This window comes from Lutjanus erythropterus, chromosome 2 (genome assembly GCF_056507025.1).
Source record: "Lutjanus erythropterus isolate fLutEry1 chromosome 2, fLutEry1.hap2, whole genome shotgun sequence".
Taxonomy (NCBI): domain Eukaryota; kingdom Metazoa; phylum Chordata; class Actinopteri; order Lutjaniformes; family Lutjanidae; genus Lutjanus; species Lutjanus erythropterus.
This window is the reverse complement of record NC_139318.1, coordinates 47,797,659-47,869,747: the sequence shown is the minus strand read 5'-3', so window position 1 is coordinate 47,869,747 and position 72,089 is coordinate 47,797,659.

The following is a 72,089-nucleotide window of genomic DNA, read 5'->3' as shown; positions in this document are numbered from 1 at the left end:
CATCATACTCATCCTGCAACGATCTAATTCACTTAGTTTTGAATTAAAGCCCCTCCCCTGCCGGTCTGTGCGTACGGCGTCCCACCCGTCCCCTCCATCTTATTGTAATTCTACACCACCGTCTCATCTCTGCTCGCCATTCACATTTCTCTGATAATGACGGCACACGTCCAGTCCAGCACAACAAGCCGAGTTCACTTGGCACAGCAAAAAATAAAAAGGTTGTGTGTGTGTGTGTGTGTGTGTGTGTGTGTGTGTGTGTGTGTGTGTGTGTGTGTGTGTGTGTGTGTGTGTGAAAATCTCAATTAATGGAAAATAACGCTGGCCTGGACAGGAAGAGCAAAATTGGGAATTAGTGGCTCTCAGTAGACGAGTGGAAGCAAATCAGATTTTATGACCTCACGTGTATCCGAGCGGAGAAGATTAGCTGAGAGGGCACACGATGGAGAGACAGCGTGTGTGTGAGTGTGTGTCCGTGCACGCGTGCGTGCGTGTGTGCGAGACGAATGCTCAACAAGCTGCAATTTGTTTTATTTTAGTAATTTCCTTTTCCTCACGAGGTACCAGGGGAAACACTTAATAACCTTTATTTATCTGGGGAAGGCTTTTGCTGAGCATTATTGCCTCATTTTTCCCCACCAGCCCATTTCATATTCCTGTAGTTACATACTTTACATAAACATTATAGTTACATATATTCACCCCGAGGAGACGCCTGATGCAGCGACATTTTTCTGCTGCCAGCTGGTTTGTTCAGTGCCACTCTTACAGCACACTGAAAAATATTGCTTGCTTGTTTTTCTTGATTTTTACATTTTATCCAACAGTGTGTGGATGTACAATAGTGGCCCTTAAAAAAATGACACTTTCAATTATTAGTTGTAAACACAAACACTGCATTTGTTAAACTGTGTATTTTGTGGATGTTTTGGTCATTTAAATGTGGCTCTTAGTCGATGAGCTCTTTAAAAATGGCTGTATATATTTCATCTGTGCACCCTGCTTTTTACGACACACATTTGTCGATCATTTCATGGTAAATAGATGATAATTATATTTGAAATTACCCCCAAATTACCTTTGAATTACCCCAAAGTTCATGGTTAACTATATGAATTAGCAAGAACTGTTTTTATTTCACCTTTTGGATGTGGTTGAGCAGGTAGTTCAAATAATTTAATAACAAAATCAGTCAAATACAGGCAGTTTCCAAGTCTGCAGTTTGGGTCCAGTTCTCTGGATTTCTGTCCCATTACTTGCCAATTTGTAACACCAGATGTCGATGTCCTGCGTTGACTTATTTTAACGTACAACATTATTTAATGTATGTAAATTATGTAGTGACTTGGGTAAATAATGCATTTTTAATTTCTGGTCTAATAATGTCTTTATGATTATCATGCAACACAGATTGTCAACACTGGTGGTAGGTAGTATAGATGGAAGACTAGGGTTAGGGTTGTAATTAAGTACTAAGTTATTTAGTTATGTTTACAGATGGACGGTCTGTTGTTTTTATTTTACAGTTTTACCACCTTTTTACTGCTGTGAGAATCATCAGTGTCTGATGAGGAGACACTGAGGGTGCCTTTTTTAGTTGAGACAGAGGACAGACAGATTACAGTCTCAGCAGACACTGAAATTGGGTCAAGTCAGGTCTCAAGAGCTGTCTCATCAGAAGACAGGACTATGAGAGTAAACTAGAGAGAACATTGGTTTGATGAGTCGAATTGAGTCTGATTTGAAAAGTTTGTATGTAGGTTTGTGTTTTAAGAAGCTAACTGGTTCATTAGCTGCATGCTGAAACATGCTGAGGCTGAACTGTAGTCTGTTTTATCGTTTTCAGCCGTGCAATATGTCTCTGTTCACTCTCAGATCATCAGGACAATATAACCAACACGCACAAGAAAATCACAAAGTGCTTTTCATTTTTGGTAATGCAAAAGTTATTTTTACCAGTAAGTAATCTTTTAACATAAGTTAGTTTTAAAAGTAATATTTTGCACACAGCAGAGGTGAGAAACCCACAACCACTTCCATGGTTGTTTTTTCAATTGCAGTGCATTTTCTGAATGTTGCATATATGTTCTCAAGTTAATGGTGTTGTCTTAATTTGCTTGTGTTGTGTCTATTTGGATGTTTTCTGAAGCTGCAGTGTGTTTGCCACCATAGATTTGTCCTCCGTCAGGTTGAGATAATGGTTAACTCCAGTGATGTAGTCAGAAGTGTCGCCTGCATAACGAAGAATATTGTGCTTTTGTTTGAGTGTTTATGCTGAAAAGTCTTAAACTCAGAAATGAACCGTGAGGAACTCCACATTAAATGTTTTCAAAAACAGATGACACAACTATCATGCTGCGTCTGAGACAAATTTACAGTCTACATCAGGATGAGTAATTTATGAATTAATGTAGATTCTGATGTTCTTTATTTTTCAGTAGAGCAGATTCAGGACCACTGATCACAGAGAAACCAGACTGGAACTGTTTTTGTTTGCAGTGTCTGTTGACTGCATGTAGAATAGTTAACTAACATGTGTTAACTTCACTCACTCCACTTTTCTACTGTCACTTTACCCACTGAGATTTGCCACAGTAAATGAGATTTTTGATGCCTCCAGGATGGATCTGCCTCTGAGAAAAGTTTATGTAACTAAACCTTGAAAATGGCGGTTGATGCTGAAGGTTTTGTGGTTTCCAGACTCCCTCTTTAAGTCTTTGGTTGCTCCACCTGGATGTACAGGAAGATCTCATCCGTAAGATTCTGTCAGACGCAATAAAGTCATCTAGTTCTGCACCGGTGTCTGTCTGCACCCAGCTCGATTTCAGCGTCACTCCTGCCAAGCTATACCACTCACCGCCTCAGGCTGCCACCATGCTACAGCCAGATATACATGCATATGTGTGTGTGTGTGTGTGTGTGTGTGTGTGTGTGTGTGTGTGTGTGTGTGTGTGTGGAGAGAGTTGCAAAGCTGCAGCTGAGTAGTAATGCCCTGCATCTCTGGAGGCAGAGTGTCTGAACAGTGAATATCTCTGTGGGTATATATAGTCTGTACACACACACTATAGACACTCTAACATACACCATTTCTTGCTGTGCTGCATCTTTACAACCATTCACACATTTTCCTTCTCACTGCATCTCCAAGCTTCCTGTTTAACACTTTCCTCACATACACACACTTATACACACTTGTGTTACTACGCTCTTATGGTCCCATCATTAGGCTGGCTGAAGTCGAACTGGGCTTCGCCTGGAAAGTAGACAGGATCAGGCGGTTGTGACAAAAAACTGCAGACAGTTTCTAACAACTTTGACAGAAATATTTACATCCTGTCAGATCAGGGGTCTGCATCCTGTGACTCCAGAACTCGAACATGCAGCTCTGCGGCCCCTCTTCAGTCACTCCGTGAAACTTTTGCAAAATAATGTTTGGAAATGAATAACAGATTTTTTTTTTTCCAACATTTTAATTTTGGTTTATCATTTTTGTAGGTCTATAGAAAAGTTGAGATGACTCAAAATTTCCAGGCAATATTCTGCATCAGATTTCTGGGTTTCTCAAACTCAGACTTATGGTTTTGAAAACTTTTACCAACTATTAATGTTTTATTCAGATAATTTACTTTTCTTCTTTAAATAAACTTAAATCTTTGAGTTTTCGTAACAAAAAATATTTAGTCAGGTACACAGCTCACTGTGACCAAATTTTGAAATATGTTTATTTTGTTGAGTTCTTAAAACTCATCAATTCAAGTTTATCTAAAGAAGAACAGTAAATTATCTCAACTAAAGATTAGAGGTCTGCAGAACTTTTCTTCAGGGAAAATGAAATTCTTCAGTTACAGATCTTGCTTGCTGATGAAGTTAAAGTAGAAGAGATCCCTCTACTCCACGTTACCCGAGCATTTTGGTCCCCACAAAGAGTACAGTACAGTCGTGTTTCTTGGTACTTTCATGCAATCTTTCTCTCTTGTCTGCATGGTTTCCCTCTCTCTTACACACACACACACACACACACACACACACAAAGAGACACACACACACACACACACACACACACACACACACACACACACACACACACACACACACACACACACACCGCCTCTGCCTGTTGGACAGGATCATAAAAAAAAAGTGCAAAGCCCTGCTTTTTAGTAAAGTGATGGTCTGAAAGTTGTGCAGGAACTTTACACCAGGGTGTATTTCCAACATTTTGCTGAATTCAGAGTAAACAACATATTTCTCAAAGTATTGCTTATTTTGTTTTTGTGTTGTTTTCCCTAAACACTCAGGGTCAGAACAGTGCGAGAAAAACTGTACCGAGAGTTTCCAAAATTGGACAGAGATTTGCCTTGATTTTTCAGGGCAAGGTGCAACAAATAAGAACCAAAAAAAAAAAACTGCAGAAAAAAGAGAATAATGAAGCAGGATTGTTAGGTTTGTAGCCTGGTCTGGTTGAACTGCCTGACTTTTCAACAACTTTTTCAGAGACCGACTCACTCACACACTGGTTGTTTTGTTACAGTAGATCAGCAAAATGTCCCGATCATGTTTTCTGTATCCAGCGACACTGTTTGCTGTTTATAAATGGAATTCCCTAAAAACTATTGTACTTGACCTGGTGGCGGTGCCTTACATCATCGTCACACACGCCCCATTTCAACCAACCAGAACCTTGTGCCAGTTCAGGGCTGGTTCAACTTGAGAACCATGCTTTTCCACAGACTAGAGAGCCAAGTCTTTATGTAAATGTACATGTCTCCAGTTTCCCAGCAATGCTAACTTCAAGCACTTCACACTCCGACACAGTAGGTGGCAGTAATGTGCCGTAATGCTGGTTGCCACTCATCATAAAAAGGAAGCACAACAACTACTAAGTACTTTTTAACTACTACTGCTGCATACAAAATGAACAACTAAGACTGATTATATTATAGAAGATATATTCTGCTGTGACTGATATTAAAATGCTGCTTAAACATTATTTCATCAGTATTAATGATGCACTTTAGTAAACATACTTAATATAACACACACTTATGTAAAGGATTTAAGTTGTTTCTCGAACAATGTGGGTTGCAGGATCTGGTGAGTAACTAAATACAACTCACATCACCAAAACACATCACAGCAGTCTTTCCAGACAGATGGTATTTGGATAAACTGACCACATGTGGAATCTCATGGTTACTCTTTTGCTTTTGTCACCACAGTGGTGGACATTTCCTTATGGTTGATAATCCCACCCCGGCCCCCTGACGTAGTGGTTCTTACTCTTGGCCCAGCAGAGAGCTGGTGCCACTCTGGCACCTGTTTTCAGGGCCGAGAGCCGATTCGCTGGCAGTCGAAACAAAAAGAAGTGGTTCTAAATTAGGCTCTGGCTCCAAACCATGGCCAATGCCGTGGCTGCGGTGTCCCCTTAGTTCGGCCTTTCGCCTGTCAAAAAATGACCTGCCCTGAGGCCACCGTGGCCTTGATGCCCCGCCCTCCAGCTGCTTTCACCATTTTCTCCTCTTCCTCTATCCTGTTAGTCCAGATTTAAATCACCAGTGTCTTTTTTTTGTTTTTGAACTTCTGTGTCGACTTGGCTGAAGAAGTGTTACGAGCCTGACAAGTATTAAAGCTTACTGTGTACGAACTTTTTATTGATCATTTTAAATTATTTTTTGAAATAAACATTTTTTTAATTCAATTATTTCAAATAAAATCATCCTTAACCCGTTTGGTTAAATTCATTATTTCCATGAACTTATAATAATTCTTTAATTTGATGGCCTTACTTTTCTGCCATTTGACCTTTGTACTGTCAAAAATTTAACAACATACCAACCGACTCTGCACGTCTGTCTGGTCTGTTTGCTGATGTCTGACACACACACACCTCCAGAAGAAGACCACTGCACTCTAACATCTGTATGTGTGTGTGTGTGTGAAAGAGTTTGTTCACACTCATCCATTTTTTTTTAAATTGCAGCACTTTTTTTTATGACAGTCATTGGAGAGGTTGATGGAAAGTGGCCATTATGAAAAGGCTGCACAGGGCGACTGCGGCGCAGAGCAATTTCAAAAATTGAGAAACCTTTAACTAGTAAGGAGTGCTCATGATGTGAGCAATTTTTTTTCTGTTAAGTGACCAATCATAAAAAAAAAACAAGTGGAGTCCCACGCTGTGTAGCTGACCGAAGCTGCTGCAATCCAAATGTCACAGACCGACCATAACTACACCCTCAAACACCACATTTTCATTTTTGCATGCCTCTTTTCCCCAACTGTGCCATGAGTCCAGAGAATACTTGTGACCCAAAACTAGTAAACATGTTCTGCAACTTTCTCTGCTCATTTTAAATCATTTTACACCTGCTATTTAAATGTTAGCTGTATTCGGATACGTTACCAGATAATAAACAATCCAATCGTGCCTTTGCTGGTATTTTTAATGCATTCCTGTTGTCCTCATTGGTCTCTGCTCGAGTATTTGAAGGTGGCAGATGATGCACATCCAAACATGAAGGACAGAAGTGCATGACATAAAAGAAGGAAACAGAGTCTGCACATTCAGTGACGCAACATTTATTAAGATATGACTAAGTGATTTCTTGGGTGCTGAGGAGACATGATGGTGTTTTAATAAATGTTCATCATTAAATGGCTCTTTTTTATTTTTTGAGGTGGCGGCAAATCAGTCTGTGACAAAATGGGGAAACAAAATGTTCACCATGTTGTTTAAACATGTTTTAATTGTTGCTTTAGCCATAATTCTATTATTCATTTCTGTAACTTGAAATTAAATACTATCACAGGTTTGTTTGTTTACATTATATTTAGTTACAGTTCATATCATCAACATTCTGGTTGAAGTAACACACAAACAACTATTGTCAAGTTTGGTTGTTGTTTATTGATTCTATGTTGCAGAAGTTCATTTATTTGTAGCATTTGTTTGTTTGTAAGTTTTGGGGAACGTTTAGTAACATTCTAACTCGTCTCAGGGACTGTTTATCTGTTGAATGGTACAGCCCAACTAACTCCAGCTGACAGGAAGCTCTATTTAAGGAGTGGCTTGGTGGCTGTTGGGAGACGTCAGTGTGTGGTTGTGAAACACTGTCCATGACATGTTATTAATGTTGTCCCCTCTTGTAAATTCTGCAGATGTAATATATCAAGTTATTCCTTTCTTTATGTAACACAATCCAATCACAGCACATTAACACCTGACATTAACGTGCTTTTTCCTCATGTGAATAACACGTCGACATGCAGGTCACATTTTAATACCGGGTGTAAATAAGGTGTTTGAGTTGATTCATGATAACGCTGATGTAATAATCAAACACACACTTCTATCTGTGTCAAGGATCATCGACCAGAATGAATCCATCCACCGGGATATTTCATTTATATAACCTATTTGTTGCCAATATAATGACTTTTTTGTGAAAACGCGCTGCTGTGTGTGACATGAAATAATGAACATGCATTCAGCAAATTTCACACGCCGATACCAGACTGCTGCTCTGAGACCGTCTCTGGCCATGACCCAGTTTCCAGACCTATAGTTCAGTTTATTCAACAGACACGTCACCTTTCAGTTTATTCAGTCTTTGCTGAAATAAATTATACAATACTGAGGCGTCAACATGGCTGCAGGTGTGAATCCTGCTGTTTATTTCTTGGAAACTTGGTCAGCTAATGAAAGTACAATGTTCCAAAGTCAAGCAGAGCAACATTCATAGTTGTAAAGGGCTAAAAATCTCCACGAATGATCCACAGAAAGATTCAGTTACTTACATATGTTATATAGGAAGAAAATCTCAGTGTTGAGGACTGTTAGACTTGAGTTAAATCTAGGTCAAGAGGTTTGCAAAACTCAGATTACGTTCACCACCACACTGATCTGAAAGACGTTTATGTATAGAAAAAAGGTCCTCAATAAACTTTCACGTTTCTCTCTCAGATTTTCAGCAAGGTAACAATAAAGGGAGAGACCAGTGTCAGCTCTGCTCCAACGATGCCAGATAACTATCTGACAACAGCTTCAATCCAAATCAAACTCAAAAGTAAAGTCTCAAAAACACCAACAGCTTCAATCTCTGTGTTCTAGATCAGACCTCAGACTATAACCTGTTAATGTGGTGGGAGAAAGACAGAGTGCTTTCAAGCCAGATACCCAAATATTTATATTCAGTAACCTGGTCTGGAACAGTCCTGTCAGGAGTTGCAGTATTTTGTGGTGGAACAGGCACCAAACCCGTCCTACCAAACCACATGACCGTAGTCTCGACAGTGTTCAGCAGGAGGTTTAGGGTAGAAAAGTCCTGTTAGACCCTTTCAAAGCTCTCCTGCATCAGAGGAGGGAGCAGTCGCATAAAGGACTGTATCATCTGCATAGAGATGGATAGCCGAGTCTCCAACAGACAACAAACTATATCATTTAGGATCGATCCCTGAAGGACACCGTTTGTAACTGGCAGAGGCTGAGAAAGAAATTGCTGACTTTCCACATTGTACCGTATCCATGAGGTAGTCAAAAAATCTCTGAAGAAAAAAGAGGCAGAGACTTTTCTGTCAGATTAATTGTGAGCCCCAGTCTTCTGGGAAACTGAACAAACAGCTAAGTTTACTCTCACTTCCATAATTATACAAGAAATAACAATTTTTCTTGACCCTCTAACATTTAAAAATCAAATTGTCCTTTTATTTACCCTCTTCCGCTGCTCCTCCGATGGTTACCATAGCGAGGAGCTGTTGATACTTTGGGCAAATCTGACAAAAGGATCTACCATCCAGTAAAATAAAATAAACCTAGTTTATAGGATGCTATATTTCAGTCCCCACAGGAGTGTGTTTTAATAAGCTATAAATAATTGGTTCCCTCTGCGTCTCCAGTGACACCTGGAACCAGTTAGTGAGCCGAGAGGACACTGATGATGTGTTTAAAATGTCAGGAGACGACATACATGCAACATATGACATGTACAGGAGGATAATGCATATGAATGCACACACACACACACACACACACACACACACACACACACACACACGTGCGCAGAGTCTGGGGAGGAAGTGCACACACATAGCTGTGAAACACTTCCCACTGTGATTATTAATTACATTCTCCTTCCCCAGCCACCTGTGTGTGTGTGTGTTTTCTCCTCCCTCCTCCTCTCTATCCATTCTTATCTTTTCCATTTCCCTCCCTCCCGTCCTCTCACTGTATCATCTTTCTCATTTTCTCTCTCCGTCACCCTCTGTCTCTGTGAATGTAATGACCCAACTCGTCAGCACACTGCAGGGGACGAGCCGCGGCAGACAGCATCGATAATTAACGGTGTAAACGAGAAGAAGAAGAGGAGACAGACACATTAAGCTTTACTAAATTTTAGAATGGATATTGGTGAAGAGACGAAGAGGAGGAGGAGGAGGAGGAGGAGGAGTGAAAGTGAAGAGGGTTTTTTGTCCCTGAGGAGCACTTTACTCCTCTGACCAATCTGAGAATATTTCAGCGAGTCTGTAGTTGTAATGGCTCGCTGTTATTTTCTCTCAAACTGAACCATCTTTGATACTAACAGCAGACAATTTCATGAACTCAGTACATGTTCAAATACAGTTTTGTCGCATTTGTGCTTCAAAGAAAACTGTTAAGGTTATTGATGAGAAAAACGGTGTGATTCAAAGGTGTTAAAACAGAACTGGTGGTGGGTTTCTTTTTTTTGGAACAAGAGTTGGAACGTACTCTTTATAAAAAAAAGTTCTGAGACATTCACTGTTACTGTGGAGGCGTCTGCAACATGTTTTAACATCTTCTCTGTGTTTCGGTTACACTTTATATTAACTGTTATTAAAAAATGTTAAATAAATGTTATTTATGTTGCACTGCTCAGACACAAGTTAACTCAAAGTGCTTTAAAGGAGCAGAGGAATAAATAGAAATAAAGGAAGAGGAAAAGCAAGAAGAAGAGATAAGAGGAGACAAATGACACAAATACATCTGTCAGCAGAAATGCCCCGACCAATAACTATTTAAGACTTCTAAAATTAAAAACTCCTTTGAAATCATGTGTCTCTAATCCACAAAGCATAATTCTTGAGCAAACATGAGCACATCACTTCTGCATCACCCAGGACACAAACTCACAACCTCTGACTCCAATAGGCCTTTTCCACTGCCTTTTTGGGTTCGCCAAGCCAAACTGTACCACGCCGCATTTCCATTATCACTTTCAGTGCGCCGAGCCGCACCCAAGATAGACCAGAGTTCCTGGGAGTCTCACCACAGCGCAGTCTAAGAACACTGTGAATCAGGCACAGAGCGGAGCTGCTCACTCTGCAGTCCCCGAAACTTCCACAGCAGCCAGGACAGCTCTCCAGCAGCTGGGGGGACGGTGGACACACAAAAAAACTAAATACAATGACAAGAAAAACATGAAGTCGATATTCTGCTTAAAAATGCCTCTTTCACAAACAACAAAACTCAAACAAAACTTTTTTTGTGTGTCTGAAACTAGAAAAGCTGTGCTTTTATTTTGATATATTCCATGTTGACATATTCATAGAACTTTATTCTGTGATTATTTTGTGGGTGTTGAAAAATCCAAAATGCCGGTGTTGGCTGGCAACTTTTTTTAAAAAGCGCTGGCAGGGAAAGAGTTAATGATGGATACTGTCGTGTGTCACCTGAACTTCCCTCTGACTTCCTCATTTCCTTTGACAGTGAGGTGGGATCTCTACTTCAGTGAATTTAGTCGTAATATATGTCCTATTTCTATCCATCCATTTATTCAATTACTCAAAATGACATTTAGATTTTTATTAGACATTAATCTACTGTTTTATTCATATATTCAACCACTTTTGTGAACCTTAGACTTCGGTGAACCCATTTCACAAACAACAAAATAATTTATCGACATGAGTGAAGATTTGTTTTCACAGGAGATTTGGAGAATTTCAAAAATCAAACTTCAGCTTGTCGGCTTTAGGGCCAAATTATCTCTTTGTACGGTGCTCTGAGACAAATGAGCGCCTCATTATACAAAATGCTGTGTTATTTGTGATATAACAGACATTGGTCTCCAAAAATCTTTAAAAGATGAATTTGAGAAGAGACATGTAAAAATGAAGACAATGGCCTTAGACCTCAGACATTACAATAGATTCCTGTTAACAGTGTTAAAAAGAAAGGCAAGTTTATGTAAAATCACTGAGGAGAAAAAAAGAAATCACAAAAAGACAAACACATTCATTTCAATAAATCTTTATTTTTTCTGAAGGGTAATTCTGAGGCTGCATGCTCTGCACATACAACAACATATTCAACAAGTAAATGTAGTAGAATTACTGTAATGGAACTTGCAGAAGGTGTTGAACTCTGAGTCCGTTAATGTTGGATATCTGTTGATGCAAAGTCTGATCCAATACATACATTTACTAAAATGTTGATTAAATATATATTTGACACACTGATATAACAGCTGTAACCTAATTTTTTCTTTTAGATCATTTTAATTTGGGAAATAATTGATCATATAGTGACATAATCTCTGACATTTTACATGAAGCCCTTTTCTGTACTTATATCTGTATTTGTAAAGAAAGATATTTAAAAGCTGCCGTCCTCATGGTTTGCAGCTCAATCCTTGGAAAACTTTCAGTCCTCGTCCTTCTCTTCCACAGCTGTATATTCTGTACACATGTGCATCAGTATTCATCTACGCAACACCACAGGTGTATTTTTACCTAATCACCCAGCAGTCAGGTGTTCATTCTTACAGCTCTTCTCACACTCTATTAAAAATCTGAGTACATTCAGCAGAACAAAGGGAGCTCACATTTCTGCTGTTCTCATCAGTTAAAGGCAGGGAGCTTGAAAAATTAGCAGAGTCATACAAACTCTGCTCGTGCTGAGGTTATAAATTTAATCCATTTATTCCAAATTTGGTAGAATTGGTCGTTTTGAGTCCTCAAAGAATAGTTCAATTTTCCCACTTTAAATATTTCCAAAATTATACCACAGCAGTCTCCCGCTGTAGGTGGTAATGGATTTAACCACTTTCTAGTGATTCACTTTTTACTTGCTGCCAAAAGGTCCTGCAGCAGCTCTGTTTCCCTCCTCTGTTTCAAAAAAAAGAAAAGCACCTGACCAAAATAAAGAGTCTCCATGCTCAGAGGTGTATGAGTCTTGAACAGGGATGTGCACGATTAGTTGACTATATGATTAAATGTTGCTACCCTCGCTAGTCTGCACCAGAAATACAAGTCGCTTAAATGTTTCATCAATATTCATGTACAGTGTCAGTTAACTGTTGCCTCTGAGCGTTTTTTTGCAGCCGCTCACTTTGATGGTGACTTTATTTTGCTACTGAGCTCTCAACTTGTCTTGTTCATCATATCGTACTTCTAACTGGGACTGCAGACCCAGCAGACAGCAGCCCCTCTCACCCAGTGCGCATGCCTCGACAGCCCAGATGTTGTTATCAACAAAGCTGGACAGATGACAGCTCATGAACAGCACGGTTTGTCAGTATTCTGATACAAAACATAAAAATAAGGTTAAATGTAGGTTGTGTCAGCATAAACTGAAATACTACCACTCGACAGGAGCAATGCACAACCTCATTCAGCACAGACTCGGACATTAACCTGCAAGCAGAGCAGCTGCTGCTGCTAGCACTGCTAACGTTAGCTGCACTGTGTGTCAGGCTGGCAGTAATCTGACTGACCGGATACACACTGCTCATATAAGTCCTGCCATTGGCCGTGGTATCGCAGCATCCGCTGTCTGAATTTTCAAAGTCCCCGGGAACGTACACACTGAAAATTATCACCTGGAACACTAATAGTACAAACATAAACAAGCTAACAGCTGTTAGCTTTTCTTTTGCAGTGATGTAGTCATTTTAATACCAGAACTCGCCTTCTGGCATGCAAATGTTTCACCTAAACATAGCAGAATGTGTCTGCATGGAGCCAGACCTTCGTTTACCTGCAGACACTGTGATCCTGTTCACTCTGAAAAGTTGAAGCATTTAGTGAGTTGTTGTCGTGTTTGTGCCACACAAACGTCAGCAGCATTAAAAATACAATGTGGTGATTGTGGACTGTAATTAATTCAAATCACTCTTCAAATGTGCAGTATTTTTTGAATGAAGTTTAACATTATTAATTATTGAATTGTGTTCAATTTTAACTGTTTTCTGACTGTTTTCTTGCTGTTAATCAACTACTCTAAATGAAATTGTGTTTTTATATGGAAGTGTTTCGCCTCCATTGAACCACATTGTTCACAACACTAGTTTGTCATTATTTTGGTGCCTGACAATATTAAACTGTTAACTATTACGCACTTTCAATTGGATTTTACTCAATAGTTTGAGATACAATTTTTGGGGTTTTCAAGTAAATTATCAATCATGTTATTAGTTGCTAAACTTTTTCAAAACATTAGAGTCTATTTAACAAAATTTGTTTTAAAATTTGAGTTTACTCAACTTCTTCATTTTTACAGTGTGTGACATTTTAGTCCACTTCATAAATGAGACAAAATAAATGCATTTAGGTGGAATTAACAGGATTTTAAACGGTTTTACAAAGCATCTGTACTGCAGATAAATATCTTAAATTTGCAAAAATATCCTCTGTAGTCTTTTATTTATTTGGGAACCCAAATAAAATCTCCTGTGACCCACCTTTGGGTCCTGACCCAGTCTGTGGGGAAAGACTGTGGTAAAGTCTTTCCAGAGATTCAAATTTCCCTCCAAGCCTCCCCTGAAATCTTTTTCACACTTTTCTTTAATGTACAAGGTGTTTTTAATTTTCATCAAGAAAGAGAGCATTGTGAAATGCAGAATTTGACTTAATTGTGACTGAACTGAGGGCTGATTTCAGGATTTTATAGAACTTGTTGCAGTTGGAGGTTCCTGAAAATATCACGCCTCCTTTTTCAAGTGCAAATTGATCCAAATCCTGAACATTTTGGTTCAAAAATATTAAATTTATGAGCTCCAAATGATCAGAAAACCTACAATGATCTGTTCACACCAGCAGCAAACAGGTTTTTCCCAGATCGTTGCTTCACCGTTAATAAAATTTAAATCACAGCTCTCATCAAAGAGCGTTTAGTGGGAGTGGAATCGGTCCCTCCTCTGCTGTTTTATTCATGTACGAGGTCAGAAATGATACAACCAAAATCAATCCGTATGGCCTCATTTATTTTGTCGTCAGCGCTACTTAACGTGTTTTATCGTAATAAGAGCCCCGTTTAGCTTCATCAGAGAGACTGATCTCTCCCCAGACTATCACCATTCAAACCGAGCACCAAATCCCTCCAGCTGCCAACACTCACCACCTATTAAAGCCGGCGTTACGCTGACGGCTGCGGGCTTTAAAGAGCAATATTGGCTTCAGTCGCAACTACTGGCGCTGATTTCTGGGGAGATTAAAGTCGAATGTTGAGTGTGTTCCAGCGGGATGAGACAGAGGGAGCGAGCTCAGGCCAGTAATTAGACTGCTTTGTTCTGTGAAAAAAACAAATGGTGGAGACTTGCTGCTTTTTGATGAAAAGACAGTGATGCTCCCTGTGGCCTGGTGGAGCTGAGAGAGGAGAGCCTGGCAGCGCGAGGAACCAAACTTAGTTAAAATGTTCGCAGTGACAGTCATATTGTTGTTGGATTAAAGCTTCTAACAGATGTCATAACTGTGTTCGGCTCCCTGACGAGTCTTTTTTTATGCTGAAAGTGTAGAAGAGAGAAATAGATCTGTGTGCTGACTCAGTTATTTCATGTGGCTGCGACTTCCAGGACAAGAGGCGATAAAGAAAGAAAGCAGGAGGCAGCAGGAGAGAGATGAGTGTATATTCATGCATACAGAATTTATGCTATGATAGTTTCCCAAAAGTAATGTCAAAATTCTGGAGCGCTGGATTACTGTGGGAGCAATCTGAAGTACGAAGCTTTGAACAGTGACACATGAAATGATTACCAACATTTTTCTCCAGGGATGAAATGTCTTCCTATGTTTTTTTTTTTACATTTGCTGTCCTCTCAGACAGACAATACATTTAATAGAACTGGAAATGTTGGTCCATCACTTTTGTCCGCTGTGAATAAAGATGGACAACGTGTCTCTGCTTTCTTCCACTGTACAAAAAAAGACACCAGACCATCCTAGATGGATTAAACTACTGCTGTATTTTAACAGTTTTTATTCTCATTGTTTAATCATTGCATTCATCGATGCTGTGGCTTTATTAGTTTTAAATAAATTATTTAAAGCCACCAATTGAGTCATTTTTTAACAGTGGAAATAAAGTTTGCCGGTATAAATAAGAACCCCACACCCTTGTGTGACACTAGCTTTAGCTTCAGTCTGTTAGCGTTAATGTTATATCATGTACGCAGCTGTTTTCAGAAACACTTTATGTCAAGCAGTGTTTCTTCTTGATATCTGAATCAGAAGCATCATGAAGTCGTTTGATTGGTTCGCTCACTTCATCTCCTCGTCAGACAGATTAACCCTTTAACGTGCTCGTCCCTTCAGTGTTACTGCTTTCATTCACAGCACAGCCGTGTTTACATTTCCCTGAAATGTTATGAAGTTTTGAGGAGGATGGAGGAAGTTGTTTGACCAACTTTAGAAATATGGCTGATTTCACAGTGGATGTCTACCTTTGATTCAGGTAGAAATGCAGCACAGCAGTGTCTGTTTTTAATATGTCTGAATTCATTTGTCTTAAATGACTTGGCTTTTAACCAGAAAATGGCTGGACAACATATCAGTATATCAGCATACTGTGATATGGCGTAAGTGTGTCTTTTCCTGGTTTTAAAGGCTGCATACAGTAAAGTGATGTAATTTTCTGAACTTTGTCTGTTTATCTTTACCCGTCGAGTCATTATTAGTGATGATTATTTATCAAAAAATATCATTGTGTTAATATTTTGTGAAAACACCAGTAGTCATCTTTATAATGTTGTTGCAATATCGATGTATTTGGTCAAAAATATTGTGATATTTATTCATTTTATCACATCAGTTGCTTCCACACTTTGGAGAACACAACATGTCACAACCTACATGATCAATAATTATCAAGACTAATATGAAACTTCACTATTGTTTATCAGCTATGTCACTCAGGTCTAGGCTGAGTAAAGAATCTCCTTCAAATAGTTCAAGAAATTCATACTAATCAGCAACTGCTTTTTCTCTGAGACCTGCTGCCAAAACGTGAAAAATACTGAAAAAAAGTTCTATTTGACTCTGAAGTGATTTCTTTATATACTTCTTTTGTCTGGAGAAATGTGTCTGATTTTCTTCTGTACCAACAGAATAGACTTTTTTTTAAAGTTATGAATTAACGGGAGATTTCTCCCTCCTTAAGAAATATTGTGGCTTTGCACAAATCAAAGCCACGGATCATCAAAGACTTTTATGATATGGAAACACAAAGGACCCACAGATTTTGATACTGTGTTGGTATTTTATTTTTTATTTTAAACAATGTTAGAATTTTCCCTTCACGTGTGATGACTCGTCTGCTGTCCTGGCTTTTAAGAGATTCTAGTGGACTGAAAGCTGAATACTTTTATAGGAACGAGTTTTAGTTGGGTGGTTGTTTTAGGAGCGAGTGTCCTGTCTGTGATGCTGCTACACTGAAGCTTTAAGCTTAAAACTGGAGCTCTTTCACCTGCAGAGAGTTTGACTTCCCACCACCAGTGTGTCAGCAGATTGAGCTTCTGTTAACAAATGGAAATTCTTTCAAACAAACAGATTTAACCCGAGTGTAGACCTGTTTCAGGGGTCGGCACTCGTTCTGTCTAATTTCACTTATCTGTACTTTACATTTGAACAGAAACAATGACCCTGCATGTGTCGAGCTTTGTCACTGTTGACTTTTAATATGTATGAAGCTCTTGAGAGGCATCACAATTAACCCGTCTGTTCCCTTCAGACTAATCACTTGTCATTAATGTTCCTCCTCTTCCTTTCATTGACTCCCTCCTGCGTCTGTCTGTCTGTCTGATCATCAGAGGCTCTTAAACATCTTCACGTCTCTTTTCACGTCCTTCATTACCTTTTTTCTTTCCTCCAAATTGCCTTCGACGAGGTCAGTTAGTGGTTTGTATATGAGCTAAACACAATTAGCTGTCGGGTTGAGCGCACCCACACACACACACACACACACACACACACACACACACACACACACACACACACACACACACACACACACACAGTGTCTGTCGTGAAGAGCTGACACAGTGTTTGAGAGAGGCCTCTGAGGAGTGCTTGTCTATAAGGAGATGAGAGAAGAGGAGGAAAAGAGGAAAATAAAGAAGTGAGAGTGCATCAAAGAAGATGGAGAGCAAAAAAAAGTGAATGAAAGTGGGGGAAGGCAGGGGGACGGGAATACATGCAGGGAGGAGAGGAGGAGTGAGGCAGGAGTGAGGGGTGAGCTGGAGAGTGACGGAGGAGAAAGTAGAGTGAGAGAACACAAAGGATGAATGGAGGGATGGAGGCAGCAGCTTAGAGATTAGCATGACTATTAACTGCTGTCTGACTGCGGTGCTCATTAAAGTCCACTGCAGAGACTCTTTCTGCTGCTGCATCTGTCTGTGTGTTATACTTGCAGTGGTGGAGGAAGTATTCAGATCCTTTACCTAAGTAAAAGTACAAGTACCACATTGTGAAAACGCTCCACTAAAAGTACTTAACCTTTTGATGCACAAGCTAAACTCTGTCTAATGCACAACATTATTTCATGCATCATGAGTGTTTCTTTATTGTATCTCTTGAAATATATTTATTTAATCATCAAATATTCATTTCATATCATGTTTTTGATGACCACAAATAATAATTTTCATTCTTCACTTCTTACTTTTTGAACAAAGAGGTTTTGTTTTATTACAGCAGGTTTACACACAAAAATGAGCCATGAGGATTTTCTTAAAGTTATTATTTTAGCTCTGATTTGAACCAAAGAATCATAAATTAAATATTTGAAATATGTGCATGTGTCACCTTTCACTTTCCCTGTCAGGTAAGTGGGTCACAGATCCATTTGTCTGTATTTTTATTTGCCCCTGTATGAATTGTTTTATTTATTAAAGGTAATTAAATAACAACAAAAACCAAAGTTAATGACAAACCCAGAGATATTCAGTCTAACATGGAACAATCACCCGCATTTAGATTCTGTAACGAGGAAGAAGAACGCCAGATGAATTTGTTTTTTTCATTTGTTCATGTGTTGCAAGTTTCTGGATCAACATCCAAGGTTGCCAGATTTATTTGCCCAACATGGCAGTTTATTTGCCCCAGGCAAGTGGGCGGTCCTTATTGTTGAGCCCTCTAACATACAGATATCACTGATACTGATACTGAACTGTAGTGCAGCTGTACTGAAATGTACATTGCTGTTGTCAGTTGGTGGAGTGATTTCTCCTATTAATTCCGATAACGAATGAGCTAATTATTAACAAGGCCCCGTGTGGTCGGCGTCCAACTTATTACACTCATGGACACGAGATTGAGCAATAACAGGTCTGTGATGGCTTTAGATTTCGAGGGCTGCACAGGCGCCACACTGAGTGGATCGGCGTGTGTCTACCCTTCACTGAGAGGTGTGGGTAACCCGCTGAACTCTACTCCTGAGAGCGATTCCAATTATTTCCCATTAACGAGGCATCAATCACTACTACCAGTTGGATCCTCTGATTGGCCCTGCTAGGGTCAAACTTGACCATCTAAAGGAAGTGAAAGTCATAATAAACCACTTTGCAGCCCCATCAGGACGGCGCAGTCGCCTGCCTGGCTCTGTGATTCTGTTGTCTACTGATGCTGTGGGTCTCTTGTCTCATCTTCAGGGTGTGCAGTGGACGCCTCTGTCCCCTCTTCCTCTCCATTTGTGGTACACACCTGCTCAGGCCGCTCCAAGTGTTGACTGACTTGACGTGTCGGGGGTACTTGCAGAGGGGCAGTGGCGTTCTAGTCCAGTGGCGTTCTAGTCCAGTGACACTGGGCCTGGGCGCAAATAGCATCTGCCATAAAAATGATGATCTGTGGTGATCACGACAAGAAATCTGATGCATGTCTGGAATATAAGATCATAAAATACATTTATTTCAAAGACAGAGCAAAGAAACATTCAGCCATACATGAAATAACAAATAAATCAGGGTCATTTTTTTGTCCGTAGAGCAGTAGAAGTGTAAAGTTACATAAAAGGCTCAAATTTGTACTTAAGTACAGGACTTGAGTAAATGTACTTAGTTACATTCAATCACTGCTTGTATTTCTGCATTTGTGTAGACTTCATTGCCTTGTGTGTTTTGCAGTTATTTATGATCTGTGTGCCGTGTTGCTGGATCTGAGATATGGTGTTAAGTGTGTGTCTGGTGGGGAAGGTGACACCAGGTGCCAACAGGACTAGCCTCCAGGCTGGTCACTGCAGTATGGGTGGTCTAAGGGTGTGTGTGTGTGTGTGTGTCTGTGTTGAGTGAGTATTTAGGAGGGGAGACGCCACACAGTCCAACACTAAACTCCCTGATTTCCCCTCCTCCAAATCTCCTGCCTCTTTACACTTAGAGCTTACAGCTACACAGGAGACGCAGTGTGAGCTGCAGCTTCAGTCCTGTGTTTGCTCATGATGCGTTCAGGCACAGTATTGAGTGTAGGTCACCTGTGTATTGGCAGCACTCAGAACACAAGACACAAAGTTGTGGTTCCGCACATTTAATATTTTGATTGGACATTTGTTGTTGTGCAAGTTATTTTCATCAAAGAAAAGTCAGACAGAGAAACATGTGATGAAAGAAGCAGCCAGGCAGCTTTACAACAACATAATAAATATAGAAATCTACATTTTGTAGAAACAAATTCTGAATAATTTAATGGTTGATTCCACTGCATCATGGTTTAATCCGTCCTCCAGAAGGCTCCAGGTCTCACCAAACTGTTTTGCCTGCCTGATTATCTTACTTGCTCAGATTTCATTGATTCGGTCTTCTCTTTGTGCTTCTGCCATGAATAATTAGGTTACGTAGTTAAATAGTTTCTTTTCTATCTGTCTTTATGATCGTTCACAGGGTCTTTTATTTTGAAAATTGATCAGATTCTCACTACTTTTTCCTGCCTGCTTGATCTGTTCTGTGCTAATTGATGCAGTATCCATCACAAATATACTCACCACCTATTTGAAGTGGAGCGGAGGGCTGCCTCTAGGACGAGCCGAGGCGCTGCATGTGTTTACTAGCAGAGCTGGAACGCTCCAATATGGCGACTGCACAGACACACAATGGAGATGGAGCCACAGCTAATAAAACAGTGTTTATTCATCTGGGTTGGTGCCTAACATTGGTGGATCATACCATATCAGGTATGGAAATTAATCTGCAGATGCTCCGGTTTAAAATGAAACCAAACGTTTCTATCGATGTCAGTTTTTGAGCCAGGGTCAAAATGTGGCCTGTAGCAGAACACGTCAGCCTTGTTTTTAGTCTGGCACTTGTTGATAACTTGCAGCCCCTACAGGCAGACAGACCACAGACTGAACAGTCCATACAATGTTTTAAAGCTTTTCAAAAAATGATATATCAAATGGGTGAAAGCAACTCATCCAGGTACTTTGCATCCTACCTTTCTGGGTGAAAAGAACTACTCTAATTTGACTGGTGCTAAATACAAATTCTGAGGCTCTTGCCAGATTAAATGAAAATATATATGATAAATAAAATAATAAAACGGTATCACTGTTTAGCTTATAGGAGCTCAGATCCTCTTTGCAGATCAACAATCAGCATCGTTACATAGAAAAAAAAAGAAATAGTGCCCCTTTCAGTCAGCCTTCATCAAAATAGACACAGAACTACCTTACTGAATCTACAGATCCTGTGTTTCATATACATGTACTTTTTATATTGTTAAGACACTTTATTTTGCTGTTTTGGTGCTGTTGAACCAAACTCCATTCTAAAAACAGCTGTTTTATGGTGGGATCATATTTTTTCACAGTGAAAAGTTAAATTATGCCATCACCAAGACTTTTCTTTGATTCACTTTGATATACAGACACGATTGGCACACATAATTTACTCAGTAACATCATTTACTAACATGTGATGAAGAGTTTGCTGCAGACACACAAACTGACTGGCTGCTTTTGCAGTGCGTGTTTTTTCTCAAACGGAGAGTGTGGTCATGGGACGTGATGTATGGCTGCTCTCATCCATATAGAGGCATAAATGTGCACAAAAAATATCAGGATTAGACAGAGACAGTAGCTTCAGCCACACTGGTCACTCAAACACAACCCATCGCCTGTTGTCGTCAGTGCTGCTTCTCCTCCTCTCTCAGCTCTCATAAACTTAAATGTTCTTATTTTCTGCTCTTTATCTCCATCTGCTCCCTTTTGTTCACTTCCACAGCCACCACTGCCTCTGTCGCCTTCACCCACTAATTACATCTTCATTTAATCAATATTTCATTCAGCTTTACATAATACAGAAGCATTGAACTGCAGCATAATGACCCGGTTCCTGTATCACTGTACACATCTGTGTGTTTGTGTGTTTGAGAGCCAGTAAAGTGCATAAGAGCAAATATATTATGACCATTATGAGTCCATACGGTATAATCTTGTAGCTACTTCTGTACCATTTGTATGAGAATATGCATGTGTGTGTTCATGTGTTGTACATGTAATTACGTGGTATATTTTCTTTGTAAGTCTCCTGTTTGGACAGGCTCTGTAACCCTGTTTTCTGTTACTGTAGTTCTAATAATACTGGACTGCCTGCTGCTGCCGGAGCAGCCAGCCAGGCGACATATTAGGGCAGGGCTGAGCAGCCTGTGACTGGCAGATAGACAGCTGCTGGCTGTGTGGGTCAGGTTACGGATGAGCAGGACGACATAAGAGATGTAAAAATAAACAGGGAGAGAGCGGCAGAGAGGGAGAGAAAGTAACAAAGAGAGGGGGAGGGGAGTGAGGCGGGTGAGGCGGCTGTGGACCGGAGCTGATAAGAGGACAGAGACACAGGCTGAGACAAACCGAGCAGAGATAGAGGAGGACGACACAGAGAGTAAGGTACCTTGAAGAAACAAAGGGCCGCGGCGACACACAGACTGACAGGGAAAATAAGTTGGGCTGTTTTGCACTTTGTCCACAGAGTCTTATCAGCTGAACGAGTGTGTGTACGTGTGTGTTCGTGCAGGTCTGCCTGTGTGTGTGTGTGCGTGTACGAGCACATTTTTGAGGCAGAGCTATTTTAGTGAAGAAGCCAGTGCTTTGTGTAAAATAAAAAAAAAAATCATTGTTGGATTTAATAAGCTTTACTTTCTCCAACATGTTTTACAACCTGTATGAACATTAAGATACATAACCTGATCCCCTACCCTAACAAAACATTAAAAAATTATATGACCTGCATTCTAACCCCATGTCTCGACACAAGTGAGTCAGACACATTCTTCATTCACATGTCTCATGCAAAAGACATGCTCTCATTTCCAGCTCAGTGTCTCACCCCTTAGCTGCAACCTGAAGCATTTATTTAGATTTGAAGTCTATTTTTTCAATGATACTTCCAGAACTGTAATGTTGGTGCCTGTTATAAAGGCACTGAATACATATTCCATCCACATTTTATCCACTTCAGCCAGCAGCTGAGAAACAAGACCCTGTTGCAATCCACTGGAAGAACCCAAATGCAAAACACAGACTCAAAAATGGAGTGGCGGAAAGGGGTTTATTGTAAAAGGTGAGTGAGGCTGCAGGGGGAGGGAAATTCAGGGGTAGGAGGCTGAGGGGAGCAGGCTGATGGCAGGGGAGCTGACAAGGTTGGAGGGTTTTGGCTGGCTGAAAACGTGGCAGGCAGGCAGTGGTCCTGAAGCAGCAGGAAAAACAGGGTAAGTATCCACAAAAAAACTTCTCTTATCAAAACACAAGGTAATTCTCTATCTAGAGACTGGCCTGGAGTGAGACTGAACCGTGATAGTAACACAACGATCTGGCAAAGACCGGAGAAGAGAGCTGGTGTAAAATACTGCAGGGTTGATTGCTGGAGGGATGACAGGTGAGCAGCAGAGAGCAGGTGAGATGAATGAATGTGATCAGGGAACCAGGAGAGTGAGGGAGTTGCCACGCCTACAGCACAGACACAGAGACAGACAGGGGGAGGGGAAAACAGGACACGGAAAAACACAGAAACCTGTGACACAGCCTGGGCCGTGACAGACACGGGAACTTCTTGAAAGTCTTCTGCAGTTTATTCAAGGACAAACTGTACATTTACTGCCACAAGACAACTTCACTGCTCTGACCGTGTCTAAACAAGCGGTAAAGGAAGAAGTTAAAACTGTCAGTACTGATTACTGTTGGTAAAAAGGATCTGGAAAGCCTCTGCAGAAGCCTGACAACAACCTGATCATTTGAATCAGGTGTGTTGGAGCAGGGAAACATCGGAAACATCTAAAACATGCAGGACAGGGGTCCCTGAGGACCAGGGTTGGTCACCACTGGTTTAAACTAACTGTTTGAGAAGTATTTTTAAATGTGCTTTGTTTTCTATTGTATGTAGCATACTTTTTCACAAACTTTGCAAATTTAATTTATTGATCACTTTACAATACAGCATTGACTAACAAGATGCTGTAGTTCCACTTATTTTACTCACAAAAACCAAAAACATCCACAAAAAAATACAGCATGAGGGTAAATAAATAAAAAGTATAAATAAAAAAAAACTAAATTATAAATACTAACTAAACAACATTTGTCCAGCAGGTTTAAGGATAGAGTTGTAATGAAGGTACAATTTCTTTGTGAGGACCTAAATAATAGTCTGTGAATAGTATGGAATCTTAATATAATGTTTGTATGGTGCCACTCTGTTGTGTTGTGATTGGTGGGAGTATTTATCTTTTAAATAAAAAAAAATAAAAAGTGAAAATATATATTTAAAAAAGATTCTATAATGGTAGTAATTAAAGTACACAGGAAAAATGGTAAGTTAATGATATTCAGATGCACTCACAAACAGATATTCCATGCCACCCCTGCATAATTCAGTGCCCCACTTGGACCACACCAGTCAAAAAAGTCTGGACACGCCCCTGACAGGTAACCTGCAAGCTATAAGAAAGTGTTCAGGTCAGATGTTCTGATATGCACTGATTCTCCTTTATTCTTTGATTTAAGAAAAATCATGCCTTTTATGACTAATAGATTCTTCATATAATACTGTATGAATCCTCAGTTGGTTTGTCTTTCCTCAAATAACGTCCAACTCTCCACATGCAGAGACTTTATTTGCCCAAACTTGGAGTAATCACCTGGTGCGCCCCGACACGTGGACCCTCAGGGCTCAGACAGATAATGAAGTCAGTGTGTGTGTGTGTGTGTGTTCATGTGTGTAGCTGCTGTATGTATGCGTGAGTGTGTGAGTGAGTTGTGTCAACACTGATTGGTATGCTGGGAATGTTTACAGAGATATGCCGCAGCTCATGTGGTCATTTACAGGAGAAAGTCCACGTTTATAAACCCGCTGAACCTCCAGCACAGAGACTGAACCTCAGAAATGAAGAGAGATAGAAATCAAAAACCTCTGGATAAATCATGTGGGCTATCATGTCTGAAAATCTGGCATAATTCATTAAAACATGTAAAGCTGCAGTTTTCTTGTCCCGGATGGGAACAGACTCCCCAGCCATCGTCCATCCTATTGATAATCTGTCCGTGGAGCTCTGTGGGATAATCCACCACGGCCGGCATGATACACAGAAAACTTAGCATTCTACCTGTCAAAAAGCATTTACGAACAAACTCTGTATTGACTCTCAGACCTTTTGTCTCCTTCAGGCGGTGCCAGTGTAGCAAAGTCTGCCAATATCCACTGAGCTTTTTAAATGGGTCTGTCTGCTGCCTCTTCACTGTACTTTTGATTTTCTTACTGCTTCTGCCCTCATGTTTCTGCTCTGACTTTAATCTGCTGTTTGTACCAGCCATGGTTATTGAGCCGATTCCATTACACAGCAAAAGACTGCCAATCAAACCCTTGCAATACTGTGATAATCAGGGTGTATTTGCATGTAGCGGGTGTCACAGGAAGTCCTACACAACTTAATGCCTTGGTCACACATTATCACTTTCAGAGTTGTCAGATCACTGTACTGTTCACACAACCTGTAATCAGGAATCTTGAGGTCTTTGTGGTTTACACACTACATGACTGATCAGCGACAAGGTCACACATTACACCTGATGAGTCTGTCTGCCTTCAAACTATGATTTGTCATGAAAACACACGGTAGAAGTGACATTAGATCATGAATTGTGGTGCATCAGTGTGCAGCATGCTACTGCGCTAGTTTAAATTACTTTAGAACTTAATTACTAGTCTACATTTTTTCTCTATATTTGTTATTTTCTGGCGCTGCTCCGGTGCTCCTGCATCTCTCCTCCATCTCTCCTCCTCGACTCCTCCTGTAGCCCATGTCTGCTCTCTTTGGTTGTATCTTGTTGCATCGCTCCCCGGCCCGTCTCCAAATCAACCAGCTTGAGCTCGCAGACTCTTCATATGGGTAGTTTGCACATAGTGATCGAGCACTGAGCAAACGTCCATTTGCTTCTGATTTTTTTTTCATGATAAGTTTACCTTTTTGGGTTTTTTTTTCTGATCTCAGCACGTTTGTAGCTTGTAACTGAATCTCTGTGGTATGAAGTTTAGTTTCTCTCCTGCATCACTGTTTGTCCTTTCAGGTATCTGCTTTATTTTATCATTTCATATTCAGTTTCAGCTAATAGAAGTTGTGTTAACTTAATGCTGATAAAAAAACCAAATTCATCACGTTGAAGCTGGTGCACACTCTGGGAGGACGAGCATAGATGGAAGAGGGGCAAAAGAGTTGCAGATGGAGGCAACATAGTTTCACTGCCTCCACTGGAAAAGGTTGTCATGTTATTTACATCACTGCCAATAGGAGCTGGAGCCAATAAATATCCATCTGGCAACTGCAGAGTCATTTGACCCGGGCGCAAATGCCGACTGTACCCTTTCATACTGAAGACAAAAGCCAGATGTTAGTGGGTATTAGTAGGTTTTGTCCAGTGTAAAAGGGGCTTTACAGAACTTAAAGGATCTGCTGCTAACATCTTGGTGCCAGATACCACAGGACACCTTCAGAGGTCTTCTGGAATCCATGCCTTGGCAGGTCAGAGCTGTTTTTGTGGTGGAGTTTTGTGGCTGATTGGTGTAGCTATAGATTTATTTTGCAGTACTTTTCTCGTACTATGTTTATTAAGACCATTATGAACCAAAATATCAAAGCAAATCCCTTGTATGTAAAAACTTACTTGGCAATAAACCAAATCTGATTCTTTGGTTTAAGAACTGGTCGATGTTTTCTGGTAAAGACACTGAACCCTGTGACCTTGAAACAGGAAGCATCTTCCAAAGCAAGAATAATAATTTTCTGCCTCATTCCGTTGGAGAAATACCACAGAAGAGAAGTGGGCGATGATTCTGACCCGATGGCACTCGGCATCAATCTGAATCAAAGGACGAGAAGTAGTGGGCAGTCCACACTGTCTGTTTTGTGCTGCTGCTCCATTCTGTGCTGCCAGATTGGACGGGGAAAAAGTCGGCAGAAACTGAAGATAATTGGAGAGCGGATGAAAGGGAGAGGCATGCGGGGGGGGGTGGGCAGATAAAGGGGGACAGAGCAGCCGAAAGGTTGAGATGAAGTGAAACTGTGAGGTGGGGAGAGAAAGAAGCTCGACAAAGAGTGACTCGAGAAAGAGAGAGGGAGACAGTAGCTGAGGTGCACAATGTACTGGAGAATGAGGAGAGGAGAGGGTGAGACAGAGGGTCCAATTGAAAAAGAGAATGAAGGAGAGGGAAGAGGGGTGGAGGACGAGGCGAGATGCTTTCTGCTGATGAATGTGTGAAGTGCTTGAACACAACTGTGTGTTTTCAGAAAGAGACAGTCCCACCTTCTGCTCTGACTGTCTGGCTCATTCCCCTCGTTCCCACATCCCCCATGAGCGACTGATTCAAGCTGAATGTTCTTTTCTTAATAAGTGAGCCTTGTGCTAGTGTGAAATGGATTTTCTCTGTTTTTTCTTCACTTCTTCTTTGTTGGGACAATCCTTGTAGCTATCACTGCTGGTGCTAAAAAAAAACCTCTTCTTGGCCACTGCAGGACTGCTGGAAGATAAAATGGATTCAGATCCTGTGCACCATAAAGGATGTAAAAGGGTCATGCAGCCCAGTTTCCCAAGGCATCCATACTGGTCAAATTTAATCCTCACATCCAGTGCTCATCGAGGAGGTATTCTCCCATGCATGTGGCGAGGAGGAGTCTGGTGGATGAACAAGTAGCACGTCTGACTTTCATGCAAGAGTTTGCGTCCCATTACAGCCAATGTTCACTTTTTTATTAAGTGTAATTACAATCTTTCCTTTAAGGCACAAACATTCTGTATTCCCTGTCCGTGGACAGCTGCAGACTTGTGCCAGTTGTGTGGACGTGATTTCTCAGTCCACACCCCATTCCAGTTGGTGGTGGTAATGCACCAATCTGTCTCACAGATATTTCCGCTTTTGTTGCAGGTATTTTCATCTCTCACAAACATTTGCACACTCTCTAGTCGCTCAAGTCACTAGGAGTTCATCACCATTTGGCTGTCTTTGTATTTCTTCAAAGACATTCATTGGTGGATGACGACATTATGTCATGTGGACCTTGCAGACACACCGATGCTGAATGAATTTACCTTTACCATAACCAAGTGCTTATCATTACCATGTTTATCATGTGCAGATGTTGCAGAAAGTGAAACTGAATTTTAAACAAAGAGTTGGATGTTCTAAAAATAAGACTGTCATGACCAGACTGTGCAGAAGTGTCCAGTACACTCTCTGAAGTCTTTGATCAACATACACAGTTTTATCTGTCTCTCACACAGTGAAAGACTGGGGTCCTTGACCCAGAGGCTCCAAGTACTTAGTTTGTTGATAAAATTACCAAACAGGAAACAGATTTGCGTTTACTCAACTCTCAACTCAGCTTTATTTATATAGTACTTTACAGACAACACAGTTGATCCAAAGTGTTTTCCAGCACAAACAGAGGAAATATGGAACACAAGAAGGAAACAAAGACATGAGAAGAAAAAGAAGAGCTAAGATGATAACAATAACACAATGATAGTAAAGAATAAGTATTTTCATTTTTATTATCATAAATAACAATGTGCAAGGACAACACACACTGACATACAGATCTACAAAAAGTTTCAGTGGACATATCTGAGGTGGATAAGTTAGAAACAGCTAAAAGTTAAAGAATAAAAGTGTGATTTAAGGTGACTTCTCGTTCTTTCTCCCTCCCTTTGAATGAACCTCCCTCTCATTTGTTCTTCACCTCCTGCCTGAACACCAGATTACCAGCCTGTCGGAGCTCTGCTTGTACGCTGGTCAAAAGTCGGGTCTTCAGTCTCTCTCACACACAAACTCACACATCGATCACAACACTGAAGGAACCACCAAGCTTTGATGAGGATTCAGCCTTCAGGAATATTTGATCTCTTCAGTCTACGTACAAATAACCACTTTACATGTTTATATTGTGTGCAGAACATACTTCAAAGTCTTATTTTGCATGCAGGAGAAATGAAAATCCTTCCCATTGGCGTCTTGTGTCCATCGTTGGCATTATTGTGACCTTAAGTGTAGTCTGGGGGTCAGCAACCTGCTGAGCCACATGTGGCTTTTTAGCCCCTCTCCAGTAGCTCCATGTAACTTAATAATGAATAAGAGATTTTTAAAAAACATTTTAATTATCATTGTTGTAGGTCTATGAAAAAGTTGAAACAACTCAAAAATTCAAGGCAACATACTACAATAGATTTCTGAGTTTTGAGCCCAACTCAGGTCCTACCAACTACTGATCATTTGTTGAGATAATTTACTTTTCTTCTTTAGATGAACTTAAATCTTTGAGTTTTAGAAAGCCCCAAAATTCAAGTGATTTAGTGAAATTTATAGCTCGGCAAAACTTTTTAAAGTTTATATCAAAGCTCAAGTGTTTGAGTTGGGCTCAAAATTCAAATTTATTGTAGTACATTGTCGTGAAATCTTGAGTCGTCTCAGCTGTTTTGTTTTTCGTTTCTTTGTTTGTTTTTTTACAGTGTAAAGTGATTCTTTCATTTGCCATCTATAAAAATATGTAGCCTATACACTAAACTTTAAAAAAGTCTCCTTGAGCCTCAATTAGTTAACTATGGATGCCAAATAAAAAATAAGTGTTGGGGGAAAGAGAGACTTTAATAGTTGCAGTTCCAGAAAGATTTTTTTTCTTTTAGTTGGCTAAAAATGGCTCTTTTAATTTGTAGAAGTTGCAGACCCTGGTTTAAGGCTATAAAATTACTTGGTTAAGGGAAGATCATTGTTTGGGATAAAATACTGTAAGTACGTTAGTGAAAATAAGTCAGTGTTGACTTTTGGTTTTAGACTTAACATGAACCCTGCTGGTGTCCTGAGTGAAAATCCTGTGGTTGTGATATTTGACTCATCCATCCAATCCACCTCCTCCATACATGGCTTTGTCTCTTCCTCACATCACTTGACTTTATTTTAGTTTCATTTTAATTTTGTGACAGCTTTGTCTAAAATGACACGGCGTCTCTTCAGTGCAGACGAAAAGGCGTTCTGATAACACAAACTTACTAAAGACACAAATCTGGGGCCTTGTTGCATCTATACCGTTAAACGTCAAAGTCAGCTTTGCTTGCTTGCTAAAAAGTTTATTTTAGTTATTTAAGCGCCATATGGTGAGAACAGGCTGTTGGAACATACACACTGACAGCCACAGGAAAACAAACAGGCACTTTCATTGGAAGCCCTTAAGAAAGTCTGTATATGTAGGTGGTGGAGACAAAGGTCAGCAGCTCCATCACTGGATGCTACCTGTGCACAGTGAAAAAAGTTCTGCTGGTGCTGCTCTTACACTTCTGGCACTTTATCTTCCACCAAGCAACATTAAAACATTGTTCACTTGGAATTCACTCGTACAGTTACTGTGTTCTGCCTGTTTCCCCGCTGATTCACTGCCTGATTCTCTGCATACCTGCTGTTTTTCTCTATGTACCAGTCCTGTACTTCTTGTGAGACTTTCTGTAAAATTCCTTACATTTTTACTCTTCTGTCCTGCAGCTTTTATCGCACATCCACGTGTTTCAGCTTCTCATGAAAATATGTTGAAGAAGTGAAATGTTTTCTGTTGTCCACAGACGGAGGGAAAAGAAAGAAAAGTGAAGCTGAGAGCTTCTGTTCTCCTTCACTCTGCATGTTTTCATCTCTCTTTACATCACCGCTTTGATCAATAAACCTCTGTTGTGCTGTATGTGCATAAATTATCTCTCCTGACAGCTGGGCACGCGGCCCACGTTCACCATCCGCTTCTTTATATAAAACACATGATGACATGCTGTGGAATCTGAATGTTGTTCTGTCTGAATTAACACTAGAGCTGCAATGATTAATCAGTTCATAGATTATTAATCAGTTATTAAATGAATCTGTAACTATTTTAATAATTGATCAATTGTTTTGAGTAATTTTTTTTAAATAAAACATTTGTGAAGTCTCTGATTTCAGCTTCTAAAATGTGAATATTTTCTGTGTTCTTTATTCCTCTAATGACAGTAAACTGAATATTTTTGAGGTGGGGACATAAGAAGACACTTGAGGACATCAGCTTGGGTTTCTGAAAACTTATTCAAGTTTTCTGACATTTTATGGACCAAACCACTTATCAATTAATAATCAATTAATCGAGAAAATAATCAACAGATTTGTCGCTGATGAAAGTGATCATTAGCTGCAGCCTAATAAACACCACTCTCTGATGGCAGCAGAAACTTTTTGTTCAAAGGTAAAATCTGCATCATTTTCCTAAAAGTCATAGACCCATATAGACATATTCCGTTTTAATCAATCACTGCAGCCTTCACCTGTATTTCCTTATTTTTTCCTTATTATTTCTTCTGTCCTCAGGATGTTTCATCAGCCCAGAAAGTTTGCATTTGGTGTCCTGATGCATTTACGAACAGCTCGGAGAAATCCCACTGACGCCACCTTTAATTAATTCAGTCATTTTAATTATTTTGTCAGCTCTTAATCATGTCCATGAGGGAAATCAAGCTGTTTGTATATGTATGTGGGCGTGTCTTAACTGTAACATAAACATAAAGGAGTGTGTGAGAAGTGAGAAATAACATTATTCCAGAGGATCTGAATGACCAAACTCTACGTTCTGGCTACAGAACATGTTGAAGAAACTGCAGCTCTGACTGCAAACTGTCGTTCATCCCAACCCATCTGTTCATCTCTACATGATGAGATCAAAGAAAACAAATATTAAAATAATTTTTAAGATGAAGAAGAATTATAGATAAAAAGAATTGTGCATAAAACAAAATTAAGAACGGATGGTGTGTTCATGAATGTGTGTTTTTCTGATAAGAGGCATTTTTCACACCCCTGCCTCGCGCGCCATATGCCTCGTACTAACTTCCAGCTCTGATTTTGGAAGCAAACACGTAAGTTTTCATCCTCGTGTGTTTGAGATTCACTGATTACTGTTCCAGAGTTTTGATTGATGATTTGATTTATAAAACCTGCTTAATGCTGATTCTCAGAAGGTTTCAGTGAATGTGGGGAGCTGACAGCAGCAGGCTTGATTTGGGTTTTACGGTTGGTTCACACTGTATGCTGGAGCAGTGCGTGACGGCACTGTCGCCGAACTGCTGTGGCTATCACACACCGTGGTGTCCACACAGGCTGCGTCTCTGCTGCGAGGCAGCTGCTCAGAGTTCCTTCTGCACAGAGTTTTCAGAAGAGTTTGAAGAGAAGAAAAATAGCAGTTTCCTGAAGGCAATCAGTGATTTTCCTCTTGTTCAGAGACGGAGGGATGCAGAGATGGATAGAGGGAGAAGAGAGGAAGGAGAAAGAAAACAAACACTGCCTTGCACCTGATTTTTTTTATGTCTGTGACATAATGCATAGATGTAGATGATGAAACTGTAGTGAGAGGTTGTAGTGTTGATGATTTGATGTCGTTATGACTGTTAACAGATCTTTTTTAATGTGCATTTTTGCTGAGAACCGCACGCATCATGAGGAAAAAATATGCGAGCCCCTGAATCTCTTGAAGAAACGTGGCTGCCTGACACGCACGAGTTATACTGCTCAGGTGGGCTGTGTGGACACTAACCTGTTAATTTGGGCACCGAAATGAAAACCAGCAGGTAAAGCCATGCAGATGCACTGCTCAAGCGTGTTGTGTCGAGCATCCATGAAGTGAGCATGTTGACAGGAGCTCGTCCTACAAATACAGCTGATATCAGAGCCACTGAAAGATGAAAGACAAACTAAACGGATGAGTTTTATTTTGATTTTCTGCAGTCTGAATGTTTCACAATTACTTAAAGTAAGTATGCTTGTCTCAGTTTGATAAAAGAAAGAAACTTGGATTCAGAAGGTGTACGGTTGTATTGTTCTGTTTGATGAGAAAAATAGGTGTGAGAATCATGGACAGTAAATAATTAGTGGACAGAGCGTCTCAGAAGTCGCCCAGAGGTTCGTGAAGCTCCGGCTGTTTCTTCGTCTCAGCTAACTCCTGGGTAATCAAAAATTGGGCAAAGTGATGGAAGGTGGGTGGAGCTGAGGTGGCTGAATGGAGCATCTAACTACCTGTGACGACATCCACCTGTCACAATCATACATACACTGTAAAACTGAACGTGTGAATTCATTGACACTTCAAACTTCACATTTCTTAGTGGTTACTGACAAACCTTCTCTCTTTCACTGCTGTCTCACTGAAGGAACAATCGATATTAATGATTAAAAACAAAACAAACTTCTTTTCAAGAAAATAACTGAGCACATATCCTGGATGTGAAATACAGCAAAGTGAATTTAAACAACTAAACAAACTTTTAAACTCCTTCAGTTTCACTTTCAAAAGTATCAGCTGTTTTACATGTTTTCTTTTCTTTGTCTGTGATAAACAAAACTGTAAAATGCGACACAATTAAAGCTTGAGTGGGCAGATGGGTGAGTTGGGAAGAAGAAAGGGGAGGTATAGAAGGGGGGGGGGGGAGGAAAACATAATGACCGCTGATGTTGTTGGTTACATGAATCTAAAAAGGGTCTGCAGCTATTTCCATCTCTGGTGGGCTGCTGCAAGTATGCTAATGCATCTTCCTCTTCCCTGCCGAGCCTCACGAATGCAAATAAAACAGGAGCAGCATATGTTCACATTTCAATATGCATGACTAATGAGGCTGAGGAGCTAATCACCGTGGCACGAGGGCAGGCAGAGGGGACGCCGTCCACAAAAAGATGAACTTTTGGCCCTTTGACTGAGCACAGGTAGCATCCTCTCCTGACCTTTCCTTTGGCCCCGAACACACACACCGACATTCTGAAGAGTTTCACATGTTGTTTGTTTGTTTGTTTTCCTGTGACTGTCGGAGTGTGTGTGATCCTCCTGTTACTCCACTGAACTCCCAAACAAAGATTCCCAAGGGTGGGATCCTCATCAAAGCTCAGTGGTCCCTCGGGTGTCGAAATCAATGAGAGAGAGAGGCACACAAAGAAAAACAAGACTAAGGACGCTTTTTTTCTGCAACAGTTTGGTGTTTTCCTGACCTTGAAATTCAATTTGCAGAAATGTTATATTTAGAATTTCAGGGATACTTTACTAAAATCCATAATCTTGGACGCTCAGATCAATCAGTTGATAGATGTTCTAAATAGTTTGATCGGTTTTCTTGATAATCAGCAATGGCGAGATGTTTTTCCTGTGATTCTCTCATATTTCTCCCTTCTGTGCAAAACAAAACGGCAGTTCATCCAAGACTTGTTGACATGTTTCAGCCTGGAGGTGGACAGACAGACAGACTTTGCCAGTCCTCCAGCATGTCCTACAAGAGAGACACAGAATCTTCAGTGTTTATTTGAGGTTTAAGGGTATCAACAAAAACCATGAAACAAGGATAACCAGTATTTTTAGGCTTAGCGGTCGTGGTGTGTGTTTCCTCCATCATCTATCTTTGCGTGATTGTGTCCTGACTGTTGTCTATTGCTGTCTGATGCCGAGTCATGAATCAGTTGCTGAGGATGATTTATGTGGGTTAAATCCACGGCGTCCATTTCTCATATCTTCAGCAGAAATCAATGCCTCCGTGCTCTGACACTTAACTCCTGTGTTGTGCAGATGCAGAAAGAGTCAGGTGGGCAAAAACACAGAGGCGCTGTCTACAAAATGAAGACAAAAGAGAAAAAGGAAGATGGGGGAGTAGGTCGAATCGATGAATATTTGAATTTGTCAGTGAGTTATTTTCTTTGTGCTTTTCTCCGCTTTCTCATTTCACTTTGTCGTCTTCTTTCTTTACATCTTTATTAGATGGACACACACAGACGCTGTGTTTAAAGCAGGCATATTGTGTCCTATTTAACTTTGTTTCCCTGGCAGTTTACTCAGTTACATCGCATTCCAAGCTAAAAATAGTCGAGCAGTAAAACACCTCCATCTGCTAAAAATAGTCAAGCAGTGAAACACCTCCATCTGCCCTCTGCCCATTCACTTCCACTCCAGGCAGTGTGAGTCTTCTGCAGACAAAGAGCCTGTTATTTATGAACAATCATAAATATCCAGGACAAACAACTTCTCTGGCACAATGGATGCACGGTTCTCTCCAGGTCCATAAAAAAAACACGGCACGTCTGTTGTTCTGAAGCCTGTTTTTAGAAGGAATTCAGCCACCATTTGGTGACCATGTTCTACACCCAGCAGATTCTGTTGGATGGAGCCAAACGATGCAGAACAAAGTGAAGGATAGCAGCTTCATACATGGACAAACTCTCCCAGTTCTTTTTTTCCAATGTTCTCTGAACAAACTGGTCCAGTTTAGACGACGACTCGCTCCCCGTCAGAGCCAACAGCCATCAGACAAGCAGAGCGGACCGACCCATCGGCCCGTTTTAAACAATTCCTGCAATACTTTCCACTGGCAAAGCTTTTTAACACTGAACCAAACAACAATACATACATACCATGCCAGCATTCCAGACTAAAAATAATAAAATGAAATAAAAAATAGAGGCAACTCTTAAACCAAAGGCCAGGCCTTAAACCAGAAGCACGTGACTGAAACATACTCAGACTACTGAAGAGACAAAAACATCACATCTGTGTGCAACCTCATTTAAATTAGCACATGAAACAAACCATCATCCATAACTCATTCTGACCAGCTGGAGAATCAGTTCTCCATCCACTATCTTCATGTGTCAGTCTCCTAATATTCACCTGACAGTCGTATTTTCTTTTGCCATTTTCGCCATTTGGCTGGAGACTCCTCTTCTGTCACTGACCAGTCCACTGCTGCCTAAATAAGGCTGTTGTGCTTGACATTGTCCTTGGTCAGGTGCTCAAGCAACGTCCTGATCAATACGCAGATTTGTCCTCTCAGACATCTTTAACATCTCCCAAAGCGAGTCAGTTGTCCCAGCCACCGTCCTCCTTTACTAACCACAGGCCCATAAAACTCACACCAGCCATCAATAAGTGTCTCTTGGGTCCAGTCCCATGTCACTTTAAGACCACCACCACTTCCCACCTCGCTGGACCCCCTGTTGCTCCAACTGTTTGACACCATAACAGTTGCCCTTCACTCGACTCTGACCCACCTGGAGCAAGTCCTCCAAATTCTACAATGTTGGGGAGTTTCTAAAACTCAAAGATTTAAGTTCATGTAAAGAGGAAAAGTAAATAATCTCAACTAAACATCAGTAGTTGGTGAAACTTTTTCAAAACTTTGAGAGAGAGAGTTTGCGTTGGGCTCAAAACTCAAAAATCTATTGCTGTATGTTGGCTTAAATTTTTGAGTTTTCATTTTTTTTTCATAAACCTACATCAATGATAACTGAAAATTAAAATGTTGGAAAAATAACTGTTTAATATTTTGCCAAAGTCACAGAGAGCCAGTGGAGAGCAGCTAAAGAGCCACATGTGGCTCCTGAGCCACAGGTTGCATAAGTACTTGGTTTATGTTAGAGAAACATCTTGGTTTGACTAAAATTACTACTTCAGTAAGGTTAAAGGGATCTTTGTTGTCATGGTTACATTAATAACTACTTGGTTAAGGTAACGGAGCCAACATCATGGTTAAAAGAAACCAAAGTTGACTGTTGGTAGGAAACAGGAAAAGAACAGCCGTCTCCTGTGTTCAAGTCCCACATTTTCCCGACGCATTCATCCATTCAACTGCTGCCAGTTTGGACTTTGTTCCTACATAACAACCAATCCAGTCTCTGCAGTTTGTGTACCAATAACAGGACTTCAAATTGTGCCCAGTACAAACGCCAAAGTCAAATTTTGTGAGCTCTTGAGAGCAGATCCAACAGATTTCATCTGTGGCCATAAAGATGACTGGATCAGATTATTTTGTTAAAATCAGTGGGTTACCCAAGTCACGTAACGCATGTTAATGTTACTTTAAACTTTAAATAATGTTGCCCTTTGGTTGCACATAGGACACAAACTCCGGCATCCTGGCTCCTTTTTAAAGAAAAGGATTAGCGTATCACCTGCACGCAAAATTGGATTTATTAGCATATGCACTGCACAGTTTTCAAAGTCTAAAGTTGTGTTATTTGTACACAGATTGCAGAGAAGTGGCTGATAACAACATCAACTGACTTCCTACTTGGCTCCCAGTGGACAAAAAACATAATTACTACAGCTGCTGGAGGGCTAAAAAGAAATGTCATTTTTGGGCACTTGCAGAATTGACTTCAGTTGACCGTCAAACAGAATAATCTCAGAGGAATTAGGCAAATTAGGAGAATTTTCAGGCCTGCTGGCTCTCACTCCAGGAGCTCTATGTTCTATGTTTTCTGTTTATGTTTAAAAAAGACACTCAATATCATCTCAAGATTAAACAAAAACGGAAAAAGACAGAGGGAAGTGAACATCCCCTCACCCCTCGTCACTGGAGTCTAAATAGGGACTACAGAGCATCCTGAGCAGCTGCATCACACCTCAGACCACAACAGTCTTCAGACAGCAACAGCTGAGAACAACATGCTTGTCTCCTTCACAGAGGACATTTACTGTCCCATAAACACTGAAACCACACTAACCTGAACTGAACCAACAGTCCAACTGTCTGCAAATCACGCAGCATCACCAGTCTCGAGTGACCACTTGTGATCAGATCTTGCTTCCCCGCTCTGTATGCAAATAAACACAAACTTTGCACTGACCGTTGTCCTGCAGTGGTCCAGTATTGCAAACCCGTCCCCGCCTGCACCTGCAAACCAGAACCGACTGGTTACCCACGATTATTTCAAAGTCCACTCTGCACCCACCATGAAACCATGAAAATACATGCCCTGCAACCCGAGCAGCACCTGCGCTCCTGCAGCTGTCGAAGTGTTTCCATGGTGACGACGAGCCTAGCTTGTGACTATCAAAGGCTTATACTTTTAAAAACTTTTTAACAAGCAGTAAAGCCACTGACATTATTCCCACAGTCTTTGGACACATCAAAACAGCTTCCAAGCATCAACTTGGCTTTTGATGATGGATTGTCCACAATAAGTTATCCTCTACTGGCTATTTTTGCCTTTATGTCATAAATTTTAGCTATGTCAGATGTAGTCTTTCATGGTCAGATCTCTCTCCACAGCATACAGCACTGCAGAAAAGTCTGGCTCCACGCATACGCATTCTGCTAAAGAGTAAAAAAACATGAGCATTTCGGGCGAAGCTAAGCCCAGGATGCAGCGACGGTGCTGCTGCAAGAAAGTGTTGAGGGGGAACTTATTTCGGTGGAACATTTGCATGTCGGGAGGTGAGATCTGGAATTAAAATGACTACATCACTGTATAAGAAAAGGTAACAGCTGTTAGCTTGTTCACATTCGGTCCATTTGCTGCTTTCTGTCTGTCAGTTGCAGCTCGGAGGTTTTTCTTGTTTCCAGGGGATTTTGAAAACATAGATTGCGGACACCGCGATGCCTCTTGAAGCAAGTGGCCAAGAGCAGGACTTATACAAACAGTGTGCAACCAGTCAGTCAGACTGTGCCAGAACAGACAGTGACACCCCATTGTTTGGCAGGAAGTGTTGTTAAATGTTATGTTGTACTCTTTCACAATACAATCCTGCTCTCTGATTAGACTTGATGTTACTGTATTAGGAGATGTTAAAAAAATCTACAATCTTTTTCACTTTTGATTTCTCCAGAAAAAAAAAACATATTTTACTGTAAGTGTTATATTGTTGTTCTCACCTCCTGCTCACCCGCAATTAGTTCACTTTTCCCTGTACCCACACACATGAATTTATATAAATACTTTTTTTTTTACCCATTACACAACATTTTTGTGGAGCTAACAGGGCTTTTGTGCACAATTAAATGAATAAATAAATATATAACATTTGCAGAATTTCCAACAAGGCAAGTGGTCATGGACAGCAGTTCACAAACTTTATTAAGTTCCTTTTAACTCAACAACTCACAAAATTACATGATTCTTTTAAAGAAGTCTGGGGTCTTTCTCTTATGGTTACTCTTCACTAATATTTGTAAAAAAAAAAAATGTCACGTTTAGCATCAATAAAATGTTCTCTTCTTTCATGAGTGTGTTCAGATGATGTGAACAGGAGCTTCCTGCTGAACACTGCAGGCCTCTGCTGGACCGTACACTTCACTCTGTCTGCTGCTGCTCCTCATGCCTTATAGTCACACTCATGCTGCTGTTTATACAAAGTTTGAACCGTCCTGTGATGAAAAAGAATTTCTCCTCACTCTATTTTAATGGCTTGACAGAAAAATCAACACCACTTGTTTTCAACAATCCCTAAAGAAAAAGCACTGAGAAAGCTTTTTCTCTGTACCCACTTTGCATAATTCTTTCTCAAATCTTCCTCCATCCTTCTCTTTCTCTTTTCTCTTGTCCCAGAAGTAAAATCAGAGCCATCCATTCTTCACAAACCATCCCTCCTTTTATTTCAGTTCCTCCTGGGGTAGATTTTCTGACAGTGGAAGTCATCCAGTGCAGTAGACGGTCTGGGAGGCTTTAAGCCGTCTGTATCACCGCTGCTGCTGTAACTAATTGCAGATAGACTCACTATTGATTTGCTTCCAGACACGGAGCAGATGTTTGTCTGCAGTTTTAGTAAAAGCAGGCAGTAAATCCACAAAAGAGGAGAGGAATTTAGTTGTTTTTTTTTTTCATTTTTGAGTGGAGACACGTCCCATTCTTTATTGTGTGTTTCTGAAGAAATGTTAGATTCTTTTGAAAAGTCAGAGCCTCTCCGGGCAACTGGAAACACAAACAGAAGATGACAGAAACATTAAAAGTTAGACTGAAGTTTTATTTAAAGAAAGAGACATTCCTCACAAGTTTAGATTCTTTGTTACTGCTTTAACAGTCTCTCCCTTCTGATGGACCAACACTGGACCTTTTTTGTACTGTAGACAGTTGATAATTTAAACGCTAATTTTGTTATAAAGATAGTTTAAGTAATATCAGACCTTAAAATAAATATTCAGTCCTTTGAAATATATTCACTAACTAAATTTGATTCCTTAATTTTAATGAATTAAATGAATTATTAAACTTAAGCTGGCTGAAGTATAAATCTTTTCATGTAACAGTGAAAGGATGCTTGTATTTAGGCATATTTAGCCTATTAATGCATTTACCTCATATATAATAGCACATAACTGTGCATAAAATACATTAGCTGCTATTAATAATATAAAGTATCTGTATCAATATTGGTGATTCTGGCTTTAAATTATTTCATCAAAATTAAATTTTGTGGCATCGCCCACCCCTAAAAATTAGCACCTGGGTCGCAAACAGTACAAACGGAAACAAGCTGACAAGATGTTACCTTTTCTTTTGTGGTGATTTAGACATTTTAATGCCAGAGCTCACCTCCCAATGTCCAAATATTACAACATACACCGATCAGGTATAACATCGTGACCACTGACAGGTGAAGTGAATAGCACTGATTATCTCTTCATCATGGCACCTGTTAGTGGCTGGGATATATTAGGCAGCAAGTGAACATTTTGTTCTAAAAGTTGATGTTAGAAGCAGGAAAAATGGTCAAGCATAAGGATTTGAGTGAGTTTGACAAGGGCCAAATTGTGATGGTTAGACGACCGGGTCAGAGCATCGCCAAAATTGCAGCTCTTGTGGGGTGTTCCCGGTCTGCAGTGCTGCCGAAAGCGCCAACAATGGGCACGTGAGCATCAGAAGTGGACCACGGAGCAATGGAAGGAGGTGATTTCTTTAACATCACGTGGATGGCCAGGTGCGTGTGTGTCGCTTACCTGGGGAACACATGGCACCAGGATGCACTATGGGAAGAGGGCAAGCCAGCAGAGGCAGTGTGAAGCTGTAGGCAATGTTCTGCTGGGAAACCTTGGGTCCTGCCATCCATGTGGATGTTACTTTGACACATACCACCTACCTGAGCATTGCTGCAGAGCATGTACACCCTTTCATGGAAACAGTGTTCCCTGATCGCTGTGGACTCTTTCAGCAGGATGATGCTCCATGCCACAAAGCAAAAATGGTTCAGGAATAGTTTGAGGAGCACAACGAGTTTCAGGTGTTGACTCGGCCTCCAAGTTTCCCAGATCTCAATCCAATCGAGCATCTGTGGGATGTACTGGACAAACAAGTCTGATCCATGGAGGCCCCACCTTGTATCTTACAGGACTTAAAGGATCTGCTGTGAACATTTTGGTACCAGATACCGCAGTACACCTTCAGGGGTCTAGTGGAGTCCATGCCTCGACGGGTCAGGGCTGTTTTGGCAACAAAAGGGGGACCAACACAATATTAGGCAGGTGGTCATAATGTTATGCCTGATCTGTGCGTGTTATGAGAGTTTTTCCACTGTAGAAGAATGATCAGATTTTGGATTAGACACAACTTCCCTGAGTCAGGCACTGCCAGGCTGGAGATTATATGACTTCAGAAACAGGTGACATCACGGATGCTCCATATTTTATATTCTGTCTGGTCCTGTGGTTGTCCACCAGAGGGGAAGGGTCAAACATGAACTTTGATGCTCTGGTACATTGTTACAACATCCTTGTACAAGAAAAGTCCAGGTAATATCTTTTTACTATTAATATTTAAATGTGCACTGAACTCTCTGGGTTCAGGATATGTAAAGCAGCACAGTTTTGATACGGTCTTTCTGTTTGACAAGTGAAAAATCCATATATCCATTACACATACCCATGCTTTAAACAATAGCTATAATAAAAATTGTATTTTAATCTGAATTTAACACTTCGACATGCATATAATTTTATCTTCAGAGTACAGACCGCCCCGTCTGTAATGCATCACAAGTCATCCGTTCCTCTAATTCATTCCCATTTATACGGAGGAACACTGGGCAGATAATACAATGGTATTTCCTGACGGCACACCCGGTGCTCATGCTTTAATTTACATCTTGATTTATGAGCTCCACAGAGACGAAAAAAAAGAGAGAAAAATAAAACAACCCACACAGACCTTCTCTGAATAACTGAATGTAGAATAGGCAAAAGTACATTAATGTGATTAGTTGGACAAATGCTTTGTGTTTGCATTTGCTCCCGGCAATTTCCCCGTGTCATTTAGTTTAATAAGTACAGACGTGTTGCCTCGCTGGTTGAGTGGACGGGTTGCAGGAGCCATGAAGGCGTTTCCGTGCTGGGTGGTTAAATTCAGCTACTTTCTCTGCTAGCTTTTCATCTGTTTGGTATCTGGAAGCTCTGAGAGGGGCGATAAGGTTTGTAACCCTCTGTAGGCAGAGGAAAAGATATGATACTGTCGGCAGGAGAAGGATTTCACTGCAAAGGGCGAGAAACAATAACATAAAGGAAGGAAGAGAGGACTAGAAGAGGGATGGAAGATGGAAATGGGAAGACTAATACAGCACTGGAAACTCCATTGTCCCTGTTAAATAAATAAAGAGAGATAAAGAGGGTAAAAAGTGGCTTAGAGAGGAAAATTATCTTAAAACTAAACTACATAAAAAGCAGATATGGATTGTTGACATGAATAATGTGAAAATTACACTGGGCACAAAAGGACTTTTTTGAATTAACTTGAAATTGAACAAACCATTGTCACTCAGTTATATGAATAGATTAAGCTGATTAAAAGGTTTAAAGTTAAAGGGATAGTTCACCCAAAAATAAAAATTCAGTCATTATCTACTCACCCTCATGCTGATTGAAGGTCACTGCTGGAGTTTAACAGGAATAACAGGGTTGCAGAATCTCAGTGGAAGTGAATGACGACCATTTTTCAAACATGAAAAAAAATGGGAAAAATACTACTCGTCTGGTATAATCTAAGTCTCCTAAAGAACGGACATGCCGTTTGCACACCGTCACACCACACACACAGTTCTGATGGTGTGCATGTGCAAGCTAAAGATCTATAGTGAAGATTTAGGCTAAAAACATGGAGGAAATAACACCTGTAACCTACGTCACTGCTTTCTGACTTTGAAAAAAACAGAAAAGAACGCTGATGGAGTCACTCAACTTAAAATGACAGAGTCTGTCTTTGGGAAACATTCACCTTGATGTGTACTTTGGTTTTTCTAGTTTGCCCTATGTCCCATCTATTAAAATGGAGGGGGTACTGCATCCAGCCATCAGGGGGCAGCCCAGATGTTTTGGCCTCACTTTTGAGGAGCAGTCATGTCATCCATTTCAGGATAGGTCTGTGGTTAAAAATGTGCCCTCAGAGCACGCACAACAAAAAGCTTAGATTCAGTTTACTGGTTTTTGAGGCACATGTTTGACTGGCATTTGTGATGAATGCTTCAGTAGATCTACTTCCAAACATGGCCTGAAGGTATCTACTATGATGATCAGACAAATGTTTAATGTCTCATGGTCAATTTCCTGCAAATCTCCCCCATTGTGAAGACATTTTAATCAATGGCAGCCATGTTTTTTGACCAATCTTGCTAATTTTATAGTAATATGTATCTAATTTCAACTGTTAAAATGGAGAAAAAGAAGTGAGTGAAAGAAAATACTGAGTGCTATCAGCCTCCACTGTGCCAGAGACAGCTGGTCATCTTGTTTCCTCGAGGTGCTAAAGCCAGAATCTTGTCCAAATACAGGAGCTGTAAAACAATAAACAAGTGTAAAGGAAGGCAGGAGGAGGAGGAGGATGGCACATCAGGGTGGAGGATGGAGGACAAGGACGGGGAATTAAAGATGAGTCTATAGCACAAATACAGGGACAAGTATTGGGAGGACAAGAGGGGGAGCAAGAAGGCCACTGAGGTTTGAAACAATCCAAGGTAGGCTTTGCAGGCAGAGGATGTCGATGCCTTCACAGCACTATTTCTCCGTCCATTCAGTGTGAGGAATCTGTGACAGAGGAGGCGGGAGGAGAGGAGGGAGGACAACACCTCAGAGTGCTATTCTTCCACCGTTAGTTCAGACTGAGTGCCCTCGTAAAGAGACCTGGAGGCTGGGGGCCGTTTACGGTGCCAGCTTTTTTAGAAACAGATGTTTTACTGGATCAACCGGGCACTGCAGGAGAGGAGGAGGAGGAGGAGGAGGAGGGACAGGTAATAAAGACTGGAGCTGACAGACACAGAGAGGAGCTCAAAGCTAGAGAAGACGAAAAGAAAAGGGAGGGAAGGCCGAAATAATGAGGCTGGCAGAAAGATACAGACTGAGAGAGAGAAAGATGGGGGTTAAAGAAACAACTGGAACAAACAACAGACTGTGTCTTTGTTTTTATTCAGAGGATTTTTCATGAATTTACTTGCAAAGCACTTTGAAAGATTTTCCTTTTATTTATCAGGAGCAACTGGACTGACAAACCTCCAAGTCAAAAGAACAAAAGATGAAATTGTTGACAAGTGCTTCATCATTAATTCATGTGGTGATTTATAAATTAACAAGACTAAGAGTCTCTGTAAAGCTGTCGCTTTCATTCAGACTGAAAACAGCCCTGCGTCTGAAGAACGCGAGAGTCTGCATCCGTTTGCAGCAGATGGGGTTGTTTCAGGTAACCGTAAACATCAAGTACGATCCAGAAAGTCCTGTGGAGTAACACGTTTCTGAGTGCAGGCTGATCGCATGCCTGCATCGTGCTCAGAAGTTTATAATGTTCTGAGACAGACTTTTATTTTAACTCTCACAGTGACAATCGCATATCTTTTGCTTCAACATGTGTCAGGTATTCAGTGGAACTCTGCTGTTCATATTCATAAATAACAGAATCTACCTGCAACACACACTCACACGTATTTGATTGGCCACTGCACGTGGACTTGCTGGATGACACTGCGTCACAGTACAGCAAAAGTTAAGCCACGTTCAATCTGAGTGCACCTTAGCACTACGGCCATTTTAGTTACCAGATCTGCTCGGGGTCCTGCGATTATTAGTCTGACATAGCCAGACCTCTCTCTACAGCCCTCAGTGCTGGAGGAAGGTCTGGCTCCACACGTACACATTCTGCTATGGAGGAAACATCTTGGGCGGAGCTAAGCTCAGCATGCAGCGATGGTGCTGCTGCAAAATAGTGTCAAGGAGGAACCTGTTCTGGTGGAAAAACAACGGTTCTCAGAGATCAAAGAAGCATGTTAAGTTGAAATAACTGTTTGTGTATCTGTTTCACATTAATCAGGGGTCAAATTAATGCTGAATTGTTCACAGAGTAAGTTAGTATCTGTATATGAGTTGCAAGAAATCATTTATAATCTTGTAGAAGGAGTAGATGTGTATAACTGTTAAATTGACCAAAATGTTAATGGACTTTGGCAGCCACTTCACTTGTCATCCAGAGTAAGTACTTTCAGAGCAGTGGGATTTAAACAGCTGATCAACTGTCAGTGGAGGACTCTTCGCATTTTGTTGTCAATTTACAATGTCAAGCTCGTCCTGCACTCCTGCAGTGTTCCTGCAGCCTGCCTGAGCCTCCTCGAGTCTGAGGAGGAGGGGTAATCAGAAAACGACTCGCTTCAACTATAGATTGTATACTGAACAGAATTACAGCCTATTTAATAAACAGTCTGTGGCTCCAACCCGTTATTTGGCTGCATATTGCTCCTTTAAGGACTCACCAAACCTGTTACAGCCCAACCTGTCAGGATCATGCATGTGTGGAATTTAAATGAAGTCCATCCAGTAGTTATTGAGATATTTTACTCATAACCACAAATTTCAACCTCATGACTGCACTTGAGAAAAGCTCTGGGTATCATCAAAGTCGGGAGAATTTGTCAACTTGCCCTTCAATAAATCATTGATCCGTCTGCTAACTGTTCAAATACCTGAAATTTAAATCAATAATTTTTAGGAGATCACTGCAGGGAAGAAGCTTCTGAAAACAGGAAATGGTTTTGGACAGTTTTACTGCCATATTGTTGTATTTTGGATTCTATTTATCCATCTATCATCCGTCCATACCTTCCCTGTTTCCTCTTTCACTCCGTGGTGTCCCATATGTTGAGGTGAGAATCCCTGTAGTTTGGCGGTAATGGGAGCGAAGTCGAGGTTTATTTATTTACTGGCTCGGCCCACAATAAAGCATTAAATTTCACACCTCCAACAAACAGCAGCAAACATGAGGTTCAAGTGTTGCTCGAACTGTTTGCCGAGTTGTTCTTCATGAAAGCAGACAGATGGATTCACAGGGGACCGTCTGAGGGGAAAGTGGTGGGCGGGTCACCAACATGAAGTAGCTGCCATTTGCAAACATCATGGTAAAAAAATTAATCTGTCATTTTTATGCATACATGTGTTTTTGCACACAGTCACACAAATTATTAATCCTCTTGCAGAGACTGTGCCCTCTGATTCCCCCCTGATACCTGCCAGGCTCTGTTAAGCTCACTTCCAGGTTTATGACTACCCCCCCACCCACCCCACACACACACACCCCTTAAACACAGCAGCACTAAAGCCAGTTATTTACTTCTACTTAACGGTGCCGGAGGGCTTTTTGAGCCCCTGCAGGCACTTAAATGTGGTCAATTTTAACACATCACTGCTGAGTTAAGTTTAATCAAACACTCTTAAATTTATAAATCCTTCTTTATTTATCTTGTGTTTGACCTGGTCAGACTGTAGTTATTTTTTTTTTATTTGTCCAACCAACATTTCCTGGATTTTGGGAGCTGTGTGTGGCTGAGACTCATACACATTACACCCAGGGTTCCTACACATTTTCCATTTCAAAATTTCAGACTGTCTGCAGCAGAATCTTTTGAATTCTCTATTTTCCTTTGATTTTTTTTTTTTGTTTTTAGATTTGGCATTAATAGCTAGCCCAGACTCAAGACTAGCCAGTTGCAGAATTTAGTCAAAAAAGAATGTATTTGGAAAAAACTCCTGTGCCACTATAATGCCATTTAAAAAAAATAAAATATATTAATTTGGGGGCTTTTCTCATCAAATACTGATGTATGTGATTCTTTGCACCCCTTAAAGTCTCCATGCCACCCTTCTGCTATCCCATGAATATTTCTCCAGATCCACTCGTCTCCATATAAGAATCAAAAATGAGATGAAAAAAGTTACATAATTTTCACAGTGTCTGTTCACCCTCAGTCATTTATTGTGACTGTGTGCAACTACATCTCTGCATACCTCATAGGCAGGACTTTCTTCAAGGATTGAAGCAGATGATTGGAGGGTTGAAGCAGTAAAATTAAGTAGAAAAAGCAACACAGGAGAGAAGCAAAACTTACAAACAACAGAGATTCAGCTAGAAGCTACAGAAGTCCTGAGAGCTGAACACATAAACTTTTAACTTCTAAAAACATCTTTCTCTCAGGTCTCCAGCACACACAAGGTGAGTCTCAGCTTTCCAGAGCACATCAGAAAGAAATGGGATGGAAAATGTGTCTACTGGCAGAGGTTTTTGTTTTTTTTATATTTTTGTAGAAATTAGAAAACAAAACAGGAGCAGTGGTCTAGATGTACACTTTTCTTTTTTCCACACTTATCCAGATCAAGAAATTACTAAAAATCAAATTCCAGCTCCATTTTTCCATACTTCATAGGATCCCTGTATACCTCCTCTTACCCTGTTTGTATGCTGACCTTATTTTCAGAAAAACAGACTTTTTGCCCCAGACACGTACTCACAAACACCCTTCCCCCTCCCCAGTGAATGTGTGCATTTCATGTTAAAACCTGCACTAAGTGGCTGCAGGTCAGTCTAGCCTCTGCTGAGCCTCTCTGAACATCCCTTATTAATGAGACTGGTGGCCGTGGGGAGGAACCACAAACTCACAACACCTAATGTACAGATGAGAGAGAGGTTAAGGGAGGACAGCGGGAAGAAAAGGACAGATGGGGAGAGTAAATTGGAGCAATGAGGATGGGGAGGAGGAGGGAGGCGCAGAGAGACGAATGGAGGACAGAGATAGAGGAGTCTACAAAGAGAGAAGAGGGTCGACACAGAGAGAGTAAGAGGCATGACGGAATGAAAGCGATACAGCGTGACAGAGGAGACAAAAAAAGAGAGTGGCTGAATCCAAACAACATTTTTTTTATGAACTGGCTCTTACCTGAGGACTCTCCTGGAGTCACTGTACGTCCCACAGGTTGCAGGGCGCTCTCACCCTTGTATCTCGTCACACTGAAAAGTGGATTACAACGGCGAAGCCAAACAAAACCCCAGCAGCGTGCACACGCATACCGTTCAACACTAACAGGTATGAAAAGGTGTTTGGAAACGCAGCGAGCCAGAAGCTTAGTTACTGATCCATTTCAGCTTAGTATCTCTGATATCAGACAAGTTGTGTCTGTGGAGTCGGTCCACATAGAGCAGTGTTTCCCAACCCTGGTCCTCAAGGCACACTGCCCTGCATATTTTAGATGTTTCCCTGCTCCAACACACCTGATTCAAATAATCAGGCTGTTATCAGGCTTCTGTAAAGGCTTGATGATGAGCCGATCATTTGAATCAGGTGTGTTTGAACAGGGAAACATCTAAAACATGCAGGACGGTGTGTCCTGAGGACCAGAGTTGGGAAACACTGACGTAGAGGATCTTTGTAAGATTCTGCAAGTTGCATGACACTGCTTTGCAGTAAGTTGAGAGGAAACTTGAAGAAAAGAAAAACACCAGCAGAGAAAAAGATTGAAAAGAGCCACAAGTCCTATCAGTTGGATTTTAAAGCAAAAAAGATTTTTTTTTTTTTTTCCAACAACACTGTTGTAAATATGGACAGCTGTATATACATTTGTTCTGATTACACTTCTTATGATTGAAAGCTAGCGAGTTGACAACTTTGCTCACACAACCAAACATCCAGCAAGTGCAACAACTTATATTAGTCCAACAGCAAGAAGGTGAACTCACCATCTGTCTGACAGCCTTTTATTTCATGAATCTCTCACTAATGACTAAAAGTCAGTCTGACAGTCTCTTCCTCGTGTCAGCTGTCAATGTCCTTTTCAGAGTCTTTGCCTCTGCTATGATGTCCATAGAGGCTGCTGAGTGTTGATCTGAAGGTGGAAGTTAGCTTGTGTTAGATGTGATAGATGGTTCATCCAATCACCTGTCAGGTGTTTTTTGAAAGTACCTGCCATTTTCCAAACAGTTTCTAAGGACAACTTCCTATATGGTTCTGTGTAACAAACCATTTGGTGTGTCAGGTTACCAAAGACATGCAGGTTAGGTTAATTGGTGACTGTAGGTGTGAGTGGTTGTTTGTCTCTATGTGTCAACCCTGTGATGAACTGGCGAGCTGCCCAGGTTGTACCTCGATTCTCCCCAAATGTCAGCTCAGAGAGGCCACAGTCCTGCCATGACTGCAGAGTCCTGTTCCAAGGGTCCTGTTGCTACCCTCTGCCAGTGCTATCACTGGGTCCCTACCTCCTCAAGCCTGGAAACGTTCTCCTTCCAATGTTCCAAAGCTCCTGTTCTCACTCTATAAACACCACTGTTCCCCCAACGCTCTGAGTTTCCAGTCTGAGCAGAGCCAGCTAGCTGCATGGCTAACTGAGCTAAGTAGTTCACAGCATCTTCAGTTAGCAGCAGTTAGCTGTTACTTCAGCAACAAGTAAAGCTATCTGTCCATCAGGAAACTCTGTAAATCACACAGAGAGTTGAACAATTTGAGGGAAAAACAGAAAACATTTTCTCCATAAAATATGATCCAGTTTCACCAAAATCAAGTTCTGTAAAGCGTTTGGCACTCAGTCGTACCCGTCAACCCCAGGTTAGTGCAAGAACAGGTCTTCGGGGCACACAGTGGGAATGACAGAGGCACCATTCTCCATATGTCTTAGAACAAAATGATTTTGATGCTGTCATTTTTACAGCATTTTTACATTATGTCGCTTTTAAATGTTTGTCATTTGAGATTAAAGGTCAATGGCCTTCATTCTCTCAGGAAAATTGTTCAATACAATAAAGTTTTTAAAATCAGCACAAACTACAGCAGATAATTGTGATAATTTACAGTATTTTAGCTGAAAAGTTTGGGCTTTTTTTCTGGAAAAAATATTATAAAGTGCACTAGATTTATAATTCTGACTTTCTACACTTTGTCCCTAAACAGTTTTTTTTGTCTGTAAACTGTTAATTCATCCCACTTTAGAAGTAACTTCACGTTAATCTCATCCCAATTAACTGTATTCCCTCTGTTCTTCTGACTGTAACTGCTCTCTCTCTCGACATGATTGTTTTATGGCCACAGAAATAATGCAGAGACACTGAGGCCCTGACCTCCCTGCCCCTCATTCCTGAAGCAGAATCTGTATGTTAATATCAGGACCAGTTCATTCAAGGTGAACTTCAATGTACTGGTCAGTGCTCTATAACAGAGATTAGGCCTGCAGGGAAACACAAGCAGGATGTTTGTATAGATAATATTCAGAAGCATGTACTGTTTCAGGGTCAAACTGTAGTCAAAGTGGCACCACACAATCTGCCTTTTTCCTGGCTGGAAAACTTGTTTGATAACGTCTCTATCTTGTGAGAGCGAAAATTGAAACTGACACTTAAATTTGTTTCTCATTTTATGTAATTAATTGTGAGCGAGTCTGTGCAGTGCTGTGGTTCACGCAGTGAAGTGTACAGAGCTGCAGTTTCAGACTCGAGTCTCTGTGAATGACAACAACCTGTGACAGCTGTGGTCTCATATGAGCGGGTCAAAAGTGGGTGGAACACGCTTGTTCATTAACCTGCATCAGACACCAAAGACGTCTGAGTCTACGACAACTTTTTGCTTTCGTCACTTTTTCCTCTTGATTTGTCTTTTTTCATCTCGGTCTCTGTGGACCCGACGAGGCAAATTTATTCAAAAGGTTTATCAAACAGGTGCATCAGGCTGGGGCCACAGTGCTGCTGCATTCAGGTAGACGGCAAACTGGTATCATGTCAGTGGACAAGAGCAGGTGAGGCCAGTTACAGGAAAAAAACATGATCAGATTACAGATATATTTAGTACAAACGTTTAAAAATAAAGAATAATACATCACCATGCACAGTATGCACACATTACAACACTTAACAAGTCCCACATCATCACTCTGGTCTGAGTGAAACCAACTGATCTTACAGTTAGCTCATTATCATAATAATTTCAATTTCATAATTTCAACATTATTTTGTCTTTAAATCAGAAAAGAAGAACAAAAAGAGTGACAGTTCTGCCTTCAGCTGTCCAAGAACTGACGTCTAATTAAATAAACATTTACAGGTAAGACCATCTGCTAACATTAGCTAGACAGAACAGCTGCTAACATTAGCTACACAATCCAACCACTAACACTAACGACACAGACTGGTTGCTAACATTATATACAGACCAACTGCTAACATTTGCTACACAAACAAACCATTAATGCCAACAATACAGACCAACTTCTAATGTTAGCTACACAAACCAATTGAAAAGTTAGCTACACAAACCAATTGAAAAGTTAGCTACACAAACCACCCGCTAACATGAGCTACACAGACCAACTGCTAATGTTAGCTTCAAAGTCAAAGCGCTTACATTAGCTAGACAGACCAGTGTTTGTGGGACCCACTTTTTAAAAATGACAAACCATCACGACCAAATTCACAGCAGGGCTTATCAATAAATCTTGTGAAGAGTTTATTTATGCATAAATAAAAAGTTCCTGACCTTTTCTACTGCCACTTTCCACATCACCTTATATCATACTGACAGATGCATATATGTGTTAAATACTTAATAGATGAGACATACAGACATTTGGGTTGAGTTAACAGACCATCTCATTGTTTTTGTTTTCGTCTCATCAAGAAAACAAACATTTCTTTAAAAAAGTCAAAATTTCAAGGTGACTCACTGTTTTGAGTTTTGAGCCCGACTCAAACTCTTTGAAATAAACTTTAAAAGAAAAGTTTTGCTTTTGTATTGAGGTCATTTATATTCCTCATTAGATAAACTTGAATCTTTTAGGTCTAGAAACTCAAAAAAATTATATTTCAAAACTGTTCACAGTGAGCTGTGAACCTGATTTGTCATTGTGTAGGTGCTTGAAAATTAAATGGTTTTAAGTAAAAATTTCAGTTTGATTTGGGTTCAAAACTCGAACATTTATTTAAGTTGTCTTAAAATAAAAAAGAAATGTCTCTAAACTTTTAGTCTACTTAATAAATGATAATGAAATAAGGGGGTTTGGGCTCTTGTTTTTTCCTTTCATCTGTAAAGCAATACACACATTTTACTGTTTTATAAAACCTTTAGATATAAATCTTAAATTTTCAGAAATTCTAGAATTTATTCATCTTTTGACCCAAAACCAAATCTCCTGTGACCCACCAGTGGGCCACGACCCAGTCTTTAGGAATGACTGATCTATTGTGTAATGTTCATACTTAAAAAATGTGCAAAAAACAGTATTTGCTATGTAATAAAAACAAAAACAAATAAACAAAAACCATTAGTTAAGGTAGTGTGCTGCATGTAAAGAAAACTTATTAGTGGTAACAACAAACAAAAGTGACTTTTGTTCAATTAACTGTTTCCACTCATTGCATCATTTCTGCATGGGATAAATAAATATGTTCCACTTCATGAGCATAAAAAGTCCTTCATGCAACATACAAGACACTGTGCTATTTCTCTCTCACCACATTGTTCCATCTTTTTTTCTCTTGCTCCAGTTTTTTCCTCTTGATTTTGATCTTACTGTCTTTTGTATTTTCCTGTCCGTCTTTGACAGCCTCCCTCTGCGTCTCCATCCTCTGTCTTTTTCTCCATCTCTTTACACTGTCAGACTGTCCAGGGAGCCGGCATTAGGAACAGTATCAACTTCAAAGGCTCGTACTTAATAAGTTGTATGATTTAGAGGCAGGGTTGTGAGTTAGACAATGATATATCAGGACAGATATATGAACTGTACATCTGGATGAATGTGTTTGAAATAACTGAGAGCAGGACGGGGTGAGAGAACACAACATGGAGGGAGAAGATGACAGAAAGAAAAACAGGGGCAGGAGAATGGAGGGAGGAGGGTGGAGGAGAGTGTTCTGATAAAAAATTGTCTCACACTAAATTAGTGCTGCGAGTCACAATTAGTCACACTTCAGAGGAGGAATTTTGTTTGGAAATTGGATCGGCGAACATGTTGAAATTGATCAAAATGAGATCAAGACCTCGTGGATCTTCAAGCTGGGAATGATAATATGGTGGAGTCTAGCAGATGAGCAATGCACACACACAGATATGTGTACTAGGGGTGCAACGGATCACAAACACATCTTATCACTGTTTTGACTCATGGATTGGGATCATTTTCTGGATCAGCAAAGAAAGAAAAAGGTGAGATTAGGTTTAAATTATTTTAAAAATGCACTTTGCTGTGCAGTTATCACCATAGAAATAATGTAATAATATTATAATAATCATAAGCATACTATATATAATACAATTTTACACTATAGTGACAATAGAATACAGTATACTTTGAATAAAAGACTCTACTGTATAATACAGTACTGTTCTATGCATATACTATAGTGCATATAATAGATAATTATACAGTGCACAGTATAATACACTATTACACTCTGTAGTCTGGCTCAGTGTCCCGCCCACAGCACTACCTGATTGGTTAGAAGTCACAAGTAACAGCCAATCAACACAGACACGCTCAGTCACAGACAGACACTGAGCTGCTCCAGTGAGCTGAGAGGAACTGTGTGTGTGTGTGTGTGTGCGCGCGCGCGCATGTGTGTGTGTGTGTGTGTGTGTGTGTGTGTGTGTGTGTGTGTGTGTGTGCTTGTGTGTGTGCACGTGTCAGTGTGGAGAAGTTCAGACAGCAGATATCGCTAAAGTTTCACTAAATATCACAATGCTATGATCGGTTTTTATGACGACAGCTACACTAAAACTGTTTCACACATGATGGTTACGTGTGTACTGAGCTGTGGGAGGCGAGACGTACAGAACATGGGACAACTGCGATCCATTGCACCCCTGATCCAAATCATCCAAATGAATTTTCTCTCCTTTTCTCTCCATCGTCGATTACTCTCGATTTGTTTTGTTCTTTATTCTTCTGTCTCCACTTCTAACATCTTCTTCTGTCCCCATTCGCCCTGTTTCACAGCATGTCTACATTAAGCTAGATATATATGAAAACACTCAGGCTGACCCCAACACCATCTATTACCAGGGCTGGAAGTAACTAATTACAAATACTCAAATTAATTTATTAACTCCTTCCCCTCCAGCGTTTTTTAATAAAGTTGCCAGCCTTTCGTCAGCATTTTTGACAAGGTTCACCAATTTTTCAACACCTACACAATATTCAGTTCTATGAATATGTTAACATGGAATATATCAAACGAAAAAACAGATACACAAAAAATGTTTTGTCCAAGCTTCATTCATTCGTTTTTTTATAAGCACTTGAATTTTGGTTGGCTACATCATCATTTTTATTTTTTTATCACTTCATATTATTTGTGTGACATCACTGTGGTTAACACTGGGTGCGTGTGTGTCCCTGGGGCTGCAGTGTGAACCGCCTCACTGTGTCCCAGCTGCTGTGGATGTTCAGGGACTGTAGCATGAGCAGCCCCCGCTCTGTGCCCGGGCTCTCTGCCCGGGTCACGGTGCTCTCTGACCTGCAGATCTGTAGCTGAGCACAAACGTTTTCACGCAACAGAACATCATCTTCTTCTTCTGCTGTTCAGTTCCAGCAGTTCTCTTTTTCTTCACATGACAATTTTTTGTCAAATGATGCATCACAGCATCCCCTACCACAATGAAAACAGGGATTAATGGAATATCTCGTCAATGGTGGGGAAGCGTTGTGTCTTAAACGAGGAGATATCTCTTCAATGGCGAGCAAATAGTCAGAGCTTTATCAGCTGAGAATGTTTTTCACCGAAAGAAAAGAGACAAGAATATTTAGCAGTTTTTCTATTGTTCAGTGTTTTATTTTCGGACAGAGATCTATTCCAAAAATTAACTGGAAACATGATCATTACTTTCATCTTTTCCGTTGGACACTGACTGTATCCGTCTCTTTGCTGCAGACTCTGAGAGCCTCTTTAAGAGAGTCTCTCAATTTAACTCTCACATCCTTTCTTGTGATGGATTATTCAACATGTAGTCCATTTAGCCGTGATGTAAACACGGTCAGCAATGTGTGTCATCCATGTGCATATTAATGCTAATGCATCTATCTATAGACTGGAGAGGCTGTAATCTCTGCAGCGATCATTTCCAGGACGTTCAAGTTCATAAATCAATAACTCCAATAAGAGCACAGGTTATCGTTGTACATTTATTTATTAAAGGTATTATCATGTAATAGTAGGCATCATGTATCTCAGTTTGGAAACAAACACTTCACATGGATGTCTGCAGATTGACTTTACATTAAACCACCAGCTGTTACAAACTGCAGCTCTGTGCTTCATCTGCATTAACTCACTGAACAAACACTCTCAGGTCAACTTACAGTAAATGTGCAGATGGCAGTTCAGCGTGCTGCCAGGTGCCAGATGACACATTCACAAAATGTATTTATATTATCAACAGTTCTGGCGTTATGTCAAAGACATCATGTTGCAGAGATGTCTGCTGAAGTTAGCATGCTAACCAGCTAGCCCGGACCGACCTGTCTCATCATACAGCGAGTTGGTGACATGATGGCCTGAACTCAATTACAACCCGACATTTTTCTTAATAAGCTTCCCTTTAAGCACAACACAAGATGCCTCAGTTGCCTTGGTAACTCATTGTAAAACACACCTCACTTTATTCGAACTCTACAGAAATAAAGTACAACTCACCCAAAAGAACATCTTGTTTCATCTTCCCACTGTTCAAAAATCACCAACTCTGGTTTAGTGGAATTAAATCCTAATCTGGCTTTACAACCTCCTGTCTCCACCTGCCATGTCTTTGTCATCTCAGGAGTCAGAATCCTGGTTGGAGCATCTGTACAGTAATCCTTGTTGCTAAACTAGCCTCCATCAGCCTCTGAGACAGTGTTACGTCACTGATGGGCTGCTGTTTCATTGCTGGCACCAACACTCCCCCAGTGCTCTCAGCCGCTGGTCCAGGTAGACCAGAGTCAGCTACTGGGGCCACTAGCTGCCCAGCTAACTGAGCTAACTGGCTAACAGCAGAAAGAGTAATGAGCAACAGTGAACAGTTGCTCTGCAGCTACAGCTGGAACTGTCTACAAAATATATAATACATTTTATCTACAGCTAGCTGCTGCCCCGGATCAATCAGCTCTCTGAAATCACTGGTTCAGTTTCAGCTCCTGAACTAAGCAGTCAAATTCACCAAGTTCCCCCTTTTCCTCTATACTGGCTGCATGAGGTATGTTGTTTTTTCTTCTTTTTATTAAGTAAAAGGAGGCCAAGATCATCTTCACATAATGTTGATTTATCTTTGCCGCCACAGTGGGATTTATTTGTAGAAGTTTTTTTGCAAAATCATGTTGCGCTTGATGTGAACAGTCAGGCAGGGCAAAATTTCGCCTCCAAAATATTCCAATTTTCATGCCGTTTATTTGTATTTCTGTTGGTTTGTTGAGGCGTTTACAATAAAGCCTTTAGAATTTTTTCAACTACTGAGTTTTCTTAGTCACTGTATATTGTGTATACCGTAATTTCCCCCATTTATAATGTTCCTATTTTTATTTTTCTGTTTCCTCTTACCTTTATATTTTTTATTGTTGCTTCTTTATATCTTTGCTATCTCCTTTGCAACTCTAACACTAAATTTCCCCACTGAGGGACTAATGAAGGAATATCTTATCTTATAAATTAAAAAAAAAAAAATCCAATTTGGCACACAGTGCAAAAGTATAATTTTAATTATGCATGTTTCATTTAATCACTTCCTGATTAGATATTGAGATTGCTGAGAAAGGGTAAATTATGGCTATCTGGTTTAAATGTCAGCATTAGTTAAGATTCCTCATCTTCTAGCTCCATAGGTTATACTAATCAAGATAAAAAAAAATAAAAAGCCGATATATGGCCTGGAACAGAGCGGGTGAAGAAAGGGTTAACAGGGGCTATTATCTGCCATTTAAATGCCAGCGTGGCTCTGTGCAGATTTCTCATCTTCCCCGCTTCCATAGCTGCATCCCCGATGGCCGATTGCAAATTTATCCATTGTCTCTGTGTCCTGGGCCAGCTGAGCCAACTAATCAATTATAATCAGGTAACCAATCAGGGCACAGGTACACCAATTAGGGAGCGCCAGGGATCCTGGGAATATCAATTAGAAGACCTGATTTGGCTCTAATTTAGAGCAGCTGCTACTGAGCTCTCTGGGTGACAGCTAGTATTCCCCTTTCTAGGACTGTGGTGTCTGCACCTGACACACAAATGCACTCCTACACACACACACACACACACACACACACACACACACACAAAAATTATTTATAAAGTCATGAATAACACATAAAAGTCAGACAACGCACACAGAAAACAAACTCGCAGATGGAAAATATGTGCATGTGTGTTGATGATGTGCTGAACCCATGCACATACACAACAAACCTCTCAGACACACACACACACACATACACACACACACACACACACACACACACAGTATGGGATAATAATCCTAACTATTTGCTCGGAGCAGCGGTGCAGAACCACTCTGAGCTCCTGAGGACAAAGTCACATTCTGCCTCACACCATCTCCTCCTCCTCCTCCTCCTCCTCCTCCTCCTCCTCCTCCTGTCTTCTGTTCTCCTCTTAGTCTCTCCTCTTCCTCCCAATTTTTCTTCTTTACTCCTCAACGACAGCAGCAGACAATTAACCCTCTCAGTATATAACATATAGAGCATTATTTCATTAATGCAGTTTTAAATATTTAAAGATACTTTTTGTTTGCAAAGAATATTATAGGTCAGTGTGTGTCTGTATGTGTGAGTGTGCATTACAAAGAAGGTCAGTGAACAGCAGCAGAAGTTGTGTCTGTGTTGGACTGTGCTGATACTTTAGAATGGTGTCAGTTCATACATCGTTCATGACCATAAATTATTGCTTTGCAATCAGTGATCATTATTTAAAAGTATCATGTGAAGCAATTTAAATACAAACATTGCTTTCTGTTGCAAGTGTGTGAACAGATTGTAATGCAACCTAAAAAATTTGATCTTGGCCGACTACAACAGATCAAAAATTCATGGTTAAGTTTAGAATCACAGATCAGACTGTTTTTTTGGGTCAGCAAAAATGAAAAAGTAGTGATCTTAAAAATACACTTGGCTTTGATCTCTCAGTCGGTAGTCATCACCATGGTAATGTAATAATAATGATTGTATATATATAATTAAGAATTACACTATAATAATAATACCACACAATATACTTAGAATAATATGCTCTACACTACTACACTCTGTAGTCTGGTTCAATGTCCCGCCCACAGTCTATCTGATTGGTTAGAAGTCACGAGTAGCAACCAGTCAACACAGATACATTGTGTCCCAGACAGACAGACACAGAGCTGCTCTGGTGAGCTGAGAGCAGCTGTGTGTGTGTGTGTGTGTGTGTGTGTGTGTGTGTGTGTGTGTGTGTGTGTGTGCCACCAGGTGCTTTTTTGGATACAGAATCGAATCCAAATCCCGATGAGATTTACTGCTTAGGTATTGAAATTTGGTATCAAATGACAAGATATTTTCTGATATTTGATAGTATTGAAACAATTTGGTTGATTTCATAAAAATATCACAGCCCAGTACCCAGCTTGAGACAGGCTGCTTTCCAGCACCAGGTGTTCAACATTAGCTAACGTTAGCATGTAGTAAGTGTTAGGCAGTGATAGTGATAGGCAGCTAACATCAAGAAACAACCAGCACCCACCACAACACAAGGGAGTGTTACCATGTGAATGTGATCAGGGTGTTCCTGCAAAAGAGTCAGTGAATTTTTTCCTAAAAATTAATTTTAAAAAATGCATAAAACAACATGATGACAGCCATGTTCAGTCTGTTCTGTTCTGGCCAAAGCCCATTGTTTACAGATGTTTTTTTTTCTGGATAAATTTAATTTATATCGTATTGTGATAGAAGAGTACAAATAGACTGAGATTGTAGTCGTTTCAGCTGCTTTACAGTGAAGTGATGTAATGTTCTGAACTCAGCAAACTATTGTAGTTCTTCTATTATTTACTTTTACCTACACAGTCATTAGAGCCAATCCAACTTTATTTGTAAAGCACTTTAAAATAACCACAGTGGACCAAGAAATAAAATACAAGGATAGATTAAAAGACATAAAACAGCTATACAATTTAAAACAATAAAAATAGAACAATAAACAAACAAACATATATATTATAAGCAATAAAATAAAAATAACAATACATTCAACATCTCACATGGTGTTAAAAGCCAAGGAGAAAAGATGGGTTTTAAGATGGGATTTAAAAACAGACAGAGAGGAGGCATGTCTGATATTATGCATAATTATTGATCAAAAATCTTCTTGTGTTATTATTTTATTAAAGCACTGACAGTCATCCATACAATATTGCTGCAGTGTCTATAAATATCAAGATATCATATTCATATATGATCGATAATTAGCATTTTCAATCATATATGAAACTTCACTATTATGATTGGCTTTTCAGATATATCACCCAGGCCTCGATAAATTGATAAATAAATTGCACAGGCAACAAAAAATTATTTTTTGAAAGATTAATGCTGCTATTCAGGCTGCTAAAACCAGTGTTTATTAAAACACAATTTATTTCACACTAAAATGCTGACTGGTTTTTCCCTTTCAGTTTAGTTTAGTACCTAATTTATTTTTCCTTTTGGTGCCTTTGTAAGTGTATTATTGTATGATCATTTGTTGTATTAATAAATGACAACAAAAGTTAGTGTAACAGCTCACCAAGCATGTAAAGAAATGAGACAAGATGAAACTGATCACTGCTTTGTTACAGATGGAGATTCTGTAAATGAATGCAACCAACAGTGGAGAAAATTAGGTATCACAGCAATCAAAACCCAGAAAAATATAGAACATAGAAATAATGCAGAAGATTACTGTGTGGAAAGAAACGTGACAATAAAAAGAACAAGGCAGTGTGTAATAAATGAAAGTGGAAACATGAACCATGAGAGCTGCTCCAGCCAAGTCTGACTTCACTTGAGAAAGACCGAGCCACTTTAGCCACAGCCTCGCTAATGGAGTGTGGATGCAGAGTGCTATAATGGTTACCAGTATGACAGGCTGGCCTGGAGCCACTTTACCCCTCCTTGACTTTATTATGCCTAATGGTTTTGGCCAGTGTCGTATATGCTGTCGATAAGACCCTAATGAATCCCTACTGGTAGCTATTACCCGGTGGCTTGTGCAAGCTTTAGGTTTGTATTTGACTTTTAAATGTGGAAATCAGTGAGGAGTTGTTTGTTGGGGTTTGCCAGAGCTCTCGGTGTCTTAACAGAGATAATCAGCTCGTCTAGATAACCTCTATCAGTTCGTTTTAGACAGCCGTGCTCTGCTGCACCCACTGGAACGATGGCACAAAGTATTTGGAGCAGCTCCCACTGCATTCATACAACCCTAAGAATGCAGGCATGTGTAGGCATGTGTGCACTGTGTGTGTTTGGATTTTACATACTGTTATTTAGGATGCTTTAGTGTGTTTATGCTGTAGGCTCTGGAGACAGGATTTTATCCATTTGCTGCCATATCCCAGTGTTGGACAGCAACTATAGTATAAATGTAGATATAATTTATTTTTACTGACAGAGGTAGTTAGTTGTTAGTTTTCAGATTCACATAAAGAAACAGAGGCTGACAAAATTCTATGCATTATTAAAGATCAAACCAGAGGTTCCCAACCTTTTTGGCAGGTGATCCCTTAGAAAGAAAGTGTGTAGTTGAGGCTGTTTGTCACATTTCTGTTGCTAGCAAGAGATTTTTCCTCTCTAAACTTCTCAAATGATTTTATTTTTAAAAACTATTTGAGGCCCAAAGACATCAGAATAGTAAAGATCAGAGAAAAGTCCAAACAATGGTTAGTTAATCATGTCACGACTCCTCACATTTATTGCGTGTCTCAGTCATCCAGGTAATAGAATTTGTAGAGGGTTACCGTAGGCAACTGGACTTTCTCAGGTTCTTAAAGACCTTTCGCATCTCATCCAAGAGGCCTCCTCAGTTCTAACTGACTAGGGGGAGTTCCACATATTTAACCTCTGTGGGGTCGTTGACACCTTGAGAACCTGAACAAGTCCAGTTGCGTTTGATAACCCTCTACCAAATCCAGGAGGACATCCAGAAAACGTGCCAGTGCTTTGTGTCCCTGTGTGACTCTGTGTGCTGTAATTATTACTTTTACTATTGATACTTTCAGTACATTTTGCACATAATGCTTCTGTCTGTACTTAAATACAAATGCAAATTCACAATCACATGTACATGCATTCACAAACACAACTTCATGAACACTTGGCCTCAATGGCAAATTGGTCATGTTACGTGTAGTCTGACTCCCTGGATCCCCGGAAGATACATCACAGCATTTGTTATCTGCATTTTCAAAGTCCAAAGGAAACAAGAACAACCTCCAAGCTGCAACTTACACACTGATAACAGCAAATTAGCGCCTGGGACGCGAATGGTAATGTAAACAAGCTAACAGCTGTTACCTTTTCTTTTGCAGTGATGTAGTCATTTTAATACCAGAGTTCACCTCTGTCCCACCAAAACAAGTTCCTCCTCGACACTATTTTGCAGCAGCACTGTTGTTGCATCCCGGGCTTAGCTCCGCCCCAAGGCGTTTGTGACTGATTTAAAGAAATGTAAACAAGGCAGGACATTTTTTCCCTTATAGCAGAATGTGTATGTGTGGAGCCAGAACTTTCTCCAGCTCTGAGCGCTGGTGTGTGTGTTCAAGATGAGCCAGGTCTGTGCAGAATTGATCACTGGCAATCGCCGCACAATGCATGCCTGTTCGACATGTGTCCGACTTGATCCTGACTTGTCTGACGTCATGCACACGTGGGCAATGATAACCTCATGACATCAAGGTGGCTGCAGTTTTTAGATCCAGCCGCCACAGTTGCTCTCCACCAACAGCAAGCGCCTGGCTGTCACCTGACTGATGAGCTGACAGGCTCTGATTGGCTCTTAATTTCAAACACCACGTGTTGTAAAAAATACTAAATTTCTGTAATTATAATATTTAATGCTAGATATATTAGTCTTGTGTTGTGCAATGAAATTTTAATATGTTAACAAACAGATATTTTAATATATGTTACATATTTATGACTTATCAAACTAACAGTTACAAAGTGCTTCACAAGGCAGATAAAAGACCAGAGGATCATGTGACAGCAGGAGGATTTTTTCTATCCCAACTTCAATCAGCAATCAAGAACACATTTTTCTTTCAGGTGTGAACATGATCTGCAGACTACAGGTAACCTTCAGGTGATCTAACAGGATCTTTGTGTCTCTTCCTGTTTATTCTCTAAAGTCTCCTGGAAACTGTCCGACTTTGCTGCAGCTTTTTGTCTTCGCCTCCTGCTCCGGCCGCCCGATCTCGTCCACTCTCCAGGCGCAGTTCATCCGTCGATACAACATTCCTATTGGCCACGCCCCATTTCAGTCATTTGGCATGAACACGAACACACATCTTCAAACACACTCAACCTCCATGCCAATTTTCCACCTCCTAGGACAAAAACCTTGGCTGCTGGATACTGGACTTGAATACTGTGACGTAAAGGAGTATTTTTTTTAACTGCTGAATTGGTACCTAAACTAAAGTATCTAACAAAACCATATATGTGTGTTTAAAGTAATGTTTGTGTACCTGGGTGTGTGTGTGTGTGTGTGTGTGTGTGTGTGTGTGTGTGTGTGTGTGTGTGTGTGTGTGGTGGTGTCTTTGGGTACTTGATGGTGTAACCAGTGTAAAAGTCTCACATTCAGTTGCTTTGTGCGTGTATGCATGTGCTGTATTGAAGGTCTTTAGGAGTTTACACCACATGCATTTGTCACCCATTAACCATCAGCCGGCTGCTGCTGATACATTATCTCAAGGCTCCTTCCTGCTGCAGCTAAAAGCTACTGAGATATTATTAGTCTGATCTCGCTACTGCTCATATGCACACTAACACACAAACACTCAATGATGATAAGTCACTTGGACTCCCAGCCAGCTACTCTCTCTCTCTCTTTCTCTCTCTCTCTCTTTCTCTCTCTCTCTCTCTCTCTCTCTCTCTCTCTCTCTCTCGCTCTCTCACACACACACACACACTGATAGCTTTATTTGGCCTTCCTGCTCGCCGCTGATAATCAGGGGACAGATAATTCTGCAGGAGCCTTTATTAGCTTCACGTTGATAGCTTCTCCAAAGCGAGGCTGCCACTGAACAACAACAGTGACACAAACAATATGACCTTTATATTCAAAAACACATCTCATTTAGGAGGTGCTTTTTATATTCCGAGCGCGTTGTTGTGCCGCAGTGTGGGTGGAAATGCTGTTTTCTTTGACACATGAGCCTCAATTCAAATGCTTTGGCTCCTTCTCCACCCTCCGTGGGAAGAGTAAGACACGAACACTGTCAGGGTCAGAGGTTTGATTCCCGGTGGAGCGACCCATCCTGAGCTGGAGGAACTTAAGATCCTGTGTAATCCTCTAACATGCAAAGCAGTCAGCGTTTCTGCATGATTCTTCATATCCAGCCCACCATCATGAAATTAAATCTGTAAATTCACAATCATGGACAGAAATGTAACAAATTTTTCACACAACTTTCAAACTATGAATGAATGAAGTAAAAGAGCATCAAAGTCACCAGTTGTGTGTATCTGTATGTCATCTGCAAAAAAAAAATAAATAAATAGTTGAAACGACTTAAAAATACAAGGTAAGGTTCTGCAATCGATTTTTGAATTTTGAGACCAACTGAAACTCTTAAGTTTTGAAATAAACTTTAAAAGGTTTTGCCGACCTATAATCTTTAGTTTATCTTCAGATAAACTTGAATCTTTGAGTTTTAGAAACTTAAAAAAAGTAAAAATTGGTCACCGTGAGTTGTGAACCTGATTTCTCTAAGTGCCTTAGAAACGTAATAGTTTTAATTGAAAATATCAAAATTTTAACATTCAATTTCACTTATTTTTTTTTTTTAAACTAGAATATTTTGAGATTCTAAAATTCAAAGCTTTATGTTCATCTAAAGAAGAAAAGTAAATTATGTCAACAAAAGATCAGTAGTTTGTAAAACTTTTTCACAACTTAAGAGTTTGTGTTGGGCTCAAAATGTAAAAAAATCGATTGCAAAAATCTGTTGCCTTGAAATTTTGATTTTTTTTTTTTTCAACTTTTTTGTTTTTGCAGTGTGTGTGTGTGTGTGTGTGTGTGTGTCTTTAAATGAAGTTTGGTCATGTTACATAAATTTGTTTCAGGGCTGCAAATAACCATAATTTTCATGATCAGTTAATCTGCTGACCATTTTCTCGATTAACCAATCAGCTGTTTCATTAATAAAATACCAAAAAATGGTGGAAAGTTTCCCAAAGAACAAACTAACGTCATTTTTTTATTGGAGTCACCAAAGAAATAAAAGATTATGGAAGAATTTCTGCAAATTTAAGATCTGTGTCTGCAGTGTCTAACATTAGAAACACTGATTAATATTGTCACTATTTTCTGACATTTTACAGACCAAACAACTTTCAACTGATTAATCGAGGAATAATAGATTTATCAACTATGAAAGTAATCATTAGTTGCAGCCTTAGTAATCTCAGCCTAAATACATTTATTTCTCATTAATAAAGTACATTATAATGTTTTCAATAACACATGGCAGGATAATAAGGTGATGCAGAGATTCCAGTAATAATGGTCAGTAACATTTAACTCAGCAGCACAGAGCAGATCAATGTTCTTTTAAAAAGTGGATCCCCAGAAAAAGATCTGGGAAACTCAGTTTACTGTCACAGCAGACTGAAGAAACAAGGAAACGGTTCCAAATTAACTTTTTGTCCATCAGCCAAATGGACAGTGAATGTTCAGATTTTACCAGCCACTCCATAGATTACCATTGTTTAGTTTTATTTTGGCTGCAGAGTGATGCAGATCTACCATCTGCTCACATCTCTGGATCCTGCCAGGAAATATTCATTTGAGAAGCTGAAATCAGAGAATTAGAACTTTTTTTTCTTAAGAGATAATCAATAACTTAAAATTAATTATTAATAATAAATGAACAGTTGGTGATTCATTTAGTAGTTGACAACTTTGTCACTGTAGAGAGGGGTAGGGGTGGAGTTTGGGGCCAAAAAAAGAAAAAAGACGTAACTCTCTTTTTCCTGAAGACTTTTTGTTGATTTGTTGTCCAAAGTGAGTTTATGGAGACTTGAGGACAAATCACCGTCAAAGTGTAGAGGTGAAGGCACCGAGCCACAGACACTACAAAAAACATTTTAGCTGATGAAACATTAAAACTTTTTTAAAATTTGCTGTATAGGTTATATATTTTCATAGTTGGCGAATGTAAGAATCACTTAGACAGCTCAAATTTTCAAGACAAGGTACTGCAACAGATTTTTTGGGTTCCTGAGCTCAACTTCAGTTCTTCTCTTTTAACACAAACTTTAAAAAATTTTGCCGACCCGTAGTCTTTGGCTGAGATAATTTACTTTTCTTAATTAGATAAACTTGAATCTTTGAGTTTTAGAAACTCAGAGAAATCTTATTTCATATATGGTCACAGTGAACTGGTTTTAATTGAAAGTTTAAGTCATCCTTCACTTTCACTTGAACTTTTTAAAAACATTTGTTGAAAATTATCACAACAAAAGACTCAAAGTTGGTGAAACTTTTTCAAAACTTAAGAGTTTGAGTTTCCCCAAAAATATATTGCAGTACGTTGGCTTGAAAATTTGAGTCATCTCAACATTTTCACAGAAATACAACAACGATAAATGAAAATTAAATATGGAAAATATGTATGGAAAATAATTGTTATTCATTTTCACTGGGTGCCAGTGGAGAGCAGCTAAAGAGCCAGACGATCATAACAAGACAGATTCATGAGCAGATTCCCTCTTTAACTCTAAAATAAAATAATAAACTTGTGGAAGTCACAGGAAGGTGACAGAGACGACTGCTCTCTTCTTCACTCTCTGTTGTCTTATTTCCAGTCAGCAGGCAGAATGTCAGAGGTCCCAGGATGCCTTTCTGTCTCGTCACGGGTCAAAGGACAGGAGGGGACAAAATGGCTGCCGTCACAGAGGAACAAGCTGACAAACTGTGTGGCTGCAGAGAATTTAAAGAAGGATGCAAATCCTCCCTGTGACAGATTGATGTCTCACACACATCACAAATACATACAGTTACATACGTGTTAAACGAGTTCATTATTTTTGGCGGTGACACGCAGAGGTCCTGACACGAGTGGAGGACTAATGGTGCCGCAGATTGCAGAACGGGGAGGAGGACAAGATAATCAGGATCCATTCTCTCTTTAGTTTTTAATCTAGACTGAACTGTTGTCAATTATCAAACCACCTCGTGAACCCGGCCGCGGCACAATGGCTGCTTAATGAGCGCGCAGGTGATTGGAGAGGCACGGGCTCACGTATACAGTACAGCGAAAACAACCAGGAGGGCATTCAGCGCTGATTAGGCTGCACGAGGCTCTGCACCGAGCACATCACGCAGGTACCAATAATCACAGCACAGAACGCGCTCCAGGTTTAATGGCTCTCAGAAAACATTTCAGCTACCTGAAAAGTTTTCTCCACAAAGGTGTAATTAAAACTATAATTGAGAATAAAAAAAGAAACAAGAAAACAAGAGATTGATTGCTTTTTTTAAAGCCCAACAAATGATTAGTATATTTTTTAAGAAATGCATAAAAGAATAGGCAAAAATCAGAGATAATAAACTTTTAATTCAAATGTTTAATGCATCACTCATTCTTTTTTTTAATTTTAACTCTTCAATTATGCCAGGAAATATATTTAAGCCTCCAAGCAATTACATTTTATATCAAATGTAGACATCAACTGAATTTTGTATCAAATGTATTTCATTTCACAGCGTCATTGCAGTGAGCAGCTGTTTTATTTTTTAAAGTGTCTCAGACTCTCATACACATTTTTAAACCATAATTTATCTTTGACTTAGAGGAGCTACAGAGGTGACAAGTTATGGTTGAGACACAACCGATAGAAATATTATTTAATGAATTTGTCAAAAAAAAAAAAAAGTTTATCAGTGTTTGAGCAGTATTCTCGTCTTTTTTAAACCAGGAAGTGAGACAGGGGTCCTTAATGTCTAGCTGACCCGTTTTATGCCTGATTATCAGTATTTATTGTTAGTTTGAGATTTTGAAGAAGCTGTGAATTCTTGTCTGGGACGAGGCTGTTTTTTGACACAGAGCAAACCAAAACATGAATTACATTTATTTCATTTATATAAATCCTTACAGAATAAATATTCACCAACCGCTGGACGTATCATGTTGGTATTAATCATTATGTAAGGTTTGTGTGTGTGTGTGTGTGTGTGTGTGTGTGTGTGTGTGTGTGTGTTTGGTAGGACATGATTTGTCCCTCTTCTTCAGAATAAGTGGTGTATTTCATGGTAGCTCTGTATTAAAATGTGGATAATAACTGAGTTTCTGCTTTGACATTTTCATTGTGAACCCTGTGAACCTCAGTGATACAGACATGTGAAGAGGCTCGAGCTCAAATGATTTTCTGTATCATCTCACATTGTGCAGCACATGATATTGTGCTTTGACTGCAGTAACCTTAAACTCTGGTCAGATGCAGACAAAGCTACCTTTGTAAATATATATTATATATTCAATATTTTTTGCAGCATTCTTTGCACTGAAGCATCTCGCTCACTACCTGTTCCACAACTTTCTCCTACACTGAAGTTCAGCTGTAATGACTGTACGGTTATGCAAGTTATAATCCTTAAAACTTACAATTTTCATGAACTCATTTAACACTTTTGATGTGTGGGTTGGATTTAATGAGTGATAACCATTCAATAGATTTACAGTCTTTCATTCATGAGCTGCTCTCCGACACTATTTCTGACACTGAAGCTGCTGCAGGAATTTCTTCTTTTTATTGTTCTGAGAATTGACTCTTCCTAAGTCCCTTAGATATGTTATGCACTCTGCTCATCTATGCTGAGAAGAAAACTAAATTTTGAAAATGGTTTAAGGGCGACTACATTCATTTTGGGGGTTCGAGGTTTTGTTTTTATTATTCTGTAGCTTCCCAGTCATGTTCTTCATACGTATAAATCAGAACATTCAAATTTTGGTTGAAATACACTGTTTTTTGGATCAAAATGCTATTTTTCAAACCATTCTAAAAGCTTTTTTTCACTGTGACGTGATCAAGGTTTCCCATGATGATGTTGCCATAGAAACCCAGAGGCTGAAGGAGCAGCATGCCAAATATGTCCACCTGTCAAAGTTAACAGGCTGAGTTTTATTTTGTTTCTGTTGAGTTTGAAGTGTGTTTTACAGACAAGCTCATCTTAGTTTAAAAAAAGAGAAATTTGCACTTGAAACTTGTGTTTATCAGCGCTGTAACCTACATCACTGCTTTCTCTAATAACTGCGGGGCGTTTCCATTAGAAAAACCTGGAAAAGAACTTGAGTGGAATCACCCTTTAAAAGATGCTGGGGGAACTTTAAAAGTAATATATAGTCACATCTTAAGTTAGCTATTGTTAGAAGAATGCTAGCTTATCAATCTTTAGCTCACTAGTTACATCTGATCGCTGATGTCAGCACACTTCTAGCTAGCTAGCTGGATTTTATCATGTTATTGTTTTAGGTTTCCTATTTTAATCTCATCTTCTACAATTACATTATTGTATTGGAGCCATATTTTTTATATTTTTATTTTTTCTTTGTATTACTGCTGATATTGTAGCTCAGGACTGGAAAGCTTTAGCATTGTAGCTGTTTTTAAATGTGCCTTATAAATAAACTGACATAACTTGAATTGATAGCTAATCTACATAAAGCCTTAGCTAGCGTTTTTGCTAACATTTGCTAACCAAAGAAAAAAGCAAACGGTGAAGCTGAGCGAGGATACCAAGCTAGCTCAAATGTTACTGGAGCATGGAGTAAAAAAGGGCGGGACTTATGAAAGGTCAATTCTGGGACCTTTAGTATTAAACTTCACTTGCTGTTACCATGACAACCATGTCTGTTGCCAAATCAACCAGGACTTAAAGGTAAAGCATTATAACTTTAAATTTGCCCACAGTTGTTTGGCTTGTTGTCTTTTTTCTTTTTTTTTTTACCTTGTTTTCTGTTTCTTTATCATCTTGTAACTTTGTTCTCTGCACTCTGTGTGTTATTGGCTGATTATCACCGACTGCTGAGCTGATTAGTCAGAAGATTAATAGCTTTTGAAAATATAATTATGAAACCTCCTCCATCTACTTCCTACCAACACATTCAAACCCCATTCTGTCAAAAAAGTTTATTTGTGTCTGGAAAAGCTGAATTATAGCCTCATGCAGACCTTCACTTTCTTGCAGGTACTTACAAACTGAATGGACAAGAGAAAAGAGGACTTTTAAAAATGCATAAAAGGCATAATACAAAATCAATTGCAAAATACTCAAAACTCTCAAAAGCTTCTATGTTTTTAATTGTTCCATGATGATTAGAAAAGTTGAAACTTCCTAAAAGAAACAATTTCAGGACATTAAATCACAGTGTCAACATTATTATTATTATTATTATAATAATTATTATTATTATTATTATTATTATTATTATTATTATTTTCTTGATTAATTGATTAACAGAAAATGGTGAAAAATGTCAGTCAGTGTTGTGATGACGTCCTCAAATGTCTTGTTTTGTCCACAACCCAAAGATACTCCGTTTACTGTCAGAGAGGAGGAAAGAAACCAGAAAATATTCACATGTAAGAAGCTGGAATCAGAGAATTCAGACTTTTTTCTTACAAGAGTACTTAAACCGATTAATCTATTAACAAAATAGTTGGTGATTAAGTTAGTAATCGATTAGTAATTGATTATTTGATACAGGCAGTTGTCTGTCACTCAAGAGTCTCCTCTCGTCTCCTCCAGCACCTGCGCTGCCTCTCAGTTCAACACATCATGAACTACAGAGTCCCTCCTCCTTGTCCTGACATCCCTGCACAGCACGGCCCCTCCTCACATATTCACTCCTCTCCATCCCTGCACACTCCTGCCCATCTGCTCTCCACTCCTCACTGCAGGCTGGATGACAGGGCGCTCAGAGCTGCTGCTGCTGCTGCTGTTGGCCCACAGCTCAGGAATGTGACGCCTCGGGGGTCTGAGCCAGAACACATCTGTTGCTTCTTCAAAGGTGCAAACACGTCTTTGTAGGCCGACTCCCCTCTCAGCTCCTTCATCTGCATATGTAACATGAATCAGACTGTCCTCACACACACACACACACACGCACACACACACACACACACACACACACACACACACACACACACACACACTTAATCATGAGCTCCTTCTTTTTCCTGTCACATATTCTTTATTTTATTAATCATTCCTTTACTTAATTAAATGAAACCTGTTCATGTCAACAGGTCGCTTTAATGATACAGATAAATTACAGTTTATAAGATATTATGCAAAGGTGCAGAGTTTAAAACAACTGTTAACTGAAGTAAAACAGTGATGATGATGGGAACCTGTAAAGTAAAAGATGTTGTAGATTAAAAACTAAACAGAAGTAATTAACATTAGTAACATTTGATATCTGAAAAGGAGCAAGAAGAAGCTAAATGCTTGTCTAGTTGTACCCTAATCTATACCAACCCATCAATAATCAATATTTTACATAAATCCACTCTCCTCCCCATCAATCAACCACACAATTACACCACTGTACTTCTGAATACCTGATCAACATGAACTCATATAATAGAAAATATGAAATGAGAAAAACTGTGACAACAGAATCACCCTTTATATTCCTTTTAATTATTTCTGTACCTTGCAAAAATAATTTCTTCGTACATCCTTTTAAACTGTCTGATATTTTCACTTTGTTTGACTTCTTTGCTCAGTGCTTTACTTTATTCATTTTCTGTCCAGTGTTGTGCCCAACGATGAGCTTTAGCTGTTCTTAAATCATTGTAAACCAGTTAAGTTATTACTTTATGTAGATGATGTTAGTTTTCTCTTCAAGAGGACGGTGCTCTACGTACTTCCATGGCAACTACTGATTCTTGAGAACTGTGACAAAACTGTATTTTGATTTTTACTCTTCGTGGTCAAACTCTTGGATATTAAACCTTGTAACGGCAGTACGGTGTGTGTGTGCACAGTGTGTGTGGATGAAGATGTGGATGAGAGTGCTGCTGGCTGTGAAGGGATTAAAGTTTAGCAGTTAAGTTGTCCAGTGGCAGTAAATTTACAGTTTGCCCATGAAAACAGAACTGCAGAAGAAGTTCAAGAAGTTCCTGTGTCTTGTTTACCAGCTGCTGGGTGAAGTGAAGGGAGAGTCTGTGGGATTAAACCAGAGCAGAGTGAGCTGATCTCAGGCTGTGGAGCTCACTCTGAAATGTGGATAAAATACATTTTAATGTCTTTGTGCTGAGCACCATGCTCATGTTTACACACCTGTGGTAAAAAAAATGACTTGAAGTCTAAATAAATCCCTCAGCTCGCTGTTACAGCCGTCAGATGGACCTGGGACGTAAAACGTACAGAGCAGCTGCAGACAGCTGGAAAGAGTTTCTGTTGCATGAGACACCTGCAGACAAGACAGGGAGTAACTCCACAATTCAGACGAACATAGCTCTCAGCCTTTTCACGCTTTTTCATTTTTCAGCAACTATTTTCTTGCGTGCATATTGTGTTTAGAAGAAAAACTTTGAATTTCCTTTACACAGATTTCAACAGTTTGATCGTACCTGTCGTCACACTTGAATGTTTCAGAATTTGTCATCTGTATTGTGGCGTATTTCAGAGTGAAGCAGTTGTTTAGTAACGTTGGAAGTCATTTGATTTGAATGTTAAAAAGTGGGCGTGTCATAACCTCACGTAGCATTTTATTGCTCGCTACCTAACAAACAACTCTTAGCTCTGTTCTGCTAAAAGTTGAAGATTGATTGGTGGTGGATGCCGTCATGTTGTGGCGGTCCAAGCCTTTGTAAGCACACATCATATTTGTTTTATAGGAAGAAAATATGGTTGACATGTGACATAAAAATTCAAAGAAATGTATTTTTTTGTTTGTATATATTGTTAAGTAGGTGCATTATGTGAGCAGGAGTGTGATCTGAAAAATGCACTTTTCATTTCCTTTTGACTGTAATTACAGAAATGTTGCCAGTTTGCTGCAGACGAGCTACAAGTTATTTTGAGTTTGGAAAGACTTTGCTGCTATTGTGTGCTGACTCCGTCTCAATTTCATTTATTTTTGGTGAAACTCCAGAAACTGGGATTTGCAAATAAACA